We start from the raw sequence: 72089 nt of genomic DNA on the forward strand, positions 1-72089 counted from the left end.
ATGTGCAGCCACTTCCTTCCACAATTGGAGGCAAGGACACATGACCTAGTGGTAGAGTAATTAGCCTGGGACTCAGGAAACAAATTCTATTCATGGCTATCTGGGTGACATTAATCAACACATGCTGTATGCCTCAGTTTCCCCATCTGTTAAATAGGAATAATTATATGGACCTCCTTTGTAAAGTGCTTTGAAATCTACTCATGAAAAGTGCTAAGAGCTAGGTATTATTATTTTAAAATTACCTTACTTACAAATCTCTTGTTTCAATAGATTCAAAAATTTCATTTTTCTTGCATTCAGCATCCCAGATTTTAGGTTTTGGAGCTGAATTTAGTCCCAAGAATGTCTGAAGAGCTTCTGAGCTCTGAAGAAAAGCTGATGCACTTATTCAGCGGGAGCCACACCCGTCTTCCTAAATGAAACAGATGGACCTCTATTTATTATGCCCTCAAAAGATGAGATGTTAAACTTGAATATACATGTTCTCCCAATTCATCACACATTCCACCAATCCCATTCAAATCCATGTAGTAACAATTACAATGCAGCTGCTGTAGTCTTGGCAGATAATTTGAACCAGGCACTGGGTCACCTACATGGAGTGGGGTAAATTTCTGGTAACAAGCAGTGAGGCTTTTTAGCACTCACTTCTGCTTATGAATAATGGGCCACTTCTTCAGCGGTTGTAACTGACGTCATTCCACTGAAGTCGATGAAGCCATGCCAGCATACAGCAGGTGAGGATCTCGCCCCAAACCTTTAAAACAAACAGGTTTTGTTTACTTTATTCCCATTAATATTTTACACTATTACAGGATATGGATAAAGACCAGACCCAGTCTGACTGCTTCTTTACATCAAATGAAAATAGCACCATCTCCCAGCTCTTTTCATTCTTAGCCATAATTGGCACCTGGATGGAAAATAGCTGGCCAAAGAGAAATCCTGGGCAAGGCTGACGTGATGCTGCTGGGGTGAAGGGAAGCACTTGGAAGAACTCTAACTCCACCTCATGCCATCACCTTGAGGAATCCTGCCTTCCCTCATGCAGAGACAATGAATGACAGCCCCCAACCCTGAACGCTGGAGACGTCTGCACAAACTTCATCCCAGCTACATGGAGAGATTGATTCTTGCTTCTAACTAGAGACTGAAATCCTTTAAATGCTTGTGATTTCCTTTGATGGAAATCAAATTGACCCTGCTTTGGTGGTAAAATGTGTGGGAGTTATGCTTGACTCCACTTTATCCTCTAAAAAGCATATAAAACTCTTAAGATGTCCTTTTATTGTCTGAAGGACATTGATAGGCTGCTTTCCTTCCTGCTCCACCGCCCCTTGCTCCTGAATGGGTTATCTATGCTTTTTACTACGTCAAGGCTGGATTACTGTAATTCATGATTTGTTGTGTTCACCTGAAAATTTTTCTTTAAACAGAAGCTTCAGGCTGATTAGCATGTGCCCTCCCAAGCCCCTTGTTTATTAAAAAATATAGGCCTGATCATCTTTAGAGCAACTATCAAACAAATTTGGTTTGTGAATGCTTGGTGGACCTATGGCATGAGTTATGAGGATCAGATTACAAATAACCGTCACGCTCCTCATTGTTTGGGGCTCCTCAGCTCAAGGCACTGAGGCTATATATTTTGGTCCATGAGTCTCATCTTCATAGTTCAGATCAATACTCTATGAATATAGTGTGGATTAAAGTCCTGATCCAACGTGCACTGGATTTGCCGTAAAACTCTAGATGAATTCTTTGGGGAGAGGTTTCAGTGGTAGCCGTGTTAGTCTGTATCAGTAAAAAAACCGAGGAGTCCTTGTGGCACCTAAGAGACTAACAAATTTATTTGGGCATAAGCTTTTGTGGGCTAGAACCCACTTCAGCAGATGTATGAAGTAAAAAATATTCAATTCTGTCCACATATCTATTCAAGGGACATCATCATCAGACCTAACCACATCAGCCATGCCATCAGAGGCTGGTTCACCTGCACATCTACCAATGTGATATATGCCATCATGTACCAGCAATGCCCCTCTGCCATGTACATTGGCCAAACCGGACAGTCTCTACCCAAAAGAATAAATGGACACAAATCTGACATCAGGAATCTGAACATTCAAAAACCTGTAGGAGAACACTTCAATCTCTCTGGTCACTAAACAACAGATCTAAAAGTGGCAATTCTTTAACAAAAAAACTTCAAAAACAGACTCCAATGTGAATCTGCAGAACTAGAATTATTTTGCAAACTAAATACCATCAGATTAGGCCTGAAAATTTGTGTGTGTGTCTGAGAGAGAGAGAGAGAGAGAGAGAGAGAGACTTAACTGGGGGGCACAAAGTAAAAATCTGGTGTCGTACAGGTACCTTGACAAGTGGCCATGTACTTTGGATTAATCAGTTTTGTCCAAGTATCATTGGGATTACATCACTGAAATGACAGCCATGGGACTCTCTAGCATTGGAGGTTAGGTTAAGTGTATATGGGCTAGATTCACAAAGGTACTTAATGCACCTAAATCTCAGTTTTGGCTCCACTGCGATCCACAAAACTCCCGCTGAACCCTGTAGGCATCTAAACTCACTCATCAACCTAAATTTCCAGAGAAAAAGTTCCCTGAGCACCTATGTTTCTGTCTCTGGCGATGCACACTGCTGCTTCCCAGTAGGTGTCCAGATACCTATCTCCTGTCCCAAAGTGATTAATGAACTGGGGAGGACAGGCATTTGTCCACCTAGGTCATATGGACAGCCTGATCTGGCAGGCACGCTCAATTGTGCACTGGAGGCCTCTCAGATACAGTCCAATTAAAAATCTGTCTGGAGGAGGCAGCCACCACTTTATAACTTTAGCCCAGTGGTTAGAGCACTCACTTGGGAGGTGGGAGACTCAGGTTTGTTTGCCTTTTCTGCCAGAGGGGGAGAAAGAATTTGAACAGGGGTCTCTCAGCTCTCAGGAGAGCACCAGGATCAGACTGGATTTGGAGTCTCCCAACTGAATGGCCTAACCACTAGATTACTGCATTCCCTCTCTCCCCCTTTTCTCTCCCTCCACCAAATGGCTGCACCACTGTGGAGAAATATTTAATCACTGGGCCAGAGAGAGCGAACAAGAGTGCATGTTAATGACTCTATAGCTCAGTGCTTAGGGCAAGCACATTGGAAGTGAAACCCTGGGTCCATCACCCTGCTCCAATTATTCTTTTTATTTATCCATAGTGGAACAGCTTCAGCAGGAGAGACTGAGGTGTCCCACAACAGAATACCCCATAGCTCAGTGGTTAGAGCATTCACGTGAGAGGTGGGGATTGAACCTGGGTCTCCCATATCCCAGGTGAGTGCTCTGACCACTGGGCTAAAATTTCTGGTGGTGCCCACCTTAGCATCTAACAATAAATGGTTTTGGTGCCTAAGACATCTGACTCCAGGCAGTGGGTTCCTCTTCTGGTGCCACCCTGCAGCTCAGACTTAAGCACTTATCTCTGTGAGAGGGATGGGACTTCATATCCCTCTCATCGGCATGTCCCAGGGTTGCCGTAAGCGGCTCCCCACCGAGCATGCTGCTGGCTTTTGTCAATCACGTCTAAGGTGCCCATCACTCCCCATTCATTGTACAAGTTTTGGTGCCTAACTCAGGATTTGTGCATAGCAATGGTACTCCCTATGATTTTCACCTAACTGCAATGCCTATGTCCCTTTATGGTTCCAGGCCTTAGTGCATAGATAACACAGAGAGGAGCACAAGAGAAATCCACAGATTAGGTAAAAATAATACTTAGCCCTTGCACTAGATTTCTCACAGAGAAATAAGGCAGATAATCACTGGGTTTGATTCTCTCCTGCACCTGAGCTCTGTTTGATGCAGAGAATGAGGGTCAGGGAGGCAGTTCCAATTCCCTGCCTTGACAAGTGCTCTAATTTGCCCCATTGACAGTATCCTTAATAGACACTGCAGAGCATGGGCCCAGAATAGGCATGTTTCTGCCAGATGGGAATTCCCCTCTGACAGGGGTATTTGCTACTGTCCAGTTTCCATCCCCTTTCCACCTCCTGATAATACTGCAATCACAGGGTGCAAGTATAGCAAGCTTTAATCTTCAGTGTAAGGTAACCATATGAGTAATTACCCATTGTTCTGGGCAGGCTTATCCAATCTGTGGTGAAGTGCGCACTGCTGTGGCTTCACTGCTCCAGGACCTGAGTTAGCTAGATTCAAGCTAGCTCAGGTATGTCTACTGGATCTGCAACCACACCCCTTGATTGCAGTATAAACATACTGTAAGTGGTACAAAGGGGCCAGACCCGATTAGAGAATCTGGCCCAAAGCAGTCACTGCTGAGGTTGAATCTGCATCCCATTTTGAGTCCAATTTTTAAGCCCCTTGAATTTCTGTGAAATTATGACAAAGACATAATTCACACATGACTTTCCCTTAAAACACAGGCTTCTGGCCCACTTACAATTCATCTGCACATCACACCATATTTTGTCTCAATTTCAGGATTGTAATGACTTTTGCCAGGTTTCAGTTTTTATCATAAAAGGTTTGCAAAGCTTTAAGTTCAGTGAAGATGATGCAAACTAGTTCCACTCCTAATATAAGGAGTGACCAATAATCGGAGAAATACATTTTCCATCTTAAAACTACTGCATTTTGGTTAAATGGTACAAATCTGCTTCTGATTAATAACTAAGCATGAAAGAGGAGGAAAAGCATTTTACGATCTATGCCACTGGGATAAAGTATTACTACTGTCACAAAGGATGTCACATTGTTTCAGCAAGATGGCCTCTGATGTCAGAAATGCCTCTCTCAACAGCTTGATTTATAAATGCAATTCACAATTGTTCTATACTGTAATTTATACAAAGCAAGAACAAAACAGCTGAGCAATCTCACCAATGAGAGGATTGTAATTCAAAATCACATTAGCATAGCAATATTTAGGAGCATGCTACAACATGGTGGTTCTCAAACAATTGTTGGTTGGCTACTTATGGGTTGCAGAGCATTTCCAGAAGGTTTGCAAAGGAGCGTCTGTCATAATAGTGAGGTATCCGTGAGACTTCATTATATCTGTAGCCCTTTTTTGACCAATTAAATTCACAAACAACCCCCTTCCTAAAGCCTCTGTGGCTCCATCATGTCTTTATTCAGCATTCCCTTTGCATACATTCAGCCATGACCAAACTGCAGAGGAAATCAACACTGGAGAGCCAAATACACAAGAGTGCTGGATGTTATGTCCTGCATTCCTGCAACATCTCCAGGAGAGGTTAGAGCAATTGGGGCTGAGGACAAAGACAGGAGATTCAAAACTAATAATAAAAGAGTAAAATTCTAAATAGCACAGACAAAACATGGTAGGACATCACAGTATACCCTCTTTATTTACACCCTGTCTTCATAATTCTGACAATATGATTTTTCCATACAACCAGGCACTATAACTGGTGTGGACTTGGGGATGGGCATCCACAAGCAGGTTAAGTGGCCTACAATACAATGCTCTAGCATCATCAACTGAACACCAAGGAAACTCCACCAAGGAATTTGCAGATAATTCACCTTCTATACATAGGTTCTTCCCTTAGCATAAATCACAGAATTCTATTGATATGGATGTACATTAACCATGAGAAAAGAGCTAACACAATGGCTAACAAGACACACATGGCACATCTCTGGGAACATTGCACTGATCCCTCTGGATGCTACCATGTACTTTTCTACTCTCCAGAATTCATCTGCTTCATGACATTATTCCAGACAATAAATTAACACTCCTGAAAGCTTTTAGTGATCAAAGCTTACCCTTCACAAGTTTGTTAATAACAAGAACATGCCAGAGCTGTCTGGCTCCAGTTGGAAAAACAGTTTAGATGACACTTGAAGCTACTGTGGGAAGATGAGGAAGTTGGGGGAGTCCGATGTAAGTTGGCTTGAGAGCAGCAGAGCTCCTCTTTTTTTGAATGAAAACATTTGAAATGAAACTAACATTTTCATTTAGTTTAAGCTTGTCAAATATAAGTAATGACAGCCTGGATTAGAATTGATCAAAACACTGACATGTTCCTGTGAAAAAATTCAAAGTGTTTTTGTGGGAAAAGTAATAAAGGGAAAGTAAGTGTTTGTGCAAAGTTCTTTACAATGTCCCTTCCTCTCCCATTTTATCTCCTTCCTTTTACCTTTTCCCACAAATATATTTAATTCAAGATTCATTCATGGGGAAAAATGTCCAGATTCTGAGCTGCTATGCTCCAGTGATGTTATTACCTATAGCAGTTATTTTACTGCCTTCTAGTGGTGAGGGTTCAGGAACAAGTAGAGTGAGCTTTTTTAGCAAAAAACAAGAAAAAACACTAAACCAACCAAATAAAAAAAACACAGTTAAGGGGGTTAGATACCCATCTTCCACTGACTTTTCAATCAGAATTGGGAGTAAAACATTCAAAAGCACATAAGAAACCTAAGTGCCACTGACTTTCAATGAGGGTCCTAAGGTTTAGATTAAAAAAGACATTGTGATGCTCAGCAAATGGAGAGATTTTAGAATTGCAATCGATAAAGCTAGCACATTAGACAGGCAGTCCATTAAGCCAGCCTATCGGAGATGGAGTACATGCTAAGCCTTGCCCTTGTGACAGGCTCCTAAATCCAGGCTACAGGGAGGTGCCTAGCTCTGCTAGTGATCTACAAACCAGGGAAAGATAGGTGCTTCACCTAAATTGCATGCGGGGCCCAATTTGGTAGGGATATGCCACACAAAAGAGCTAGAGAAGACCGTCTCTTATAATCTTTAGCCTAGTGGGTAGTGTACTCACCCAGGATGCAGGAGATCCCCAGTTCAAGTCCCCTACTCTGCCTGATGAGGGGAAGGGACCTGAATAGGGCACTTCCCCCTTTCAGGTGAGTGTTCTAACTACTGGGGTATGGAATATGCTGATGTGGCACTCCCTCAAGCTGCCCTACTGAAGTTGTTCCATTTTAATTGAATAATTAAATATTAATTGGTGATGGAGAGTTACAATAACTAAAGCCTAGTGGTTAGGACACTTACCTGAGCAGTGTCCAAAAATCCCTTCCCCCATCAGGTGTGAGGGGGGCTTGAATTGGGGTTTCCCAGATAACAGGTCAGTACCGTAATCATTGGTCTAACTGTTAAAAGGGAGGATGAGGGCCTATCTTCCTCCAATTCATGGATCACACTGGGGCTTGCGCAGGAGATAGGCACCCAGACACCTGGAGAGAGGCAGCAATATGCATGCATAGAGGTGGAAATATAGGCGTTAGGATGAGATCCACAAAGGTACTTAGGCACCAAAGTCCCATTTTTAGGCTCCACTGTGCTCCATAAAACTCCTGCTCGACTGTCACCTAAGTCACTTGACCACCCACAACAACAATTGCAACAGTGCCTAACATAGCTAGGCAGTACAGAAAATTCCACCCTTAATGAAGATGGCTGACTAAACAGAAGTCTCTGCACTCATGTCATAAATATTTCAAAACATGCCAGTGGAGTCAGCGAAGTGTGTGGTTGCCTCTTATTGTACATGCATTCACAGAAAACCTCACAGCGTGTTGCCACTTGGAATTACTTGTGAGCAAGACAAATGACAAAAAATTGGGTGTTTGTTTTTTTTTTTAACATTTTGATACAGGCAAAGTGGTTTTTCTTTTAATTTTACACCACATCGTTTGAGATGACATCAAACAACATAATTTGTCAGGACAAGATATATAAAAAAATTAAAGACGGATTAAAAGAAAATCCAGTTTTGAGAGTTGGCTAGTTGGAAAAGGCTGTAATTTAAAGCAGAAAGGCCTGGGTTGGATTATTCTGACAAACTGAAAGGAGGCAAAAAAGTTGCCACATGTTTGTGAGGAGGATATGAAATTGAGGGGATGCAGCGTTTTCTGATGAGCGAATACCAGAAGCCAAGAGATTCAGGGTTCTAAACCCAGCTCTGCTAATAGGTCTAATTACTGGAGAAGGCCCAGTTACATTAAAAACTACCTGAATAGTTACACTTCTCTGGGACAATGCAACTCAGAAAGCTCATGAGAGTAGGGAACAAAGCGCTCTTGACTGAGGGGATCTGACCATGTAACAAACTCCCAGAAGAGATTAGGCAAATCTGGAGCTTGATCTTTTTCAGGAAATATACAAAATTTCTCTCTTGGTAAAAGCATTTCTGACACAGCAAAAATGACACTCAGCGTCATAACATTGACTCCCCCTCTACCTACTCCCTGCCCCACCACAAAAATGTAACACGAACAAATCAACCAACCAAAAACAAACTACACCAAGCAGAGTTTTTACCCCAAAAAGGAAGAAGTCCAAGAGATTCCATAATGCTGACTAGGGACTTTGCTATTGATTTTCCACAGAAGGCATTCGGATACTGTGGTGATAGCATAAAACCTTGAGACAGAAACTGTGGATGACAAGGCTTATTTACCCTCCTCTGAGGAGGACCATGGGGATTAGAGCAAATGTTTGTAGAGACCTTTGGAAAGAGTGCTATTGTTAAAAATACAAGCACACCTCTCATTTAAATAATGAGGATAATGAAACTAAAATAATATTGTTTTAGGTTACTGCAGCTCCTTTCATCTCGAAGGACCCTACATTTCTTTTTAACAATAAAAACAACAGGTCACTGAAGTATAGCCATAGTTCAGCAAACAACTGGCACTCAGCAGCACACGGCTTCATGTTGAACGTGAAGGGGGAATTTTGGGACAGGGCACAAGAACAAGCCCTTTATCTTACATGGGAATTTTAAGGGCCAAATTTCCAAAACAGCACCTTTCTTACACAAGCACAATCTATGACTGCAATCATATTGCAATCATATATCTGGATACTTGCACCTTAAACTACTGATTTGGAGTACAAATCAGGTACAGTGATCAGAGATGCAATCATTCTGATGTACACTCATCAAATTTTGTGGGAGCAAGTTTTGCTTGTCAAAAAGGGAGGGTTTTTAAAAATGTACCCTACATATCCACATGGAGCTGACAGAACTTCCATTTCTAAGGACTCGCTTGAGGATCATCCATATAGCATTCATGGTAGTTAATGTACTTTTTTTTCAGGTGCATAGAGGGATGAACCCAGCCTGCCAGGATTTTAACCTTGGTTCCGGACAGTCTATGTATGCCAGTCTTAAAACCTAGACCCACCTATGCTTCAGGTCAAGGAATGTATAATTTTGAGACTGAGTCATGGACAAATTCCACTTGGAGATAGTCAGGATTTCCAAATGGATATTGGCTTTTGGTCTGTGTATGTTGCAGGAAAATTTTATTTCCACCAATCCTTGCCATCTCAACTTGCATTACACCATGTTATGTTTTGCCTGAATTTGGGCCAGGTTTTTAAAAGCACAAATCAGTGGCCAAAGCCAGTCATGTGTATAAATGAGGCACACTTGTTTAATAATCTTGCCTTTGGCCTCATGAAATGATACATCAGAACAAAACACATGAGAAAATGAAGCCCCAATTAACACACCAACTGCAAATTGATGCTCTTGATTCATGGTAACAATTTTCAATCTGGGTGTTGCATATTGGATTATATTCCTCATGATTCAAAAGGCAGAACGAACTGGGAGGAGGCTGTGGAGCCTACAGAAAGACAATACTACTCAGCACCAGCCACTCATAGTAACTTGATATCAAGGGCTAGTAATTATCGTCAAGGAGAACAATAGGAACCAAGTGTAATTGGAAGTCTGGTTATGATTAAAGATGAGTCAAACTGGTTTGGAATATGAACATAGAACTGTTTGGAAGTCCATTAACTACATACAATGGATATAGATGTAAAGAGGGATTTTCAAAAGCACTCAGCTTTGGACTAAGTCTGTTCTCAGGGAAGTCAATGGAGTTTTATTGTTAGATTTAATGGGAGCAGAGGAGAATTTTGAAAATCCTGCCCATATGGTTCATTTCAGAGAGAACTCTACTGCCATTTCTTTGCTGTCACTTTCCAGTGACCCTCTGTTACCAAGATGGCTCTGCTACATAAGGGATAGTGTCAGGATCTGGGGGTTGTCCGAGGAGTGTTCACCCTCTACATAGTAGTAAGCATATATATCTGGGGCAGGGATGTAGGATCCACTGCTGTGAAGATCTTCCAGTCTTCTTCCCTGTGGCAGGGCAGAATAGATGAAGGCTGAAGTAACCTCCATGTAATGGCACCATAGTCTTAACAGAGGATTCATCTCAAGCATTCATCTTCTGCATGCTGCTTAAACTAGGAGCTGAAACGTGGACTTGGCCATTAATGTTTGTGCCAATACACCTCTGTGGTACTTCCTAGAATAATACAGCAATCTGGGCTTGGTGGATGGCATAGAGATCTCATTTCAAATGTTTTGTTGCAGTTTAACATCACAGGGGATTTGTATTAGGGTTACATCTGAGAGATGGCTAGGAAACATCAGCAAGTGGTCACTACTTTCTGCCTCCCACAGATGATATGGAACCTGCAATCAAACCATCCCTGGCTTTCTTTTGCCAAACCAAAACCTGACTGATTAGATTTTGTAAAAAACAAAGCATGACCTCTTTAGCCCCTCTCTAAAGATGGTTTTATCAAGCAACAATACTCTCAAAGAATTGGTTACAAATAAGTTGGAAGCCATCATTTGTGCATGGTTCTGGAAAACTTCTAGTTTGTGACAAAAGACATGAGGAGGAGATGATGATGATGATGATGGAAGGTACCATGACATACAAAAAACTTGGCAAACAAAAACTCATTGTTCGCAGACACTGATCATATGAATTACTTTTATCATGATAGAGCCTCAGGTGGACTCTTGCTTTGAAAAATAACTGATTTTAAAAAAAAGTTAAATGAATTCATTGGTGGTGAAATATTTAATAACAGGCCTAATAATGAAAGACTTTTATTCCCACAGAAGAGGTAAAGCACAGGCAGTAGGGATACAAGTTTATCTATCTTGCCCTACGTGAAACTCTGTATTAACCCCCGACACACTACTGTAATGATCTTTGTACAAAATGTGCCCTGTGAGGTATCATTTGAAAACTAATCACTCAATGATAATTAATTTTCTTGCCCGATGTATGTATATGATGTGTGTTAAAAGCTAAGATTATATGCTGGAATTATGACAAAAGTGTGTGTAAACCAGATATGTCCCGGGAGCTATTAAACCAGCTTATCATAAAACAAAGGAATGTGTGTTTACCTCAGTTTACACATAAGCAGTAGACTGGACCATCAAGACAGCAGCGGAGGAGATGGCAGGAAACAGAACTATTTGCATTTCAGAAAATAGAGGTGGGGGAAGAAAAAAAACATATAGCTTCCTTCACCACCAGGCTCCGTGACACCTTCCTCACTGCTTAAATAAACTTTACTTTGCAGGGTAAACCTCAGAAGAATCTATTTCAAAGGTGTGCTGGTCTATAAAAACAGAGGTTCTGAACCTCTAGTGAAACAATTGAATCAACTGACTGTATACCAGCATTACTAATGCTCTCTGGTGATTAATGTCATTGTGAAACGTCTATACTAACACTATATAAGGAAATATGGAAACTAAATGATATTGTATTTTAAAGTCTATGGTAAAACAGAGAGAAACAGTTTCCCTCCCAGACAGGAGAGAAGGAAGTTATTTACTTGTTTCCTAGGTAAATTAAGGATTGTGGAATCAAAAACAATGGAAGCCTCATTTACATACAAGGGGATGGGAAGCCTACAGGAAGGGAAGAACAGCATGAGATCATCTTGTCTCTTAAAACAAAGTCATAGAGCTGTGGGAGATATAAGTAAAGACAAGCCATCTTTGGCATCCACCACTAAACAGAGACAAGGAATCAGATGAGAAAGATGAGGTCCTTCAATCAAAGGTGGATTGAAGTCTTTGGAAACAGAATATAGGTGAGCAATCTGCTTAGGCAAAGCCTATACTTTGCTAGATCAAGTTTCAGACTTTTAGATGGATTTTCACTTTTATTTGCTTGTAACTATTTCTAACTTTATATCTTATATTTGAACTCATTTAAAATCTATTTTGTTAATAAACATGTTTTACTATTAATCTGAACGTTAACTTCAGTTAATGTGGCAAGCTGGTGAGTTGTGTGTCTTTAGAGGAACATTCAGATCCTACCATTTCTCTGAATGGTCCAGAAGTGGGCTAGACATTACAGACTTCACAATTTTGGGGACATTGGAGATTGGGAATATGCTGAGGTCACCTTGATGGTTATAACTAAGGCTGTTGGAAGCCAGAGTGGGGTTCTGGGGCTGTATACAGACTGCTAGGATCAGACCTGCTGAACCAAGGCTGTCTAAAGGCACAGACACTTCAGGGCATGACCTGCATGCTGATAGGCTAATTGTGATCATCCTAGGTTGTGAGCTACAGCAGCAAAGCATTGTGAAGCACTCTGGGGTTGCAGGGTAAGTGGCGACACAACCTCTCACTGATCTGGATTGCACCCCAAAATACCATCACACCCTACCAGTGGCTGACACCAACCCTGTTCTGGAAGAAACAGATCTAAGGCTGGTGTATCTCCCCTCCGATACTATGAAAAGGGTGCTCGTCAGTGTTAATTGTGAGGTTAATTTTTATGCCATAGATACATTTTCACTAGGAACTGGACACATGCAAACAAGTAGCCATTAGACAATAGCTTTTGACACTGTGGACCCAGGCTGTAATAGTGATCCCAAAGCACAAGGCAAGCTATGCTGATAGCAAAATCCAGCATCAGCTCCACCACCCTTCAAAAACAATGAGTCTAAAACCAATTGTATAATTTCCCTTTATGCAACTCTGCCCTAAAGATTTGCCAACTGACTTTGATGGATTCACACAAGAAAAAAATTTGGCCCAGTGTACATTAAACACCAGCGTGGTGGAAAACATGCTCTGAAAGGCTGAACTGAAATGAAAACTTCTCTTCCACTAATAACAGCTTAAGAGCTTCATTTTTGGTTCATGATGACTAGAAAAAAAATCATTCTGTTTTATAATCCCCTTGAAAGTGATACCCTCTGAATCAATTGTCGTAATGTTTTTCATCTGATGGAAAAAAGGTAAGACAGTGCTACGTTGCATTTTCTTTCTATTTGGGGGGAGCTGGAAATAATCTGGAGAAAAAAAGTTTATTTCCAACTTTCCAGCCATTTTTTATATAATTAACAGGATGTAAGAGCCTTAGACATAACAAACAGAGGTTGGAGAAAACCACAAACTCTCCATATGGGGTCTAGTTCCTGTTTACTAGTATCCTGTTTACAACATGGGCTTTGATGGTCAGATCATCAGGCCTCTCATGTTCCCAGCAAGGCTGTGCTTATTCTGTACTTATTTAAGACGGGGAAGAATTTTTAATAAAAAAATGTAGAGGAAACAAAGAAGAAAGAGATTATAACAATATGTATCATTACAGAAACCCCAGGCTCATTGTTACAGGCTCACACATTGTTTTGTGTGAAGACGGGAAGGGGATGTCAATTAGCTGCCAGAATAGCAACACGGAACAAATGCTAGCTCTCCCTCCCATGTCAAAGTCTGGGCTGCATAACCCATCTGGCAAAGCAGTGGGGGAATCACCGCCACTTGTGGTGTCTTTCTACCAGCTGTGCCTGCGATGTCACAGTTGCTAGAGTGCTCGGTCTGTTCATCCCCACGGCAGGGGGCAGGTGCTTCCTTTTTTACGTCTGCTTGTGGTCCAGTGGCAGGAGAATGCGATCCTGAGTCAGGAGCTTTGGGTTTTAACTGCGCCTTTTGCACAGAGTAGGAGCTAGTGGGACTTGATGGACCTCAGCGACTTGTGGGATCAAGCCTTTTATTCTAATGGGCCTCAGTCAGATATTACTTAAACTAGCTTTACACTGGGGTAACTCCATTAATTTCATTGGAGTTACTCTGATTTATACCAGTGTAAGTAAGATCAGGCTCTGGCCTTATATATCTGATTTAAACAATGCCAGTGTATTGCCAAGTCCAGTGTTTGTTACCACAAATGCAAAAAAAGCCATGGGCCAGATCCTGAGGTGTGACTGAACTGAACAGGACATAAAGCTTATATTTACACTTCGCTGCTCCTGCTGCTGTGTGCAGGGAGGGGCAACCTTGTACTGTGTTAAGGCAGCTGAATGGCAGGTCTAATTTATGCCAACTACAAACATCCAAAAAGAGCTGAACTTGCCGTCAAAGGCAGGCATGGTACACTGGCATCTTGCCACACCCTCTCTCCTCACTTCATCAACAGCTGGGAAGTGGAGTAGCATAAGAACCCCATACATCAGCTCTACAGCACTGAGGTAATCTTTCTAGGCCTGATTAACTTAGTTTTAGGGTCAGATCCACCAGCCTTGTGCCAAGCCACACTGGAGAATCTGGCCTCATATTTCTGTCTATTGACCCTTAAATATATTTAATTCATTTGAGTTGTGTGTCTAGCTATATTAACACCTAACAAAAGTGTTACACTTCTTCCTATTCCACATTAATATTTTGATGCCTGTTTACGGAGACAAAAGTAAGATGGCAGTTATTAGTTTTAACAGCCAAATGGACACATTTCTGCTTACTGTAAAATTGTGAAGGATGCAACTCTATAAAGCTGGAGCACATGTTTGCATCTGAAGGGCACGGTTCACATTATTTTCTTAGATGAGTCTCGAAGAGAGATAAGGGAGACAAAGGAGCTTTCATTAGGTATTTAAGTTGAGGAGTAATTTAAACTTATGGGGTATGGGAAAAAAGGTGATCCACTTAAGAAATCATATTCTTATATCTTTAGACAGTTGATGTCATATCATATCAGAGATCAGTGGGCCTGGTACCTTCATAACGGGTTAACTAGATAGGGTGATAAGGTAGTCCTTGCATCTGGATTAGGATGGCATTTAGCTCAGGGTTGGAATCTGATGGTACCAAAATCCTGAGAGCTGATTTTGTGGGAAATGTAGTCCCAAATAGTGATAATCTTGCAATATCATCTAATCTTGTGATAATCCCATCTTCTTCGGCTGAAAGCTCGGCCTCAGGCACAGACTCTTTTCCAGTTTGGGACCCTAGTTGGAAACAAAACTATAAGAACAAGTTCTGATCTTGGGATGTTTTTCCAGCAATTCCTATGAAAGTTGGAAAAACTTGGATTTGGTGTTGTAGTTATGATCGTCTCTAGCTATCACTTTCTGCTACTTATATTCAGAAAAAGGCATCTACTCTTTTTACAAATAGCTTCCAATTTTTTCCCCTCTATTGTTCGGAATAACCTATGACAAGTTTGCTATTGAAAGAAATTTACAATCTTTCTGTTCTACTTGGCATATATTGATTTTTTTTCTCTAGTGTTTCTGATGGAATTGAGATTAATACAGTAGGATTAAAAAGTTACTACAAAGGGAAAAAATCCTAATGACAAGAGCAGAGATTTAAAAGAAAAATTGAGAATCTGAAAGGTTTTTTCCATCATTTTGAAACCATGGTCAACTTAGAAAGTAGCAAATGCGTAAGTAAATGCAAACTTTCAATCTTAAATGAACTCAAATTTTGTTACAAATAGAGCTGAAGAAGTTATACACACTATATGTAAAATATCTAATAAATTTAACCCAGTTTATTATTTGCAAACACGCTTTGATTTTCTGAATTTACTCAGTATTTGTATTAGTTCTCATCTAAAGCCATATTACTAAATCTCATTTACAAGGTTTTATGTGCTAGGTTCCTACATTATATTAATAAGGTCAGATCAACTGGAGAATTCAACAGCACAATGCCAATTCATGCCTGCTGATAATCTGGTCCTTACATTTCATATAGTTAAAAAAAACCGCAACATTTCCTTCTGTATCAGACAAAACATGACAACATGAGGGCTATCATGCTTCCTTTCTAGCAATAATTCATTTTCTAAACTAAGAATTATTCATGGCTTATGAAAGGATAGGAAACCCCAGTGACTCAAATAGCATCACTTTAAGCAGTGTGGTTTGAACAGTACATGACAGTCAGAACAAATCATCCTTTAGGGATTATATGTCATCATGTCATCAAGGAGATGGTCTCCTGGGACAAAGTCCAAAAAGTTCCTTAGAAAATTCTGGAAGAGGGATAATCATTCACCCCTTCCCCCAGCTTTATTTTTTTTGTCTGTGGATTGTTTTAGTGCTCATGAAAAGTGCTGCACTGACAGCTCTGGAGACCTTGATCAATTGATAGCATTAATGTTACAGATACTGCATCATAAATGTGCATGGCATTTAAAAGACAAATAAAAAAAATAAATGCTTAGATGGGACAGATAACAGGAGACAAATTCAGAACTCCTGATTCACACCTCTAGCAGTGAAGAGAAAAATCAGGCCCCAAAGGAGTTACTTCAGATTTAAACCAGTGTAATTCCATTGGCACGAATTCCCGTCATTAACACCATGGACATGGAAATAAGGTCCCATTTTTATTCTGCAAGGTGCTTCCTCTGTGTCAGGACTGAGACACAGTCGCGCTGGTCCCTGTGCTGAGCGTACCAAAAAGGTCTTCAGTAGTACTAACTTTGGTGACTTTATGCATGTGTTATGGACAGCTGGCCATTGGAAAGAAAACCAACCAATTCACTTCGTGTAGGCCAGTGAATTAGTACTGCCCTGGAGTTGAACAAGCAGCTAAGAGGTAGAATGTGCAATAACCAAATGCCAATACCTGTAGCCACTCAACTTCTAGTAATAATCCATAAAATCAATGAGGAGGTGTGTCAGTGGGGCAAAAGCATCCCTGGTTTAACTCCACTGAGCCTCATTTGAATCATAGAATTTGAGGCCAGAAAGAACCACCAGATAATCTAGTCTAAACTCCTATGTAGCCCAGGCCACTAAACACCCCCCAGGCCACCCACAAAGCCCAATGACCAGAATTATACCAAAATATTACAGCCCATAGAAGACTAAACTGTAGTATGCTGCAGGCAGAGAACAGGAGGGACTGAGATGCATCAATGCCTGAGGACTCTTCAATGCTGATTGAGGGCACATGGCTACATTGCAGGAGGAACTCAGCACTTCACAGGGCCAGCCTCACTAATCTATCATCCCTCAAAACACTCTTGTGAAGCCGTTAAACATTATACATTGATAAGTATTAGGGACTTGCATAACATTGCAGTGAGACAGCAAGAGATATATAATAGAAGCCAGGCATCCTGATCCCAAGTCTCCTGCTATAGCCCCCCCCTCCCCATACACACACACTCAAATGGTGAAACCTATTGTGCCGTTTCCACTCATTGCACCAATGCAACTAGCTGTTATGGAAATATAATTCACTTCGGAGATATCCTACTTAGGAAGACTTAAAATAGCCAAGAGTAGGCCAAAGCTATCACTTATTATATTGTTATTAAGGATAAGCATTTCAATTTTATTTTGAGCTGAAGTGTGTAGATTTCATCTTACAAGTCCAGTCATCTATTTGCCACAGGTCTTGAATTGCTGCCTTTCAGCAGGAAGTGTGGATTCATCTTTTTTTTAATTATAATTTAACATCCTTTATGTTGATAATAAATCAGCTAACAACTTCGGTCACTGTTAAACTCCAAAATATCAAATCAAGCTATTACACAACCACGTACACTGCTCCTTATGTGGCTTGCTGTTTGTTCTTGGAGTCAGTTACCTCAATTTTTGCTCTAGAGAACTCCTGTTGTCCCACCTAACTCCATATACAAGACACTCTGTGTGACAAGACTGTCAAAAAAATGCAGAAAGGACATCATCGTTCATTAATTACTGAATGGCACTAAGGCCAGTGCTTCAGCAGGGAAAGTCATTTCTGGGGCCCTAATCTTATCTCTGAGCTGCCCTCCAAGGGAAATCTCATGAGACCCTTCCATCAAAGAGCAAGTCATACTAAGTAGAGCCGGTTGGAAATTTTTCAACAATTTTTTCGGTCATAAAATACCACGTGTGTTTTGACATTGAAACTGTTCGCAGCAAAGGGTCAGCTTCAACAAATTTCCCATTTTGAAATTTTCAGAATGAAAAGTTCTAGGTTTTGATTGAAATTTACTTTTTGGTTAGAAATTTAAGTTATTTTATACTAGAAAAATAAAGCTCAAGATGAAAATGAAATGTTTTAAAATGATCTAAATGAAATATTTTGACTGACCCAATCAAATACAAAAAACTCCCAGATTTTTGATTCACAGTTTTAATAGAGATTTTGACTTAATGGCCTAATTCAAGATGGGAACTTCTTTTCTAAATCTTAAAAATTCTCACAGGATGAAAAGCCATTAATAAATGGTGAACAGGGCTGCAGTTGTATCATATGTAATATGCCAATGAAAAACAAAATCTACTTTAATAATTATGGGATATTTTTAAAAATTCAACAACAACAAAGGCCAGATTCTGATCTGAGTTATGTGGATTTAAATATAAAAATACTCAGCTTCAATGAAGTTATTCAATATTTATGTCAGTGTAACTAAGAGTGGAATCTGCCCCATAACATTAAATTCCTGTACATGAACAGCAAGAAAAATCAATAGAGGGCACTTATATTAGAGCATAACTACAGTTCAGTCAATGTAGCAGTAATTATTTACACCATCTGAAGATCCAGTCTATTGAGTCTGTCATTGGAAGTTACCTTTCCAGATGGCAGGATGCCTGTTTCTGGATTTACGACATGCCTGTAATCCACTCATTTTGTAGCCCTAACGCACTCACATGAAATGCCAAACAAGAACGTGGCTGATACGTTTTTATTATAAATTGCTCTGAGCACATAACTATACCAAGATAATTTTCCCTCTCTTGAAATTAATGCCAAAACTTCCACTAACTCTGGTGTGGTAGAACTGGACCCTTTATACCTGCCTTGGCTTAATAACAAAAACAAGATGTTTCTTAAGAAATGTAATGCATGCAGTCTGATTCTTGTTTCATGCTGGTTTACAACCCTTTGCCTGCAGTAGTTCACTCTCATTTGCATCAGCATACATTACATTAGAATCATTAATTTAAATACTGTAAGGCAAAAAGAGATGCAAGTGAGAGTGAAAAATAGAACATCCACCAGCTTCAGCTCCCTGGCCTGTGCCAACCTATGTCCCAATTTTTGGTCCTGAAAGCTCCTGAGAACTGCTGTTCTGACAGGATTTCCGCTGCGCTCAAAATGGAACTGGAAAATAGGCCATTCTTGGACAAGGATCTGACTCACAATCAAAACCACTGAAACAAGGATTCAAATCCAAAATCTCCTTCCCACTTCCAAATTCAATGGGGTTCAGATTAGAGGCTTCAGTTTCTGATTAATTTCCAATTTATAAATTATGAATTGCACCTTATATTAGGGTAGTGGGTTTTTGTTTTGTTTTTAAACTTTATCCTGTAGTGAATTATTAGACATCAGCAGGCAGAGGTTCCTAATGGAACAGCTGTCACCATCTTAAAACTCCAGGGGCCTTAACTATGATACTATCACACGTACAACTATGCTGCATCTGTAGAAAATCTTAACCAAAATGCAGTATTATCTCCTCGGTAACCATGTTACTGCATTCAAGTTGCTTATTAGTTTCCTAATTAAATTTCACAAACTTTCTAACTGTGACAGATTCTTGGTGATCTTTTCTGCAGTAATTTAGATGGGACGCCGGAGGGAAAGGGTGGGGCAGCCCGTCTCATTTCATGCCAAGATTCTGTGCTACCAGTTACACTCGTCAATATCTTGCTTAAGCATTTAGCAGTTATAAAGAACTCATTAAAAGGCTTAGATTTATTAGAAGCACCTCAAGCTCATTAAGAAGTCAGAAAAAATGTGAAGCCCTTGCAGCCACATGCTCTTTATGAAGCTGTCAGTTAGAGCGGACTGAAAAGTGAAAACATGTTTTATTTTATTAAAATTTTGCAGAGGGTTTTTTTTTTTAATTTGCCAATTTTTCAGCAGAAAAAAAAATGTTCAGCTTTTGGGTTTGTTTTTCCCCCTTTTCTCTCTCCTCCCCCGCCCCTTGTTTTCCAATAGCGACATGGATAAAGTGGGGAAAAGAGGAAAAGTTGAGGACAGGCAGGGGAAGGAATGGAGGGGAAAGGAAAAAAAAAGGATCAGAACTGGGAAGGGACCTAGAGACGTGATCTAGTCCAGTCCCCTGCATTCAAGGCAGGACTAATTATCTAGACTATACCTGACAGGTGTTTGTCTAACCTGTTCTTAAAAATCTCCAGTGACTGAGATTCCACAACCTCCCTAGGCAATTTATTCCAGTGCTTAACCACCCTGACAGTTAGGAAGTTTTCCTAATGTCCAACCTAAACCTCCCTTGCATTTTGGTTTTTTTTTTTTTGTTGAAAAATATTTGAAGTTGTTATTTTTTTCAAAGTTTGTGAATATTTTCCATTTTTGAAAAAAATATGCTATTTTTCATCAAAAAAGGTTTCAAACAAAAAAATTCAGTCACCTCTACTCTTAACCAAATTATTGTCATTAATTAAAACTAAATGGATTTTGGGGAGTGGAAAAGGTCAAACATCTAACAGCTCTATTGGAATACAATAGTAATAGATTAAATTCAATTAAAAATTTAAACTGGCACAAACGTGGCCACAGCCAGAAACACTGATTCTTTTAGATCTTGCACAAACTTTGGTCTTGATCCAGCAGGAGGATGAGGTCCCACAATACTAATGAAGTCATGATATCAGTCATATCTGAAGTCAATGAGACTAGAGGGGTCTCAGCACTTTGCAGGATAGGGCTCCTTACCTTACTGAAGATGAAAACCAGCCCTGTAATACTAAGAGGAAGATTGCCAGAATTTCAGCAATGAATGTTTTTATGAATTCTTGCTTCATAAAACAAATATGCTTTGTAAAACTGGAGTACACCTCCATTAAAGTCAATGGGAAAACTCCTTCAGACTTCAGCAAGGCCTGATGTCATCCATGGAAGAATGCATTGGCTTCAGTAGGGCTGGTCAGAAAATGGCTCTTTTCCCCCTTGGAAAAAAAAGTTTAGTCGTCTTCATTGAAAAAAAAACAAAACAGAATATTAATCCAAAAGCTTCTGAACAATGAATATTTTGGTTTCCAGATGAAAATTTTTGCTTTCAGTTTTCCAATGGAGAAATTTATTTATTTATTTTGAGAAAAGCAGACGCTTTCTCCAACTATTTGCATTTAGTGGAAACCCTATTGGTCAAAAATAAGAGGTGATGGAAAATTTTCTCTCAGCCCTACTTGTCGTGTATCTTTGCAATGTAGTTAGGGTGATCAGATATCCCACCTTTGTAGGGAAAGTCCTGATTTTGGGGTCTTTTTCGTATATATGCTCCTATTACCCCCCACTCCCTGTCCTGATTTTTCACACTTGCTGTCCGGTCACCCTAAATGTAGTGCCATGTATTACCTTCGAGCAGTATTCAGAGCTCCACTGGACTTAGCATACCACATAGGCTTCTGCCCTTGGGCACATTAATACAGAATCTGTCAGACACCAATCTGCTTAAACACCCTTTTTCCTGGATATGGTGTTGTAAAATCAGTTGATAGTGAAAGAGTGGGAAAAGAAGCCAGGCCATTGTTTCATTTCCCCTCCTGTAAACTGCTGGCGGAGGCTCATGGTGAGGCATCCCATCTTCTGGTCTGCCAGAGGTAAAGGCTGGGCTGAGTTGCACTGGGCCTTGAGCAGCTGTTTGATTTGCTTGTGCTTCTATGTTGCCCAAGTCACAAGAGCACCCAAACTTTTAAGTTTTATTGGCAGTGAAGCAGAACTTTGAACCTTTCAATTCACACCAATCTTCCCCTTAAGATATCCTGTCCAGTAGTTCAATATGTACATCTTTAAAGGCCTTTTAAAAAAACATTTGCCTGCAAGTTACAGCTGTGCTTACTCATGGAAGTAGGCAAGTGCCTTTGGTTTTGCATTCATATTTAGCAATATTAACGAATCAGGTGAAATACATGATATGCCAGAGTGAAACAATTATACAACAGTCCATTGCAACGGGTTGAGAAACTCAACACAGCTTTGCAAGAGAGAACAAAAAAAGATTAAGGGCAGCTTTTTAATGCAAGAGACTCTCATGATATAATGAAGTATAAGGCTTGCCAACTTCAGGGCCACCAAGCTAGCAGGTAAAAACACAATCATGTGAACACTTATTAGAACAATTTTTTTTCTTTTCCCCATGATATCTATGCTCATTCAAAATGTGCAGCAATAAATCCAATTAGATTAAATGCAACTATCTGAAAGGAAACCACCTAATAATCAGCTTTAAAGTTTTCCCATCCAAAAGAAAAAACAAAAAAGGAAAAAGAATCAGTACAGCACTAGAGTACGTTAATATGTGCATCTAATCCATTATACTTGGCTTGAAATTATAGAAAATAATGTGATAGTAGCATGTAAAGACAGGCTCTTATTAAACATAATTACTCAGAATCTATCCTGAATCAGTGAATCCATCTTGTAACAGACAGACAATTTTACTAGTACTCCCTGACTTTGAAATTAATGGGATTAATAATAAATGTTACCTACTTATTATTTTCATGAACTACAGTAAACACATGAGAAATATGATTCAATTAATCAATTGTTTGTCACCTTTCTTCTTTTCTTTAATACTTGATATCTTCCTCTGGTTACATCATTCATTATTGCTGATGGGCCACATTTTCAGCCCAATGTCCAATTTTTGGGGGCAATTGATTGTATGTGCAAAAGTGGTACACACGTATTTTGCACGCACAGTCATTTCCAGGCAGCCAGGATGGTAAAGGGGGCAATTTCCCAGGGGCCTGGGCGATTTAAAAGAATCCTAGGCATGTGTGGGGTGGTACCGGTGGCAACAAAGGCAGCCGGGCGGGCAAGTGGAAGCCCTGGCTGTGCCAGAAGACTGCCCATTGATTGTTCTGCCCTGGAGCCCAGATTTGCTGTCAGCAGGCCTGTTTCCAGGCTCTGACTGGGCAGCTGGGAGCCCAAATTGGCACACATGGTGGTTAAGTGCATGAAAAATAGGTTCATACTTATTTGTGCAGTGAGATGCAGATGCAAAACTAAAAGTTATTGCAAGGACAGTTGAAAACAGTCCCAGCATTTCTAGGCTTTCATATGATTTTAATAGGCTTCTACAAGAGTAATATGTATGTACTATATCATAGCTATTGATACCATTTTTAGTGAATGATGTTAGTATTAAAACATGTCTCTGGTGTTACTTTAAAAGCCCATTCTTAAAACTCAATATTTAATTTAAAACAAAATAGGTAATCTCTCTCTGGGAGCTCCCCACATTGATTGAATCTGTGGTTTTACATTTTCAGAGGACACTCAAAGGTGTTTCCAAAATTTCAGGAACATCTGTTTATGTGGAAAGGAGCATTAGTTGCATATGAAAATTGCATGTGTGGGAACTTATGCAGTCAGTCGATTCAGTAAATCTCCCCGTACACAACTGTTGTAAAATTTGGTCCGAATCATCCCTAACTTAAGTTTAAAGTGTTCCCCCTATCCACCTTCCACCATCTCTTCCCACGCACTACAAAAACAAACAGATACATACAAATAAAATTAAAGTCAACACTTTAGAAATGGAATTTGTCTAGTTCCTGAGGTTTCCTCTGACTTACTCATCCAATATAATTTCAGGTTCTTTTGGGATCTTTTGACCCCCCATAGTGTTATACCTTAAAACTCTAATAGGTTAATGAAACAGGTAGAACTCCCACAACCCTACTGTATTTGTTTGTTTTGGGTGAGTTACACCCAGTTTTAAACTGCAACTGTAGGAGAGTCCCAACTTGTTTCACTATCAGTTGATTTTGATAATCTGCCAAGCAGCTAATCCTGCCTGACATGCAACTCACATGATATAACTCACCTGCACTTCATCAAAGCAGTTAATTTGCCTTTAGTTTTAAAAGAAATAAAGTGTCATCCTGCCAACAGTTGTTGCAGGCGCCTGGAAAACATGTTTGCAAGTGATTCTGCTTTATTTATCTTCACAAGCTTCATCACTAGCATTTTGACCTTCATTGTAATGGCATGGGACCTTCTTTTATGGAAATGATCCATGAGGCAACACAGGTGCATGCTGTCCACGTGATTCCAAAAGGAATGGTTCCCTGCTAACACAAGTGCATCATTTCCATCTCTTGGCCATGTGATTACTCTCTTCCACAGGATTTTGCCTGGTTCTCTTAGTTGAAGAGCACCTACAGTTGCAATAGCAATATATTGCTTGCCGGTAGCATGGCTTTCTTCCCCCATCAAGTGTTAATGAACTTCCCGTCCTTGTTCCTGCAGTAATCATAAAGGCATGTTGAAGAATATACTGTCCACACTTTACTAAAACCTAACAGTCTGATCCTGAACTCCCTGCTCAGGAAAACATACCTTTGATTTCATTTGTAGTTAATTTCCGCATGTAAGGATCATACACTTAGATTTAATTCTCCAGGAGCCTGATTCAAAGACTCCCATTTACTTCAGAGAGCTTTGGATCAAGCCTCAACTTCCTTTCTAAATTTCATAGACACAAGGAGATAAACAAAACTCAAACAGACATAAAGAGGAATCTTTACACAAGCAGAGATTGGCTGCTGACCAAAGAAGCGAGGCAACCTTTAGTTAATTAAATGTTGCTTCCCATGTTCATCAAAATGTGACATTTAATTTGAAATGACAGATAAGAGCATCTATGCCGCAGTACCATGGAAAACTGGTTGAAAATATTAACCCCATATGTGTGATTAGAATGCCTGCGCATAATTCTGCTAATGATAATGACGTTGCCATCTCTATGAACTGATTGGATTAATATTTGTAGCTTGAAATAAGAGAAGAGCAGATGTGACAAAAGGCCTTTATCTATTATTTCCAAGACAATATGTCCAGTTACAGCACCTCATGCTGTTTCACGTGAGGTGCTGAGTACTGCCTGGGAGTTGCCCACTGCACTCAGTTCCTATGGCCTTCCAATGGAAATGGAAGTCATTAAGCATCTCTCAGGAAGCTCTCAGCACACTGTAGAATTGGGCCCTTAGTTAGCTACTGTGGAGTTTCAAAGCAATGCACACAAATCCTGCTATACATTAATGAGATTTGTGAAACTATAAAAATGTAAACCAAGGAAGTCAAAGATACAGCTGAATCTGCATCAACTCACCAGTTTGATCCAGAGTTTTAGAAATTTAAAGGGGTAAAATTCACAGCCATTGCAAATGGTTATTTTGTTGATTAAAGCTTTGAAGAGAGGAAGCTGAAGAGTCTGCCATGTTTTTCAATAACAGAAATGTTCACACCTTAGAAGCACTTTAGAAAAGCTTCGGGGGTCACAGGGAGCAGAAGTGAAAATGCATGAATTCTGCAGCTGAACTGAAAGGGTTAGCTGCTGCACAGAACAGCATACAGCTCTATCAATGGTAGCAAACATGGGAGTGCTCGTGCAGACAGGCTCCCAGATGTTGCAACAATGATGCCCTGTGATCCTGCTCTGAACAGCTCTAGATGGCATGATGGTCAAAACACTGGACACCACTTGAGTCAGGTCTTCACTAGCACTCCCATTGTTGCTATCTCTCGTGGAGCAGCACATGCGTCAGCAATGGTGGGAAGATTTCGCAATAAAAGGCGAGTGAAGAAAAAGCTAGAATGAGACTAAAAGGAAAGGAAAGGAATGGCAGGGAACAGGATCTGACCCAAAGAAAATACTAATAAAATAATTATTGTTCTGAGCTCTTTTTATCTGTAAGTCTCAAAGTATTTTACAGATGGAGAATCTCAGACAAAGAGAGGTGACTTGAATTGCTCAAGTTCACCCAAAAATCCTGTGGTAGAGCCACAAATAGAACCCAGCTTGCCTAAGTCCCCATCCCATCCTCAAGCCACTAAGCCACAGTGCCTCTCCACTGAGTTTGTCTCAGGTTTACCTCCCCACTTCTCACTAACCTCCAGTGATTCAGTTTATTTTACACATAGACTCAGACTTTAATGCCAGAAGGGACCATCATCATCATCATCTAGACTGACCTCCTGCCATAGGCACCGACTCCATGGGTACTCCAGGGCTGTTGCAGCTTGGCCATATGCCTTTGTAGGCAACTTTATCATATCATCCTCTCCATAATCTTATCAAGGTCAGTCTTGAAACAAGTTAGGTTTTTGTCTCCACTACTCCCCTTGTAAGGTGTAATATATATATATTGCTACTTATAAGAAGTAGGACAAGACAAAGCAGATATATTATTTCCGAAGATGGATGCTGAAAGGGGTAATTAACCATTGAACTATTATAGGTAGGGGGCAAAATGACTTTCCTGATTAAAATAAGAAAGGGAGAAACTTACTTCAGGTGAGAGATGCAAAGTGCAGAATAAAAATGAGTGCGCTTGATGGGGAAAGGAAAAGGATGTACAATGTGCACAAAGGTCTCATCAGCTTCTTATATTTAACTGTTAGTTTTCAAACAACATGCTGAATTTTCTTAAAGAAACATAATTAAAAGTGTGCGCCTATTTCTGGATGTGACTAAACCCTTTTAAAAAAAAATATGGCCAGGGTGCAGAGTTTCATTCAAAAATGTCACAGAAGAAGGTTGCCCGAATTTTTCTCAGGCAGAAAGCGATTTATCTCAGATGAGTTTCCTGGTTAAATGCAAGGTTAGATAAATACTTGACTCAACTACTTCTTTCAGCAAGGGTAGGATTAAGAAGGGAGGCCTGTTCTTATTCTGACAGCTCTACGTGACTCCAAATTGATTTTATCTTGAAGTAAAGATTAGCCATTTCTATTTGGGGTGAAATAAAATAAGGGGCAGATTCACCCATTATTTATGCTAGAAAGGTCATCAGGAAGGAGCATGAGGACCAAATACCTACAGCTTCCCTTTTGTCTGGGAGTCTACAAGTGCCAAAAATAGCTTTCGAAGGGATGTAGCCAGAGAATGCAATGACTCAACACATCCCGTGCAACTGGTATGATTCCTATGAAGACCCTGGCAGAAATGAAAGCAGCTCTTCCATGATGCAGCCCTCAAGACAGCCTGGTGGCGATAGTACTGCATGAAGCTGAAATACTTTCCTTCTTGTTTTCTTTCAGTCTGTCACCCTGACAATCTTTCTCCTAGCTGGGTATGAGCGCGCATAATCACTTGTTGAAGTTACTCAGAGTAGCCAACACAGGGCACCCAGAGACTAATATGGCTGTCACATTTTAACTCCTGTTGAGGTGAAGGTTGTCTCTTCCACGTAGTATCTAATTTCTTGGCTCCTACCAACAGCACCAGAGATTCTAGAAATCAGCTGTTGTAATCTCCTTCCTCCAACCCAGGCTGGATATATGGCTGCACAATACCTTTTAACAAAACTTTGGGCAACGTCTGCTCTCAAATCTCTGCTCTCACACCCTACCATGGCACGATATTACCGAGGAATGAGGAAAGGTTATTGTTATTAGCTGGCTATCTTTGCTAAGTCGAACCAGAAAGTTTTATCCCGTTTTCCTTCACATCCTATATTTTCCTTTGCAGGGAATGCAAACATTTACAGGTTGCAAGAGTTTGGTATTGTTCATAATTCGCTCTGCATAGATCTCCAGTGGGAAATATTTTTGCAAAAGGGAGAAGCAAATTATTGTTAGGTAAGGTTACTGTGGCTAGAGCAGGGAGTATTGAGAATCAGGAACACTTGGTTTTCTGCCAAGCTTTATTGCCACTAAGCTACATAACTAGCTTGAGCAAGTCACTTCCTCTCTTCATGCATCAGTTTACTCAGCCATAAAAAAATATAGATAGTAGTACCTATCACAAAGCATGGCTTGTAGAATGAATAAATTAATGTCTGTGAAACAACTTGAGCTCCTCGGATGGAAGGTTCCATAGAAGAGCACAATTTTATTTATTGTTGCTTTCAAATTCCAAAATCTAACAACATACGTTTTGTAGCACCGATCACTAGAGGCAGAAGGTGTATCGACACTGCAGCTGCGAGCTAGCCTCCCTTCATGGGTAGACAGACTCCCGTTAGCTCCACTTGAGCTAGCAAGCTAAAAATAGCAATGTGAGTGTGGCAGCCCAAGTAGAAGCTTGACCTCCTGGGGCTGAGCTGGTGGCTAGCTAGAGCTGCTGACCAAGCTACAACACCTGCATTGCTATTTGTAGCATACTAGCTCAAGAACCCAGGCTGAGAGGCTTGCTCCCATCTGCAGTGTAGACATACCTTAATGGTCTGGGAGTCAGGACTCCAGGGTTCTATTTTCAACTCTTAATTCAGGTTTCTACAGTTCCATGTGATTCTAATGGAATAGAGTGTGTAGAGTTGCAGGTCACTTTGGTCTTGTTTGGAGAACAGTCTGAGATTGGCACATTTCCCTTGTTGATATGGCTGGAATTATAGGAAATAGCATTATAGATTCAGCATATTTGAGAAATGTTTTGACTTCAGTCAATGGAAATTGATAATGGAACTGCCACAGAATTAGGCTGAGTTTAAGTGTAAAAATGGCCATCCATAAGGGAAAACATTCCCATAAAAACCAGAAGAGGCAACACTCTTCTTCCAGCCTGTATCTACCTCAGATTTGTTTTGGAAAAGATTAATATTCTTCAATGTTATTTTGAAAGCTCAGACACATCACATAATTCTAGTGCCAACTGCTGAACTCCTTGGAGCCACAAGAAGGGCTGGGTGATGAACAGCTTTGAAAAGCGAAACATCAAACCAGCCTCAACTTGAATTTAAGAAGCATCCTAAACCAAAGCCAAACACTTACTGAGTGAATGATACAGGGGATTGGTACGACCCTCTTTATTTCCTATGTAATGGGAGGAAATCAACCAACTATCCCTGCTATTTGGTTTCAGGGTTCTCCACACCCTCCCAGATTTCATAGATTGTAAGGCCAGAAAGTCCCTTTATGATCTTCTAATTCGGTGACTAGCTACTTAGCTTTCCAGACACACAGATAGAATGGAAAACAAGGATAGTATCTATTTGTAAAGTCTGTGTATCTTCTGCCTGCCTGTTGCTTCATCTACCTTGCTCAGACACAATCCCATCAGCATGAAATTCAGGATTTCACTCTATGGTATATTTGCTGGTGCTTTGCCAGGTCCAGTTTTAAATGACTCAGATAATGGGACTTCCACCATTTACCTTTGTGCTGACTTCAGAAAATGTTACTGATGCAACTGTCAGTGACCTTACTAAGAAAAACAAAATCACCAACTCTTAAACCACAGAAGGTGGTCTATGGGATCAGCAGAGCACTTTGTTCTCCTTGCTCCTAGCTGAGTTACTCAAATCCAATGGGAAGGAGAGATGTCACAAAGAGAAAGAGGAGAAAGCGTGATTAACTTTTCATAGAAGGGCAGGGCACTCATCGCCACACTCAATGCATCTGAGATTAATGTGATGGGCTGGATCACAGAAACCCCCTCTGGGAACTGCCGCCTGATGTGCTGAGACGACCTCTGAGCCGGTTTTCCCTGCCAGCTTGGAACTTCAGTGCCTTGCCTGGTTGTGCCAGACATGCTAGCCTGATACAAACACAGGTCCAGTTCTGAACCACATCCCCCAAAAGCTGCAGGCTTAACTGAAAACAGCTTAAGAAGTGCTCTGGTCTCCAGTACTCAGACACTCAACTCCCAATGGGTCCAAACCCCAAATAAATTCAATTTTACCCTGTATAAAGCTTATACAGGATAAACTCAAATTATTCACTCTCTATAATGCTGATAAACGGATATGCACAGCCGTTTGGCCCTCCCCAGGTATTAATACATACTCTGGGTTAATAAATAAGTAAAGAGTGATTTTATTAAATACAAAAAGTAGGATTTAAGTGGTTCCAAGTAATAACAGACAGAACAATGTGAATTACCAAGAAAAATAAAATAAAACATTAAAGTCTAAGCCTAATACAGTAAGAAAACTGAATACAGATAAAATCTCACCTTCAGAGATGTTTCAATAAGCTTCTATCACAGACTGGACGCCTTCCAAGTCTGGGCCCAATCCTTTCCCCGGGTACAGTCCTTGTTCCAGCTCAGGTGATAGCTAGGGGATTTCTCATGACTGAAGCCCCCTTTGTTCTGTTCCACCCCCTTATATATCTTTTGCACAAGGCTGGAACCCTTTGTCTCTCTCTGGGTTCCCACCCCTCCTCCTAAATGGAAAAGCACCAAGTTAAAGATGGATTCCAGTTCTGGTGACACGATCACGTCACTGTAAGACTCCATTATCCACTTGCCAGCACACAGGTATACAAGACGACAGAGCCATCTACAGTCAATTGTCCTAGTTTATAGGAGCCATCAAGATTCCAAACCACCATTAATAGCCCACACTTTGCATAATTACAGTAGGACCTCAGAGTTATATTTTATATTTCTAGTTTCAGATACAAGAATGATACATACATACAGATAGGACGACCACACTCAGTAGATTATAAACTTTGCAATGATACCTCACAAGAGATCTTTTGCATGAAGCATATTCCAGTTACATTATATTCACTCATTAGCATATTTTCATAAATCATATAGAGTGCAACATCACACTGAACATATATAGGTGCTTGCTACTGTTGCTTTTTCATGTAATCAGTTCTAGCTATGTCATGGGGTTGTTATGCAATCCTTGGTGAGAGGCATTGACTTCAGGAATTGCAGTTGTAGGGAAAGCCTCCAGGAGACCATGCCTTTTTAAGATGTGGCTGCACAGTACGAACATGTTTGAGAACTTCGAATTAACACATAAATAATGGCAGTCACATACATCTAGCACATATCGTTTTAATGGAACTCAAACCGGTTTATAAGCTCAAAGCACAGGCCTGTTCACTCAGTTTAAAAACACATTTTCAGCAGAGATGGGAAACTCGTCATAACCAGGGGCTTGAATTTGACTTAAACATTTCATTTATTTAAAAATAGAAATACAATATGTATGTTTGCACTCCATTGTCAGAAACTTTCTTACTCTGCAGACTCACTTATTAAAAAATTAACATGTTGTGATTCCACTGTGAAAAGTCTCGAGATAATTGTTACAGTTACAGTCCTGGGGCTGAAGAACTGTGGTTCCAAAATGTTTTTATAGACTACAAATTGGATGCTTTTCATACAGGTTATCTAATTTTAATTAAAAATTACCCTCCGGCACTCTTTTCATTCCTTTGAAGATACTGGAGTTTTGTCATTTTTGAGTAGTGAGCAGTTTCACACCATCATTGTGTCAGATTTTATGTCCATAGAAATAGTGTTTAAACAGTTCTTTCACATTACACAAGCTTTTATCTGCAAAAGTTTATTTCAGATTGGAATGAAAAGTAAGAGAGATCAACTTTATGTAAAGGCTTCTATGTAACATAAAAAAGAATCCACTCTACATCTATATATTAACAAATACAATCCACAGCAATTATTGGCCATAGAGGCACAATTTTAAAACACAAAAATATGACATTTATTTTCAAACAACTGTTTGCCATTTTCCACCAGTATTTTTCTGTTTGTGTCAAGCTTTCATGAATCACACAAAAGACAATAGTAACAATGTGTATTGTGGGGTGATGACCCGCTCCAGCCCTGACAGGGTTGGAACCAGCCCTGGGAGAGGGCTTGCAGGCTGAGAGGACAGCCCAGGCTGAGTGGGGAAACAGCTGCAGCTGTGGCCACGCCCCAAATGGCCTCAGCTGGCCCTATAAAGGGACTGCTGGGCTGAAGCAATCTCAGTCTCTCTCTGCGTTGAGAGAGAGAAGGGCCTGGCTGCTGGAAGCTGAGAGAGAGAGAGAGAGAGAGAGAACCTGAGGAAAGCAGGGCTGGGGAATAGGGCAAGGGAGCTGTAGGGCTCTGCCTGGTAAAATCCCCAGGCTGCGGCCTAGTGTAAGGCCAGACAGGTACTGGGGCTACAGAGGAGCAGCCATGGGTAGGCCGAGGCAGCTGGTCCAAACCCCTTTGCCTGTGATGAGCGGCTGATACACTGCAGTCTGCCCCAGGAAATGGGGGTAAATGATGACTGGCAGTAGCCAAGACTGAGGCGAGGTGGGGATAGTGGGTTGGGGGTTCCCCAGGGAGGGAAGACCCAGATTGGTGGGGCATTGGGGTACAGGGAGGGACACGGGGGCCAGAGGACAGGCGGATCACCACCTGCAGAGGGCACTCAGAGCTGGAACAAGCTAATTCCCAGAAGTCACCAGCAGGAGGCGCCACAGGGGTGAGTCTGCACCTCTACAAGTTGTTAATGGAACACTAAAATACATCAACTTTTATATATAAATTGTCCCAACCACAGCATAATAGCTGCCCACAAATAGGTGGGCTCACAAATGTTTAACCTTTCCATATCCTGACATTTAAAAATAAACCTTACAATACGTCACTTCGTATTAGCATTAGAAAATGTGTTTCGACCATTGGACTTGACAGGGAGTGCACTTCACGTGACTAAATGTTTTAAGACACATTGCTTTTGTCAGGCACAGGCATAAAAGCAATCCTCTCTCAACTGCTTCATATATATGCAGCCCATATAGAACATGTAAGCTCTTGTACCTTATTGCCAAGGCATTTGTTGATGTTTCTACAAACGAAAAAAGGATTTAGAACATAAGCATCTCATAAGAAAGGGCTGGTTTGTTTGCATTTTAAGCCTTAGGCATTAGATCTAGGGGACAGGATATTAAACACAAAGTGTATAAGCTGTATTTATTTCAGTGATTTTCCTAGACATTTTCTTAAAGACACCGTTTGGGTTTGAACAGCAAATAGTAGCAGTGATTGTATACTGCCCTGCGAAGCCTTTCCCATGCAGTATAACCTGTCATATGTTCTGTTCTGCTGAATTGAAGCATGGCTTGTAACAGAAAAGTGCCGAAAACTTGAATTGATTTGGATAAAATTAGACCTTTACCCCCAAATATTTTTAAATCATTACGGGGCACAAGCCAACAGCTAGTGAAGACAAAAACCAAGGTGTCAAAGCATAAAAAGTTTGCTGACCAGCCAGGAAAGAGAGAAAAAAGAGTGGGGGAGGGAAAGACTTTCATAGATGGTTTCTTCTTTTTTTCTTCTATTGTCTGTAGCATCCATCCAGCAGCAGAACCAAATAATGAGACATGGGATTTCATCTTTGCAGTTCACAAGACATAACGAAAAGTGACTGAAGAAAGAGGCATTTGTGTAGCATCTAATCTTGGAGACTTCAACAGGAATTTTGGCTGCACTGCATGAACAGGGGAATTAGTTTTACGAGTCTTGAGGACAAATATATCAACTGACCTTAAAAAAAGAAGTATATACCTGCAATCATTCATAGCTACATCTGTCTGCATCTACCGAAAATCCAGCTGTTACCATCTCCTGTCTTTTGAAATGAAGTTGATTTTTGACTGCAGTTGGGCAACAATGAAACCAAGGCTAAACAAATGGCCCTTCCCTTCCCTCATTAGCTTAATTTATGCCTTCTCTACATACAAAACTTTTACTAGTTATAGTCTAAAACGGTATCAGTATAACCTCCTGTGTGGATGCACTTATTCCATCAGAAGAGCGATTTTTTTCTGTTGTAGCTTAAACCCCTTTCCAGGCAACACAAGGTAATCTGAAAAGACATTCTGATACTTGAATAAGTGTCCACACAGGGATTTATACTGCTATAACTCATAAACAACACTCTAGGTTATAAAAAAAAAAAAAGGCAGCTCTCTTGTGTAGACAAGGTTAAGTCCTGTCTACATGGGCTGAAAAAGGGCTTTTCTCATCAAGATAGCTGAACTGAGTTAGCGTGAATCAATTACAATAACCCTTTAACACACATGTAGACACAATTTAACACTTTTGAGCTAGTTGTGTTACAGCCTCAAACCTAGGTGTTAAGTATGGTTTTCAATCAAGTTAAATACTCTTCTTGCCCAAATACACAAGGTCTATGTTTTTCCCTCAAACGCTGCTCCACGATTGATTATTGATCCCCAGTGCCCTTCCTGTTGTTTCATTCCATGGACCAAAAATTAAAGAATTTGTTTTCTGGGAGCACAGGCAGCTTTGGTAAAAATATCTGTCATATAAAACACTTCTAAGGAAGAAAGCTGAGGGACCACTAGCTTAAAAGATTTCATGGAATTTTTGGAGAGGTGGGAGAAAGAAATTTGGTCTGGGCTGTAAACCCAAATTATCATAGTTCTCCCAGTATGAAAAATGGATGAGGTTTCCAAACTCAGTCTGAGATAAAATATGTATAAATAATGAGCAACTATATCAAATACTTAACTGATGCTGATAAGTACAACTTCAAAATGCTTAGAGCAAACTGACCCCTGCACCCACAGCCCCACCGATTTCAACAGGAGTCTGTATGCTGGAGTTCATTGCAGGAACAGAGCCTCTGCTTGCAGTTTCTGGTGTTATTAAATGGTATTTGGCAATATGCATTTTGATTGCCAAAGATCCCAAGTCAGCAGATTCCATTTGTTTATAACCAATTTGCTAAGGAGTTTCAAAAACACACTCCGTACTCCAGTCTCAGCAGTTTGCTATGACAACCTACCCCGATACATTGCGAACAACAAAGAACGCAACGAAGGGAAAAAGCAGACATATGTGCCAATTCCCCCTTCAGCAAGGGAACCACATGAATTTCATCCAAATTCAGATTGTTTACTATTTCTTTCCAACATGGCACCAGCCACCAGCATCCAAGTAAGGCAGAATTGAGCCACATGAGATCAAAACAAAGAAGATACCGAAAACATAAAGAGAACAAAACACAGGATTTCCTCCAAATTCTTAATAATGGGCAGGGGAACAAACAAGCTATCTGAAAGTCTCAGAACAAATGTCACAAGTGGGAGAAGCTTGCAAAATAAGTCTGATTTTAACAGGCTTTCACACTAAAAAGAAGTGGACTTTGGGTCTCATTTGCACTGGTGTAATTTCAAGTAACTCCATTGAAATCAATGGAACTATTCAAGTTTCAGACCAGTTTAGTTGAGTTTAGAATCAGCCTGTGGTTTCCATTGAAAAGGATGCAGTGTGAGAGTGAGGGACTGCCTGAAGACAAGTTTGGGGGGGATTCTCTGATATACTGTAAATGCAAAGCAACAGGCTATAATGATTAGGACTAGAGCAGGCCAAATAACTTGCTGTCAGACATGGAGCAAATTTTGTCATTTTCCCCTCCAGTCAATAATTATTTATATAAGAGGATTCCAGACATGTCACTATGCATCACTCTGATGCTTAAGATGTCTGTTGAGTCAGTGTGAAGTGATGGGAGCAGTAACAGCCATGGCTGAGAGCTCTTTTTGTTCAGAATATCATCAGGCTGAATTGTCATTGGTTTTTGTGGTCTGTTACCATCCAGTTTCGAAGTGCTCAGCTATTTTGACAACAGTCCTAGGCCACTGCGATACCAGAGGTAACTCAACCAATCACCACCTTTGCTCTGCTACTAATTTGCATGCAACAATCTCATTGGTTGCATGAAGGGACTGCCCAGATAGTGGATTATTTGGCCACTGCCACACCCATGGGCCAAATTGCCACCTTCACAAATCAACACAGAATTCCCAGAGCAACCCCCAGACACCAATTAAACACAATCACCCATTTAAGATCACAATCAGGAAAAACAATAACTCCAAACACTCTGAAGCCTAGAATGTCTGTTGAGTCAGCATGAAGCAACAGAAACACCTATAAGCATAGATGAGAGCTCTTCTTTAAGAATATAACCAGATTCAATCTGCTTTTAAGTTCTCAGCTATTTTTGCCTTTTTTAAAAAAAACACATGACTATGAATTATACCTGTACAACAGCACAGACTTTCATCTACTTGTTATGAAGACATTTCTCCATTATTTGCCTAATAATGTTGCACAGGGATGGATTTCCCTTAAAGCACTGTTGTAGGCTTATGGGCAGAAGAGGAGACAACAGCACTAGTTTGATATAAACTTTCCAAAGGGAGCTTAGCACTTTTACACTTCAAAGCAGAGATCGCTTTTAAAATGTTTCAAGACATCAAATAATATATAATTCCTAGTGAGGATTTAAAAGGCAAAAATGACAGCCCTTGATTCTTTAAAGCATTACTCTGCAGCTTTGACCACACTGTCCTCTCCTTAACCCATTCCTCTTACCCTACTTCCCTTAATAAACTAGGCAGACATCCAGCTGATACACAGTTTAATTAAGTACAGGTAGGCAGCTCAGAGAAGGTCTCGATCTCTACCCCTGTACACCTGAGTGAGGCAGAAGGGACAAGAGAGTTTTCCCAATTGCCCCCTCAATCTAATGTATTTTTTCCATTGGAGAAGGATCCCCACAAAAGTAGGTCCCCTCATCTTCTATTTTAGGAGTGGTTTGTTGATGGCCCCTCCTCTTCCACCCTCAGGCTGCTAGATTCTGAATGGAGGTGGAAGATAGCCTCTGGTGCCCACCTCTGCTGCTTCTCCCATCCCTGAGGAGGGTGTATCTGCTTAGCCTGACAGAGACTTTTCAGAGGGGGACTCCTTACACCTCTCCATTGTTTCTTCATACTCTAGTGGGAGAAGGTTCTCTCTAACCCCAACAATCACACCCCTCCTCCTCCACAGACATACATACACCAATGATGCACCTTATTATAAGGGGTACGTCCGCACTTAAAAACACTACACTGGCACTACCACAGGCATTACAGTGTTGGGAGGGGTTCTTCTGTCATTGTAGTTAATTCAGCTCCCCAAGAGACAGCAGCAGCTAGGTCGACAGAATTCTTTCATCAATACAACACTGTCAACACCAGGGGGTAGGTAGGCAAAGCTACTTTTCTCAGGGGCGTGGGTTCTTCACACTCCTCAGATGTAGCTACGCCAATGTAAGTTTTTCATGTAAATTTCTTAGGGCCTTTTCTTGCCTCAGTGAAAGGCTCCAGCAGTGGGGAATTGCTGAATGCTTTTTGCTGCCTCGCCAGTGCCAGACCCTTTCACTGACACATGTAGCTTCACAGGGCAGTGTGGACGGTACTTGCGTTTCACTGTAGGGCGTAGCTATACATCCTCTACATGCTGCTGAAAGCATAGTCAGATGTAGTCAAAGAGAAAGAACTCTACTCTGTGACCTGCTACCATGCAGTGATCCTCAGAACGTAGTTTGAGAACAACTGTTTTGGATATTTTGAATTTACTAGCAACCTGTCATCCAAATATAACAGATTAAGAGAAGTCAAATTAAAAGGGCAATATCAGTCCTTGCTAGTGTACCACTGATAGGATACTCAGTGATGAGCTAAATAAGCACATAGAGCAAACTAAGTTTCCAATACCATTACTCAGTTTAGATTTAATAGGCTACATTGTCACCTGATCTCTTTAATTGTTCCTGAAATACTGATGTTCACATCATTTTTGCAAAGGCTGAAGATGTATGATAAAAAAAAATCTTGCCACCTCATCTAATACCTAAGGAAAATAATAAGAACATTCTTTTCCCCCCCTTTTTTTCCTTTTCTGGCCTTAGTTTTGTTCCCACTACTCCATGTGCTGTTCCTGATTTTGCTACAGAAATAATTGAGAGGAAACCCTGCCCCCAGGAGCACTAATTAGCATTCACTCTTTGCATTAGGTAGGAAGAATCATGCATATGCAATACTTTGATTAAAATAAAAATGTACCACCATGCAAGTTTTGCTAATTTATAATTTTCAAATGTCAAACTTCTACAACAAAAGTGATATTAAAATTTAAATTGAAAAAAAGTTGAAGGGCACAAAATGGAGACTATGGGCTTGATTCAAAGTCCACTGACTTCGGTGAGAGCCTTTCCATTTACTTCAGTGAGCTTTGGATCAGGCCCAGTATTGCCACCAGCTATCTTGGGTTCCATACAGTTTACTGAGCCAAACTCTGGTCTGTCACACCCATTCACTTTAGTGCGGTTGACTGCTTGTAACTAAGGGCAGAGTTTGGTCTGCTGTGTTTCTGAAAACGGGTTTGAACCCAATACAACTGTAGCTTCCAATATGAGCTATTTTGAACTTGAACTTCTTTTTAATATGTTCATCCTTTCCACTGTATAATGGACTCTGGACTTTTTACAATGTAGCAGTCACTTCCAAAACCACTTTTTATTTAAACAGGGGGGGTTGTTTTGTTTTACAATTATTTATACTATTTTGACTAATATTTTTCATGCAGTTGCTTGCCCTTTACATGCTGTACATGTTCAGCGACCTCTGACATGTACATGTCAAGTGAGCCCCCTCTGACATCAAAACATTACTCAAGAAAATTCCTTCCAACAGCAGGTACGTACTGACCTAGATTAAGTCGCTTGAGACGTGAAAGTCGGAGGGAGGAGGGGGAAAAAGGTAAAATTGACCTAAATGACTTCAGGCATAAAATCTGACCAAAGGAATTATGTCAGACACTATAAACAGACAGAAACGCATGGAGGAAATATGAAGGATCAAAGGGAACTCAAGCTATTGTGATTTTTGTTTTCCTCCTGCTAGAATGAATATTCCTAAACTTATTGGTGTGGAAAGAAAAAGCATGTGTTGGCTGCCACATTTTTAAATGCAATTTAGAGACAATTTTTAAAAAGAATACATTTTAAAAAAAGAAAAGTGTAGGAATTACTAGATGTGATTCTGTGCTCTATATTACTGCCTTTCTTCATCCTGAAGTCCCAAACCAATGGGATTTATATAGCTAATCAGAACAGGTACTTTGGTGTCAAAGGGAGTTCTACATGCAAAGACCAGGATCAGAATATCCTTCTTCCCAACACTCTCAAAGTGAGCTCTGGGCATAGAACGAGGATTGAATGACCATAAGCATGATCTAATAATTATTAGACTGCAGCGCATTGAAGGCAATAGAAAGGCTTTGTTGACTTCAAGAACTTCTCTTCTTGGCTCTGACAAAGTCTCTCTGTGTGCCCTTATGAAAGTAATTTTGTGACTCAAATTGGGCATCTGTTAAATGGGTATACACTACTTATTTACCTACCTACGTATCTCTCAATGGGCTTGTGAGGCTTAATCAATGCTTGCAAATCATTCAGAGATCATATGTAAGTTCAAATAGCAATTCTGAGAGATATCTGCTTTTCATGGAGGGGACTGTGTCGTGTCTATTCCATAAGGGCATCTAATATTTCAGTACAGAAGATCAATGACTTCTTTGTGCACCAGTAGTACCAATTAGTGCTAGTATTTGTATTACATGATTTGTGGGAAATTAAACATTGGCTGCTTGCTTTACATGTTTGAGCCAATTGAAAAAAAAATCTAGTAGCCAAATTGTTGCCTCACTTTCACTAGTATGACTACTACTGAAGTCAGCAGGAGCCAAGCTTGTTTCAAAGCAGAATAAGGCTCTGTGCCTACTTTTTCCAGTATTTGGGATTCAAATTAAGCTGTATATTTATTAGCTACATATGGTACAATTTTATAAGGAGATCAGCCTTCTAAGAATCTGTTCTGCTTTGTAGCATTAACTGCCTATGCCAAATGTTCAAAGTTCAGTGCCTAAAATTAGGTACCTATTCAAGCACCTAAATAAATGGCTTGATTTAAGAGGTGCTGGTCACTGAAATCTGCAAATGCTCAGCACCTCTGGGAATCAGCTCTGGTCTATGCTACGAACTCATGTCAGTATAATTGTGTTGCTCATGCGGGTGGATTTCACCCCGAGCAACGCAGTTATATCGACTGAACTCCGGGTGTAGACAGAGCTGTGGCGAATGGAGAGCTGCTTACGTTAACACAGCTACTGCCTTTCAGAGAGGTGAAGTAAGTGTAAACAGGGATGCTGGAACAACTTGTATGGTGGGGGTGCTGAGAGCCATTGAACCAAACTGTAAACCCTGGATATAATGGAAACCATTTCAAGCTGGGGGGGGGGAAAGGAGTGGCAGTACCCCTAGTTTCAGCACCTGTGTGTGGAAGGGAATGTTTGTTTATATTTTACATCTAAATTAGAGGTGATTAGGTCTAAAACTTCCATAGCTTGGTTCAAACTCAGAAATATTATGCACCAAGCTTCTTAAACAAATGTAAGTAAAGCGCAGGGGAAATCATTTTTCCAAAGGAGATTTAATGAACTTTGACAGTTATTTGTATAATCTGAGTTCTCTGACATCACTAAGATTTTTCTACTGGTGAAGATTAAATGAAAGTGTTTTGACAGCTTTCACTGAAGGGATGATATTTAATATAGAAGAGTTTGTAAAACAATATCAGGTCCTGCAAATACCTTTTGCTTTAGTCATGACAACTGCCAGCTCTGGGGTGAAAAAAACCCTGTTCTTTCTGTTTACACCAAATCAACTTGTGAAGGGGAAAAAACAAAACAAAACAATCCTACTATTCAATTTCCATGAGTTGCATAGACAAATCCTGAAAAAAATGGGTTTTGTGCAGGAGAGAGTGGAAAGTGATACTGAATGCCAAGATCCAAACACCACTGAACTTTTGGATGTTTGGATTCCAAGTTTGCATCTCAAGCCTGTTACGTTTCTCTGTACACAATGAACTATCTAGTAGCTGTCAGTCCAAAAGACTTACGGTACTTAGAGTTAGCAAAGCAACAAACAAGAAACAACAAAACTCAATCTCCACTTGAATATGACACTACTGAGCATGGTGAACTCCATTTCCTCTTCCTTCCTTCAGGGCTGGAGGTTTCTCTGGATAGACAGTCACCTCCCTAAGATTAATAATCCAATCCAAATGATAACTATAATGAAAGTACTGTATGCTTTAGAAGCAATGAGAGGAAAAACACAAGAAAGTAAAGCACTTACTTAGTCTTGTCTAGTCAAAGACTCACTAGAACAGGCTAGGACACTTATAAAGAGTACAGATCACATGCCAATGTTTGTATTCTTCGCCAAGTCCACAGCTGCTCCTTCATACCCCTAATCTACTTCCCCGTTCCTTTTAACAGTCCACGTGTTTCTTTCTTCCACAAAAAAAGTCTCTCCTTCCCCACTAAAGCCAAGAGACTTGGAAAATCTCAGATCTGAAGGGATTTAGATATGCAACTCCAATTAATTTAATTGGAAATTTGCATATCTAAATTAGTTTGTTGGAAAATGTTTCTCCTCCTGAAGCAACATTTGGATGAAAATATTTATTTGTTGCAAAAAATGAAGAACTAAAAACTAAAAGCGTTCAATCTAAAACTGCAGAAAACTGAAAATATTTTGATTTTCAGCTTCAAGAAGAAAAATCAAGTTTTCAAGGAAAACAAACTTTCCACAAAAATGTTCATTTAGTTAAAACCCAATTCTCTGCTGATAAAAAGTACCAATGGTAAATTTTTGTCTAACTAGCCCGTCGTCTCAGTCTTTCAGGAAGATAATAGCCTAGTTCTTTCTTCTTTCCTAAGGACTTCTGCCTTTCTGGTCACTCAGGATGTTACCTGAATCCATGACCCAGAGAACATAAGCAGATTTACTCCATCTACCTATAAGGGAGGCTTCTGAAAACTTCAACTTTTTGCCTAAATTAATATTACTGGAAATGTTATGGGAATAAGAGTACATAAAAGGGGACTCAGCTGGGCACATTTATTTGCCACAATGCCACACTGGCATCCAGTCAAGCTGAAGAATCATCATGCTTTCTCAAAACTTCTATACAGAACATTAAAGTGACATTAAAAAGCAAAAGGCTTAAGATAAAACACTGCAAAAAGAACACTTGCATTAGCAAATTTCTGAGAGATCAGGTGATGACAACAGTATTCTAAAACATTAATAACTCCAGGCTCGTTTCATTAGACTTCAGCTACATCTTACAGAATTTGGGGGAGGGGAGCTGGGGGGAGGAACAACAGTGAGTAAAGCTCAGAAAAAGTATAAATTTGTCATTGGGGAGCTACTCTTCAACTTCAAAGCATCTTAAATCTCTTTAAAGGATTTACATTTGAGCTGAAGGGAATTTAAGTAATAGGCAACTCTGAGAGATGTAGCCTCTAGCATAGTTTTCACATACCACACAGCTATAGAAACAAACCCTATTGAGTTTCACTTGATGATTTATTATCTCTGCAACATTTCATGCTTCCCATTGTCTCTTTAGCACGCATGGCACACTTGGTGAAATCTCTAAAATTGTACAACTGAGAAGCAGTTTCCCAAGGAAATCACATTTTGCACTGCTAAAGCCTCTTCCATCTCTTTACAAACATGAATTAAGCTTCAGTAACACTAATCTACCTCAGTGAGGCATCATCCCCACTTTACAGGTGTGGAAACTGAGGCACAGAGTAGCTAAGTGAATTGATCAAGTTCACACAGCAGCCTTGGTGCAGAGACTGGATAGAATCAAGGACAACAAAGTGCACATACTTAACTTTAAATACACGCTTACTTGCTTCCCTAAGGGGGAAGCCTGAATCATGGCCAAGATCTTCTTACTTCCAGTTCTGAGCTATTGGTTAATGTTACTATTCTTACAACTGAGAACAAGTGAAACAATGGCTTAAAACAGCTCTATTTCTTAGTACTAGGAAAAGATATCCAAGACAGCCCCAAAACCCTGGGTTTGGATATGCCCAAATGTTAAAAGATGTTCAGAATCCAAACACTGATCTGGGTCAAAATTTTGGAAGTGGCTCACTTTATTATTATAATTTTAATAGGCAAAACCAGAACTTCAGATCTGAACTCCACAGCTCCTGGATTTTAAACATCCACATCCATATCTGAATTTTCCAGCTTGAGTTAAATGCTACATGGTATGGAAAGATGCATCCGCAAGACTGAACTTGTATACTAGGGTTAATTATGCTTTCAAACAATTTTTTTTTTTTAGTTTTGGAAGGAGGACTGCTGCCTACTAGTTAAAGTAGAGAAGGTGAGGAAGTAGGACTCCTGGGTTCTATTTCACGCTCTTGGCCAGACACTGACCTCACTTTCACTGGTGTAAATCCAGAGTACCTTTCTTAAATCAATCTTGGTACTCTAGTGAAAATGAGATCAAAGTCTGTGTGTATTTGGGCAAATCATTTGATCTCTGTGTGCATCTTCTTTCCCATTTGTAAAATGAATATAAATAACCAAACTGCTGCGAGGCAGAAGAGTGATATCTTCAGATAACAGTTGTTCCTCAAATTAATAAGAAACAAAAATTTATTACCAATGTAGGAAGATAAATAGAACTGGTTAAAATTTTTTGTCATCAAAACTTTTGTCCAAAACAGAACATCTGGTTTTTGATTGAACAAAAAAACAAACAAAAACATGATAAAGTTTCTGATTTCCTTGAAAGTTGTGCGTGTTTGTCAAAAAACAGAAAATTTCTGCCAAAAATGTGCTTTTTTCTCTCATTTCTTGCATCTGTTCTATTCATTTAAACCCCCATTCAAGTCAGTGGGACTTATATGTGGAAAGATTGCCAGAGTTCAGAGGATGTTTGGACCAACAACATTTGAAAACCGTTCCCTCATTTCCCCACAACAGCTGGTACTAACTTCCTTACATGCCCTTCCCCAACCCTTACTTAAATAATTTTCATCTTTTAAGGAGTTCTGCGGGAAGTTTGGGGGCAGAGGGGAAAGGGGATGTGTCCCTTAGGATTTAGATATCAAATATCTCAGCTAAACTGCAGGAAGCACCAAAATGCAGCCATTTCTATGGTGAAACACAGCCTCTGTCTAGGTCAAGAAAAGGAGAAAAGCACTGTATCCAGGTGAAATAAGAGAATGAGTCTGTTCACCTAGTTGAATTATAAGCATTAGAAAGCAACTGAATCACAGTCAAAACTTGGGAGAGAGGGGATGTGCACACACCATAATCAGCTGTTTTGGCCAATTATTGTTGAACAGGAAAACAATTTGTAGAGAGATACCAGATAGGATTTTCAAAAGCACCTAATGGACTTAAGTGCCTAATTCCCAATGGCTTTCAATAGGGAGTTGGCACTTAACCTAGTTAGATGTTTTAGAATCCAATCCATTGTTGTTGTTGCTTCTATTATTGTACCACCTAGGAGCCATAGTCATGGACCAGGACCCCACTGTTGATAGTGTGTGGCAAATTGACGGCACTATTATGATGGGTCTCGCGCTCTCTCATCTTTGGGGGGGTGGGGGGTTCAGGGCTCCATTTCATGCCCCTAAATTGGAATATTAATTGCCCCACTAGTGTCCTAGAGGAGGGGAGTGGAGAGGGAGGGACCTGGGCCTGCCCTCTTCTCCAGGTCCCAGCCCAGGAGCCTGAGGATAGTGGTGAACCACTTGAACTGATGGTTCCTTCCCCTAGGCTACTTCCCTTTCCTGCCCTTCAGCTTGTGGGGGGCTTCCTGCCCTCCCTCTGCACAAGCCAGGTGCCCCTTACCTAGGGTCTAGGACTTCTTAGCCCACCACAGCACTTCTCCAAACTGTTCTCTGCTCCAACACCAATCCTTTCTGCTCCTACCCCCACACTGTCTGATTGAAGCATGGGTTTTTATCATGTGACCGACTGCAGTTGCTCTAATTGGCGTCAGGTGCTCTAGTTAATCTATAGCAAACTATCTTCCCCTTACAGGGAATAAGGCTCCCTTCTAACCCTCTCCTGCTGCCTTCTGGCCATGCTGTATCACAAGTATAAAATGGGGTCTCAACCAATCTGAATTTAATGGCACTAGAACTCATCCCATTTCTCCCCCTTTCACTATCTCAGAGTTTGGTTTGCCAGAAAGAAAGGAGTAGTGGCTGTGAATGTTAAGGGCTTGTCTACACTAGAAAGTTGTGCTGCTTTATTGATCCCAGGGCAGTTAAAGTGTACATTACAATATAGATAAAATAGGTATGTTAATGCAGAGATGCTTTATGCCATTATAACTATTTCTGAATGAGAAAAGGACTAATTATACTGGTATAACTGCATCCACACTAGAGCTTTTCCCAGTATAACAAACTCACCAAAATAATTATACTGATAAAACATTGAAGTGTAAAGCAGACCTAGGATGTGGAAGAATTTTTATACAGGAGAGTATTAACAAGGTATAGTTTTGCAAAAGAAAATGAGCCATTACATGATGCGTAGAGAGCAGCTGGAGAAGACTCTTGCTGCAGATGCTGAAATCCCAGCGAGTCACAGAAATCATTATCTGAATTCCAAATATCTTTCCTGTTGCTGGTTCAGGGGAGAACATTTAAAGCCAAGTTTCATCCCTGATTTTCCACATACTTTTGTGAACTATCTTGATATCACACAGTCATAATGCCAACCAAACTAGCATTACAGCTGCCAAACGCACCAAACCTGGGCCTGGAAATATGGCACAGAACATAGATGCACCTTCCAAAATGTGCAGGCATTTGAAAGCCTAATATTGATATGCAGTTCCTGTGACTGGAGTCGCTTTGACTTTGAATGGAGTAGGTTTATGGCAAATTAGATATTCATCTGGGATTGCATGAACGATTGTGAGACTAGAACATGCCTAAATACACAACTGGTATTCAGAAAAACTGAGCCTCAATGTGACTAATACTTAAACATTGTTTCAGTACTATGGATTAATACCTGTGATTTAATACTAGATTAAAATAGATACTCTTTATATGGTTGCTTTCTGCCTGCAGATAGCACTTAAGAAAACACTTTCCCAGCAGCCCTTTCAGCCTTTTTGCAACAGAGGATTCCCTCTTCCTTTTTATCTTTAAGGCAAATCTAAGTGACAATGTGAAATACCTGCACAGAAATTGGCATCTCTGTACTCACTAAACTGTGATTTAAGCCTTAGGGCAAAATGGAGCTGCATGCATAATGCAAAGCTGTTTGGCACAGGGTTTGACTTTTCAAACCCTTTGCATTGTTTGATGATAGCTATTGATTTGCGCAAAACTCTAAACTCCAAGATGACATTTCCTAGTGAACTAGGATGCTAATCCCATTTTTGGAAAGGAGAGGTTTTGTTTTCAGGTTTTAAACACTTGATGACAGAAAGCCGGCCATCTGAAATTTCCTTCTGGCTACTGGTATTCTGGAAAATGGTGGGCCACTTCTGCAAACACTTGCAGATGTTGTTTAACTCTTGGAGAGAAGTAGAGAGAAGTTTAAAAGGCATTTGGATTTGTCATCTAAGTTTATGTAATTCAGATGGCCTCTCTATTGGTATCAGAGCATGCTTTATGACAGTAGCTGTGCTTCCTGAGGCTGTGATCCTATTAGATCTCAGACATGAAGCCAAGGTGTTCACTGAAATTTCAAATTGTTCTGACCTGCTCCAGTTATGCATATCTATATCAGTGTATGTGCATATACACACACACATATATACACACACACACACACACACACACACACACACTCATATACATATTTTTATATAGCCAGATCTTGAGCTTGTGAATGCATTTTCACTCAAGCACTCATGTCAGGTGGGTGATGGCCCGGGTAAAAACAATAACTGGTCAACACTCAAAATTTTGTTTTGCAATGTTTTCACTGAAATGCTAAAATATCCATTTCAATTTTTCATTGAAATAAAAAAGATTAAACCTCCCTTGGAAGCTTATTCCAAAAGCTCATTATTCTTATAACCAGAAAGCTTTTTCTAATATCTAACCTAAATCTCCCTTGCTGTAGATTAAGCCCAAGGCTTATCGTCCTACCTCTAGTGGTCATGGAAAACTGAAGAGAAGCGGAGAAGTAAAGACAACTGTGGAGAACACAGTCCTCTTTTTAACAACCTTTAACATAATTGAAAACTTATCAGATTCTCCCTCAGGATACGTCTACACTACAGGATTATTCCGATTTTACATAAACTGGTTTGGTAAAACAGATTGTATAAAGTCGAGTGCACGCGGCCACACAAAGCACAATAATTCGGTGGTGTGCGTCCATGTACCAAGGCTAGCATCGATTTCTGGAGCGTTGCACTGTGGGTAGCTATCCTGTAGCTATCCCGTAGTTCCCGCAGTTGCCCCCGCCATTGGAATTCTGGGTTGAGATCCCAATGCCTGATGGTGCAAAAACAGTGTCACGGGTGATTCTGGGTAAATGTCTTCACTCATTCCTTCCTCCGTGAAAGGAACGGCAGACAATCATTTCGCGCCCTTTTTCCCTGGATTGCACTGGCAGACGCCATAGCATGGCAACCATGGAGCCCATTTTGCCTTTTGTAACTGTCATCGTACGTGTACTGAATGCCGCTGACAGAGGCGGTACTGCAGTGATACACAGCAGCATTCATTTGCCTTTGCAAGGTAGCAGAGATGGTTACCAGTTGTTCTGCACCGTCTGCTGTGCCATTGTAAATTGGCAATGAGATGACGGTTATCAGTCGTCCTGTACCGTCTGCTGCTGTCATGGGTGCTCCTGGCTGACCTTCGCTGAGGTCGGCCGGGGGCTCAAAGACAAAAATGGGAATGACCCCCCCCGGGTCATTCCCTCCTTTATGTTGTATCTAAAAATAGAGTCAGTCCTGCCTAGAATATGGAGCAAGTGTACTAGAGAACCAGTGTATCAGAGAACCAGAGAGCACAGCCACTCTGTGTCAACTCCCACAGAAATGATGAGCTGCATGCCTTTCTAGGGGATGTCCCTGCAACAACCCCACCCGTTGCTTCCTTCCGCCCCCAACCCTTCTGGGCTACCGTTGCAGGGTCCCCCCGTTTGTGTGATGAAGTAATAAAGAATGCAGAAATAAGAAACACTGACTTTTTAGTGAGATAAAATGAGGGGGAGGCAGCCTCCAGCTGCTATGATAGTCCAGGCAGGACATTAAATGGTGGAGGGGAGAGGAGCGCAGCATCCCACTGCTATGATAGTCCAGGCAGTACAGAATCTTTTCTTTACACAGGAAAGGGGGGGGCTGATGGAGTTCAGCCCCCAGTTGCTATGATGAGGACCAGCCGTTCTGTACCATCTGCCGGGAATAACTGGGAGTCATTCCTATTTTTACCCAGGCACCCCCGGCTGACCTCACCTGAGGCCAGCCAGGAGCACTCACGGGCTGATGACGAGGACGGCTACAGTCCTACTGCACTGTACCGTCTGCCACTGGGGAAGGGAGGGGGAGAGGATGCTGCTGTTCATTGCCCCAGCACCGTGTCTACCAGCAGCATGCAGTAGACATATGGTGACATTGAAAAAAGTCAAGAAATGATTTTTTTTTCCCCCTTTTCTTTCACGGGGAGAAGGGGGAGTAAATTGATGAGATATACCCTGAACCACCCCAGACAATGTGTTTGACCCTACAAGCATTGGGAGCTCAGCCAAGAATGCAAATGCTTTTCGGAGACTGCGGGATAGCTGGAGTCCTCAGTCTCCCCTCCCTTCCTCCATGAGCGTCCTTTTGATTCTTTGGCTTTCCGTTACGCTTGTCACACAGCGCTGTGCTGTGGACTCTGTATCATAGCCTGGAGATTTTTTTCAAATGCTTTGGCATTTCGTCTTCTGTAACAGAGCTCTGATAGAACAGATTTGTCTCCTCATACAGCGATCAGATCCAGTATCTCTCGTACGATCCATGCTGGAGCTCTTTTTGGATTTGGGACTGCATCGCCACCCGTGCTGATCAGAGCTCCATGCTGGGCAAACAGGAAATGCAATTCAAAAGTTCACGGGGCTTTTCCTGTCTACCTGGCCAGTGCATCAGAGTTCAGATTGCTTTCCAGAGCGGTCACAGTGGTGCACTGTGGGATACCACCCGGAGGCCAATACTGTCGATTTGTGGCCACACTAACCCTAATCCGATATGGTAATACCGATTTCAGCGCTACTGCTCTCATTGGGGAGGAGTACAGAAACCGGTTTAAAGAGCCCTTTATATCAATATAAAGGGCCTCGTTGTGTGGACAGGTGCAGCGTTAAATTGGTTTAACGCTGCTAAAATCGGTATAAACACGTAGTGTAGACCAGGCCTCAGTCTTCATTTCTCAAGACTAGGCATGCCCAGTTTTTTTTAACCTTTCCTCATAGGTCAATTTGTGATCCATTATTACCCAGATCCTTTTCAGGAATACTTCCCCCTCTCCTGTTGTTCCTCATTTTGTAGTTGTGCATTGGATTTTTCCTTCTTAAGTGCAGTACTTTGCACTTGCCTTTATGGAATTTCACCTCATTGATCTCAGACCAATGCGCCAGTTTGTCAAGGTCGTTTTGAATTCTAATCCCAGTCTCCTTGCAACCCCTCTCAGCTTGGTGTCATTTGGAAATTTTATAAGCACATTCACCAGTCCATCATTCAAGTTCCTAATGAAAATATTGTGTAGTATTAAACCCGGCACTGAGTCCTGTGGGACCCCAGTACATACACCCTCCCAGTTTAACAACAAACCATTCAACTACTCTGAGTACGGTCTTTCAACCAGTTGTGCAATCACCTTATACACGCTACCTCGATATAACGCCACCCGATATAACACGAATTTGGATATAACACAGTAAAGCAGTGCTCGGGGGGGAGGGCGGGGCTGCGCACTCCAGTGGATCAAAGCAAGTTCAATAGAATACTGTTTCACCTATAATGCGGTAAGATTTTTTGGCTCCCAAGGACAGTGTTATATCTAGGTAGAGGAGTAGTCATTTCATCTAAACCACATTTCCCTAGTTTGCTTTTGAGAACATCATGCGGGACTGTATTAAAGCCTTACTAAAGTCAAGATGTATCATGTCTACTGCTTCCCCCCATTCACTGGGCTGTTAACCCTGTCAAAGGAGGAAATTAGATTGGCACAGAATTTCCTTTGAATGTTCATAAGGCTATCACTAGAAGATGAAAATTCATTAACAAGAATGGTAGTGGTTAGTTCTGTTCTGCTAATCACAACTTAAATATACCCAACAGTATGTGTAATTTATTTATGGGTTTGATGGGCAATATAGGAAACTGCCATTGGTTATTTGAAGAGTGTGTTTATTTAGTGTTACAGTCTTGGGTCATTTCCCCTCAAAGGAAACTTCAGACATATACTATGGCAAACTTGACAAATCATGTCAACACTTGGAATTGGACACTGCCTCCCATTAACTCTTAGGTAAAGTAAATATATCTGGCAGACATCTTTTCTAAGTGAACAGCAACATTTGTAGTCTAACAAGTCATTTTGATTGCTTTGCAATCTAACAGTCAATAAAAATAGAACCACAGAAATGCTTTGGAAAGCCAAGGAAATTAATTTTCATGGAATTAACTCTATAGTGTCATCCATTATTCAATGGGATGGGTTTGTTGAGAATATTGTGTGTCAGGATAAAAAACAGTTTCTTATTGGGTTTAGGAGCCTATGGCTCCCATCTTGCAAACCACTTAATGTGCTTAACTTAAAGACATGCCTACCTGCTTTGCTAGATAAGGGCCTATGTGGATGAAGAGGGTATAGAGCGATAGAAGCATCTCCTACTAGTGAGATCATCAACAAAACCTTTAACGGAACTGAACAGGAACTTTCAGCACAGACTGTGTGTGTTTACTCGATAATTGGCATCAGTTCTGTAAAGTGGGTGGGAGCATGAAGCCCCTACCCAAGGCTTTTGCACTTGGTCAAAAGTCCATAGGCTATAGAGCTAGGGGGATGGGACCATGGTCTGACCACTTTTAAGCACTGGTCCCATGCTAAATCAATATGGCTGCCACCAGAGCATTGCTTCAGTTGTGTAGTGACAACATTACTGAAATTTGATCTAGACACCCTTCTGTCCAAACTTTCAGTGAGTGGCATTGTGACCTGGAGCACATGCCACTCAAATTTGGCCCCTTCCGTCCTGGTGGATGGGCAGCCAGTGCCACAACTTGGAGCATGAGGCATCTGTTCCTCTATGGCGAAGTCCTCCAAGAACTCAATTCCTGGCAGCATGGGCTCATGCACTGTGTGGGTAAGAGAAAGGGGAGACTCCCTGGCTGAGGAAGACCAAGAGTCCCTGAGGGTGGAGGGGAAGGAGCAGAGACTGCAATGGGGTCCCTGCCAGGTGGTGGCGAGAGGGCAGGAATCAGAATTTGACTCCCCACCCCCCACTCAGATATATTAATTGGGACCCGTGTTTTAAATGGGCTCACCACACGCAGTAATGCTGCAGGTATATTTTGCATCAGATAGAGCTTCTGGCTGGACTACATGGGTAGCCATAATTAGAATATATTGCAGTAGTCTAGCATGGAGGTAACAAAAGTTTAGATAACCAGTGTGAGGTAAAGCAAGAGAGGAGTGGTTGAAGCTGCCCAGCCCATTATGGATGATGAAAACCACAATGGGCTACTACTAAAAATCCAAATTCTATGGGCTACCCGAAACTCCTGATGCAATGATGGATCCAGTAAGGCACTGTGGCTGTGACCCATTTTGGCAAAGGGGAACATACTCAGAAGATGGTGCATGCAACGCCTCTGCTTTTTCATCTAACTTCCTCCCTGCTGTCTCATCTGGGTTAAGCATCAGCCTCCAGATGCTTTTCTGACAGCAGGAGAGTAATGAGAGTTTAGAATTTTGTTTTAATGGAGAACAACGCAGAGTTGAAAATATTGGTGTGATGGATTGGACTTCTTTGGAAGCCACCTGATGTGCTGTGATACCACTGAGTCTATCTGTTCTGCCAGCATGGGACCCCTTTTACCTGTCTTGCTGAGCCAGGCTCTTAAAACCTCCTTTAACACACACACAGGCAGGGCCACACCCAGCTGCAGATCAGCTCTGGGAAGACTCAGCTTCTGGAACTTGCTTCAGCACTCAGATGTCCACCTCCCTTGGAGCACAGACCCAAAGATATAGTATGAAATTGGCTCCCTCCCTCAATGTGGAGAGAGGTGTGCACACTTCTTGCCCCCACCCCAATTAGAAGTTAAAGAAACAGGGTTTAATAATAAACAAAACAATTATTAACTATAAAAGGTAGATTTTAAGTGGTAAAGGGAGTAACAAACAGAACAAAGCAGATCACTAAACAAATGAAATCAAAACACGCAAACTCAGCTAGTTTCACTAAAGAAATTGGTTACAAATAGTATTTCCCACCCTAAATATTGTTGAAGGCACTTTGCAACTGATGGAGAAAGGAAATATTATCCCCATTTTGAGGAACTGAGGCAGAGAGATAAAGGGTTAGATTTTGAAAGGTATTTATGTACTTATAGATGCAGATAGGAACCTGGGGGGAAAAAAAGCACCTAAGTAGGCTAGGCGCCTAAATTCCATGGACATCAATGGCAGTTTGGTGCCTAACCTGCTTAGGTGCTTTTGAAAAATCCTACTATGCCCCTAACTGCATCTTTAGGCACCTAAATACCTTTCAAAACCTGGCCCTAAGTGACTTGCCCAGGGTCACACTGGAAGTCTGTGGCAGAACTAGGAATTGAACCCAGAAAACCCGAGTCACAGTCCAGTGCTTTAACCACAAACTGTTCTTCCTCCCTGAAATGAACTTTCAGATCATTGAACACATGCGTGGGGTTTGTTTTGAACCTTTAGCATCTTTACTAAGTCAGCACACGACCACAAAAGGCCAACAGCAGGGCCGTCCTTAGGCATAGGCAACATAGGCAGCTGCGTAGGGCACCTGAAAATTTGGGGCACTACTGGGTCTTAGTGTCCACCCTCTTGTTTTCCTATCCCTGTTTTGACCCTTCCTGCAGGCTCCCACGGATGGCTGCTCTAGCCTGGTGAGTCTTCCTTGGGAGGGAATCTAGTAGTTAAAAGTGAAAAAACCTCCAGCCTGCCAGACCTATTAGCACAACATTGAAACTGTTAAAGTGACATTCAAGGGGTAATAAAGCCATTTAACAGGCATTTGCCAACCCCAAGGTATATACTGACAGGTTTCAGAGTGGTAGTCCTGTTAGTCTGTATCAGCAAAAACAAGGACGAGTCCTTGTGTCACCTCAAAGACTAACAAATTATTTGGGCATAAGCTTTTGTGGACTAGAACCCATTTCATCAGATGTCCACGAAAGCTTATGCCCAAATAAATTTTTATACGGTCAGTTTCTGACTTTACTGACAAAAACAGTTGTGCATTAATGTAATATTTACACAGAACATGTCAGTCTACAGGACCTTAGTTTAAAATTTGCTTTAAAAATATTTCATTACTGAGCTGGTGAAGATTATAAAATCACATTTCTAAAAAAATGCTTGCATAGAGTTTTAGATGCACAATCATCTTTAGCCTTAAATGTGTGGATCTTCACACATAGTTTTTTAAATCAATCCTTCAAAAGACCTCCCTTATCTAAAATACACATTTTAATTACTATAGTTAAAAAAAAAAAATAAAAAAGTGCTTCCAAGTCTTCCCATCCTTTCTGTCCATCCCTTCACCACCTCTCCCCCCACTCCCCACTGAAGAGAGCCCTTAAAGGGACAACCGTCCTTCCCTTCTATATAGCTGGACAAAGAGTTCCCTTTCTTTACTTCTGACTATCCGACAAACTAGTTTTAAAAGAACCTTCCAGCAAAATCAGTACCTTAATAAGACAAAATCCTTGTTATACCTAAAATCTTTGGAAACATATTTTTTTAAAGTTGGCGAAATTTCATAACCATGTCTCTTGTTATAGAGATCACACAAAGTAAATTACTGTTCCCTTTTTCTAAAAGCAATGAACATTGTTATGAACACACTAAATCTCTCTGATTAATTTAAAAGAATGTCTGTTTCAGTGAGTTAAATATGTAGTAATCTGGAATGCTGGTTTAAGATTTGAGTACATTTAAAATATAAATTCAACTTAGAAATACTGATGAAGAAAATGTAAAACAGAGAAGAGCTGCATCATGTATTCCATTATATGTAATGTTGTGTTCAGCAGGACAGCTGACTCACCCTTACTATGAAGTTTTTGCAAATAAATCTCTGACAAACTTCAGGGCATATCAAAAAACCTGTGACTGACATTTTTTATTCCCAAATTTTAGTGCTTTTAATTAGGTACTTTCTTCATGTCCATTCTGCATGAGGGAGAGTGCATGGAAGTCTCTGCGGGGAACTGTGACTCTCTGCCACCATGAGGCAGGCTGGGCATCTCATTATCCTTTGCTGTCAAGTCTCTCCTCCCTCTCCCCCACCAGGCTGTGAGCTTGGGCTGCCATCCGGCATAGGGGCACCAGTTTAATAATACTGCCTAGGTCCCCATAAATCCTAAGGACGGCCCTGGCCAACAGTCTAGATAATTCTCACCAAATGATAGGTCAATATGAACCTAATAGTCAGCATGGGCTTGATCAAAAAACCACTGACGTCAATGGGAGTCTTTCCATCAATAAGGATGGGCTTTGGACCGATCCCTAAATGACCTAACAAAACAGCATCGCCCTTCAAGCCATTCATCCTTGTTGCATTCAAAGTTGCAAATAAGCCGTTTGGAATGCATATTTTATTCAACAAAAACAGCCCTTCTCCCACAGGACAAGTTATAATTAACTGGCAGAATTTTAGAGATGCTGGGACATTCAATAAGCATTGAATGTTGGGATGCTGAGTCAAACCTAATATCAATTTATCTAGAAATCTAGGCTGGAGATTTCACAAGAAGAGTCTTTTGTGAGATTCCCAGACTCCACTTGACTCTCAGACAGCATGAGAACAGCCTCTCACAGAATTTAGGTACTTTCCACTTCTGGTCCAAATAAGAAAGTACATGAAGCTCACGCCAACTAAAGGAAAATGAACTAACAACTTTTTTTTTTTTTTAGGGTTTGAAAATCAGATTCAGTTTCAAGGTTGGATTGGTTCTTATTTTATTCAAACTGATTCAACCAGTCTCCCTGGTTATAACAGTAATGACCTTGGGCCTCATCGTTTCCTGGAAAATAAATTATGGGAGGGGGTTAGAGACTTAAGTTTACCCTGGGCCATCAGATCTCCTAGCTAGTCACTAATACTCAGGAAATACCCCCCCAGCTTTGATCATTATTGCTTAATAATACCATATTCCAGTATTTTCTAGGATGTGTTTTTCTTTGCATTTGGGAGGATTCCAGCAAGAGACTTGAATTATAATGCAGGCTGCCTCTATAATCAAATTCAGTTAAATGAAGAAAGCAATGGTTTGCTAGTGTTCTCAGGAGGCCCTCCAAGCAATTGCTAAGAGGTAGCTATTTGTAAATGGTTTACCCTATGCCTCTGAATGAACCGAATAAAAGAGGATGCTCTTTTATTATGTGTTTATTAAATGGCTCACACATCCACAAGTTCATTGTTGAGCATATCTGTGTAATTTTCTAGTATGCAACACCCTTCTAGAGCCAGGTAGAGTGCGCATGTACTATGCATTTTCCTCCAGCCATCCAGCTCTGCTAACGCACCTCACTCCAAAACGGCAATCTTCTAGCATTGGGCCTCCACACTGCTCTTCCTGCCAATGCACCTCAGTCCTGATAGACTGGTTGTATTTTGGTTCTGAGGCCTGGTCTACACTGGGGTGGGGGTGTTTGCCCTGGCAGAGTACCAGAATCGACAGGAGAGTGCTCGGCGGTCGATTTATTGCATTAGACTAAACGCAATAAATCTACCCCTGCTGGATCGATTGCTGCCTGTTGATCCAGCAGGTAATGTAGATAAGTCCTATGTCTTCCCTGATCAGGGGCTACTAGTTAGGATGAACTGAATCAAAGTACCAGTGTGCTCAAGTCCTATGTCCAAGTTACTGACTTCAATAGGCCAGGATCTAGAGAGGTTTTCCACATTGCACATACTCTCCTACCCTTTAAGGTTTTACTTTCCAAGAGTACTTATTCTGCTGGTATAACATGTCTGACACTCAACAAGGGCGAGAAGAAACAGCATCACTGTCCAGTGCTTTAACCTGATGCTGGTGAAAAGGGCATTTCCCCACAAGCACACTCATTTTTGCCCTAATCTGTACAATCACCTAAGCCTGCCCTATAGATTTTGCAACACAAAACAGCAATTGGGCAATTTCAGATGTCAAATTAAGAGCCTGATCCCACAGCTCTCTAATTGATGGGGTTACCTGCATGAATACACACTGATTGCAAGGATGCAAGCTAGGCGGCTGAAATAAATTTCCACGAGGAAATTCCCAAAGACATTAATATTTTACTCTCAATTATAAAGGCCTTTCACTGACAAAGGGCTTTAAAATGTAGTTAAACTGGTCAGATCGACTTGTAAATGAGTGCAGAACAAAATTGATCATGATACCCTCATAATACTTAATTGCCTTATGCCACTAATGCAAGTGCCATCCCAGCTGATGAAAGGCCTCCATAATCTAATTAGGTTCATTTTTGTAAAATGTATTATTGATGTTGTAAATAACGTAACTATACAGGCAGAAAACAAATACACACAAATATAGAGAAAAAAAGATTTACCTATACCTGTAAAGAAACCTGGAAGAGGATGAAACAGATAGGACAGGAAATTACAGATCGAAAACAGAGATGACTAGGGAAATAGATGCAGGGCACCCTAGGTGAAACTTCCACCTTGCACCCCCTTTTCCTCCCCGAGCATCACTTATTATAAACTTTCAAAAATGAATACTGCATAACGTGGCATTGTTCATTCGAATTAATACAACGGGGTCAGAGGAGATGATCACAACGGTTCCTTCTGGCACAGGGGAACCTATGAGCAAGAAGGAGGCCAAGAATGCTCCCAGCTTCTAGGGTCTCTAACAGGGCCGGTGCAAGGAAGTTTTGCGCCCTAGGCGAAACTTCCATCTTGCGCCCCCCTAGCCCTGCAGCAGCTCCTCGCCCTGAAGTGTGCCCGCCGCCCCCGTGGCAGCTCCCCTCCCCCTGGCCCGAGGAGCCCTGCGGTACCTCCCCACCCCAGCTCACCTCTGCTCCGCGTCCTCCCCGAGCACGCTGTCCTGCTCTAATTCTCCTCCCAGGCTTGCGGCGCCAAACAGCTGATTGGCGCCGCAAGCCTGGGAGGTGGGAGAAGTGAAGTAGCAACTGTGCAGTGGAGCCCCTGGGCTGCCGGTGGCACGCTGACCCAGGCATAGGTGGCAAGTTTGTAGAATTTTGGTGGTGCCCAGAACCTGCCCCCCAAACTCCGCCCCCACTTGCCTAAGGCTCTGGAAGGGGTTTGGGGGGGAGAGCTCTGGGGTACAGGTCCTGAGCTGGGGATTAGGGTGCAGGAGGGGTGCTGGCTTTGGGATGGAGTTTGGGTGCTGGGTGCAAGATCCGGGCTGGGGCAGAAGGTGGGTGTGCAGGAGGGGGTGAGGGGTGCAGACTTTGGGATGGAGTTTGGGTGCAGGCTGGGGATGGGGGTGTAGGAAAGGGTGAGGGGTGCAGGCTCTGGGAGGGAGCACAGGGGGATAGGAGGGAGCACAGGGGGATGAGGGTTGGGGCTGAGGATGAGGGGTTCATGCTGCAGGGGGGGCTCAGGGTTGGGGAAGAGCATTAGGGTGCAGGGAGATGAGGATTGGGGTTGAGGATGAGGGATTCATGATGGGGGGGCTCAGGGCTGAGGCAGAGGACTAGGGTGTGGGGGGCTGGAGAGACTCAGGGCGAGGGCGGAAGCACAGGGTAAGGGCAGCCTGCCCTGCCAGTAGCTGGGGGGCACTAGGACCCTGGGACAGCAGTTCTGCTGGGAGCCTCTACTCCAGCAACAGAAGCAGGCAGGCGAGAGGTGTTGCGCTGCTTTCTGTGCGGCACGGACGCGGTGGGGTGTGTGGGGGGGAGACCCGCGGGGGTCGGGGCCCGGGCCCGATCCAGGCAGGGCCGGGAGAGAGACCTAGCTCCAAATATTGCTGGAGCAAGGCCCCCAGCCCTGAATATTGCTGGTGCTCGAGCACCGCAAACATATAGAACCTGCCGCCTATAAACCCTGGGCTGCCGGCTGCCACGGTGGCGCCCTGACCCAGGGGACACCCTGAGCTGCCGGCTGTGGATGCTGCCGGCAGCTCCGAGTCCCTCTCGATCCCAGCAGCAGCGGCCGCTCAACCACTTAAAAAAATTTGGGGGCTCTTTTTGGCACCCCCAAATCTTGGCACCCTAGGCAACTGCCTAGTCTGCCTAAATGGTTGCACCGGCCCTGGTCTCTAAACGTTCCCAGGCTCTGAGTACTTTGCCCTCCGGGGAGACACGGGGCAAGAAGGGCAGAGCCGGGCTCTACCAGGGAGCAGGTGAGGATCTCCCTGGGAATCAGGCTCTCCACATTGGCACAGTGCCACTGGGAGGGGGGTCAGTGTTTGGAAGCAGCACCTGCGCCAGCCCTTTCCCCTCCATTGCGCTGCCGGGTTTAGTTTCACTTTCCCTCGTCCCAGGAGGTGGCTGCACCCGGCCCCAGGTGCGTCGCTTTGGAGGGCAAAGCTCACCTGAGCTCAGGACCGCATCCTGCCTCCCCCAATGGCCCCGTCCCTCCACCGCACTGGTCGCCGCGCCTGGTCAGCTGTCTCCTCCTTGCTCCGCCGGAGGCTCCTACTGACCATCCTGTGCGGCGCCCCTCGCTGCGGGGGCAGGTTTGTTATGGAGGCCTCACTCCTGCCCCTGCCCCGCTCAGCTGACTTCCATGACACTGGACACCGCTTTTTGGTGCCCCCAAATCTTGGCGCCCTAGGCAGCCACCTAGCTGTTTCCTCCATGTATGCGGGGCTGGTGTAAGACCCAAAGAACGTAACAAGACAGACAATGGACTGGAATCCCCAGGGGAAGAGGTGATGTGTTTGACTATGAATAACATGGAAACACACAACAGAAGCATAATAGAAAGCATCCAAATGGCACAGGAAGAAGCTAAGACTGCAGCAGGAGACAGGCAAAGGGGGAAGGCGGTGGTGAAGGCCCTATATTCTGCAAGGAATAAACAGACATGAGAGAAAGAGATGGAGAGTATCCACCTGAGCTAGTTCTTCTGGTCCTAATGCACAGCACATGCTTTTCTTTAGCAAGAAAAAGTTGGTTTTAAAATGTATATATAATGGGGTGGGGGGAGAAGAGAGAAAGGTTTAAAATTATAGGAAAAATGGTTAATGAATTCAAGCTACTTTAAAAAACAGACAGACAGACAGACACACACACACACACACACACACACACACACACCAACAACAACAACAACACACACTACACCACACCACACACACCCCTTGGGAATTTATTTCACAAAGCCTGAAACTCCATTAACACACTAACTGAAACCTTGAAATGGGCTCTAAAAATTACATCTGCAGATGTTTTGCACGTGCAACTGGGCATGTGCATAAGAAGAACAGAACAGATACGATCAAGCGTTTACCTATAAAAATTATTGTTCATTTTTGGTAGTACCAATGATGTGCTAAGCACTTTTCAGATAGACAAGACCTACAAACTCACAATCTAATAATGGACAGACAAATGAATGGAGGTTATGAGGGGGGAGCGTAGAATATTAGATGGGATTTTTAAAAGCATTAAAGTCACTTAGGAACACAAGTCCCACTGAAAGTCAGTGGAACTTCTGTTCCCAAGTAACTTAAGGTGGTGTTTTGTTAGAGCTTGTAAGTGATGTAGGAACAGCAGTTCCATTGACTTTCAATGAGATTTGTGCTTCTGAGTGACAGGTGTTTTTGAAAATCCCACCAATTATATAGAGAGTGGCCAAGGAGATACTTGAGAAGTCGGGGAACCATGCACATAACTGCCTGGTTTACATGCACAAATACCTATCTGTATGTGCAAATGCAGATTCTGATCATGCAAAAAGTAGTGACGCTCAAAAATTTGCAGGCAAAATCTTAGGCCAAGGCTACACAGTTTGTGTGTTTGTTTTTCAATTGCTAAAGCTATTTCAGTTAGGATGTGATTTTTTTAGCTGATGTATTTATACTGGTACAAATTCTAGTCTGGACACAGTGATACTGGTGCCTTATACCAGTATAGCTTATTCCCCTTCCCACATGGGGATGACACACCGATACAAGCATCTTTGTATCATAACTGCATCCACGTTAGAGGGGTTGTAGCATTTTAACTATATCAAGATAATTAAAGTGATACAATTTTTGTGCATAGACAAGGCCTTACAGACCCATTTGAAAATGTTTGCTGATTGTTTTAAATATTGATGCACTAGTACCGAAACCATGGTATTAGGAAGCGCTTAGTGTGACTTAATTACTCGCAAAAGTGTTCCACAAGCAGCCAGTTTGTATATAGCATGAATGTGATGTGAGCAACCTACTCTTATATGGAAGGGCTCAGAGGAAGCGTATATCACTTTGGTATGAAAAATGCAGAGACATTATGCGCTGTTGACACAGAATTCCATATTGATTCAAAGAGATACTCTTTGAGAGAGAGAGAGTGATTCCAACCTGATTTTAACAGATGGATGATGGCAAAATAAACCATGCTACTAATAAAAGGGGATTTATGGTCCTGGAGTTATTTAAAAACAGAAAGGAGGTCAGGAAGAATGATCACATTGTAAAAGGAAAGCTATTCTGACCTAGTGAATAGAGGGGAGACATTTTGGCCACCTCCTAGGGAGTTCTGATCATGACCACTCAGCAACCTCCCTAGGTGGTGGTTAAAATGTCTTGTTTCTAGTCACTAGCTCAGGAGTGCTTTCCTTCCATAATAACTGAGCTTATGAATCCCTCTCCTCCTGCCCCCAGTCACATGCCTGCTTTTCAGATATATTATCTACAAGCAAAAATTCTGGAATCACAGATCAAACAGAAAGAATATTCCCTAGTTATGTTTTTTCTTCCCTAGCAAAGCTGCTATTGGGGAAATGCAATTGAACTCTGCAGAAGCCAGGAGAACGGATACCGAATTGGAGGGAGAAAAGGTTTACAGGCTGTCTCTCTGATTTCAGGAGTGTGCATGCTCATAATGCCTGGGCTTTTTCCTGGTAAGAGCTGTAATTCAGGGATAGGACAATACAGCTTATTTGTAACTGCCAGCTTTTCCAACACTGAAAATACCCATCTTATAATGATTGTGTGTACTATACAGACTTGATTCAGGAAAGCACTGAAAGTTAACCACGTGCTTATGTATTACACTGAGCAGGAACGCTTTTCTGAAGTGGTGATATAAATATAGCTCCCAAGACACACACACAGAAATCCATGTTATACATGTTTTAGTTTTATTATTTTATAAAAATGTGAACTGATACATCATTTTCTAACGGCTCTCAAAGTGCTTTACAGTGGTTGATATTTTTATTCTTATTCTGTTGACATGGAAATAGGCACAGAGTCTAAGGGCCAGATTTTCAAAGGTGTTTGGGTGCCTAAAGATGCAGATAGGCACCTAGTGGGAATGCTCCTGTGCTTAACTGCCATTGATTTCATGGGAATTGCACACACAGGCACTTATGAAAATCTCACTAATCACCTAGATACTGCTTTAGGTGCCTAAATACTTTTGCAAATATGGCCCTAAGAGACTTACCTGAAGTCTCTCAGTGGACTAGTGGCAAAACCAGAAACAATCTAAAGCTTCTTCACTGCCAAGGCTATTGTGGCTTTCCTATACACTCACATGCACATTATCTATTTAAACAGGGGTGGATAAACTACAGCTCGCAGGCTGGAGCCATTTTAAGCTGGCCTGCAAGCTCCCGCTGGGGAGCGGGGTCTGGGGCAATATGGAAGTCACGGCATGGCCTTGCTCCAGCTTCTATGTGCTCCAATGGGAGCTGCATGGAGAGTCCCTGTGGGCGGGGCAGCATGCAGAGACACCTGGTCGCACCTTCACATAGGAGCTGGAGAAGGGACATGCCACTGCTTCCAGGAGCCACTTGAGGTAAGGACCACTGGGATCCTGCACCCCATAGTCTCTCCCCACGCCCCAACTCCCTGACCCATCCCTGATCACCCTCCTGCCCTCCAAACCCCTCGATCCCAGCCGGAAGCACCCGCCTACACCCCAAATCTCATCTCCAGCCCCACCCCAGCGCCTGCACCCCCCAACCGGAGCCCTCCCAGACCCCACACTCCACTCCCCCATCCCAGCCCAGAGCCCCCTCCCATACCCTGAACTCCTCATTTCTAGCCCCATCCTGGAGCCTGCACCTCCAACCAGAGGTCTCATCCCCTCCCGCATCCCAACCCCAATTTTGTGAGCATTCATGGCCTGCCATACAATTTATATTCCCAGATGTGGCCCTCGGACTACAAAGTTTGCCCACCCCTCTATTTAAACATACTTTTATGGTGAAAATACACGCGCTTCAAACGTTGTATAAATTATGCAATCATGCTGTCAATGCTCTAAACTGCATCCAGTGGGTGCATTTAAAAATGTCTACTGGTTAGACAGGTATTACCAGTTCTACCCCCCCCCCCACACACACACACTTCAGATGCAAATCTCTCCCAAATGAGGAGGAGGAAAAAAACAAACAGTCAGTCAGTTTAAGTTTGACCACTGAAATTGTATTTTGACAGGGTTATAAGTTATGTCTGCTTGTGGTACCATAAACCATGCCCTGGGTGCGATGGAAAAGGAATGTTTATGTTGCTTTGTGATGTTTGCTCTTGTAGGAATGAGCCTATTTGCGTGAATTTTCAGACATGCATAGAAGATCTGCAATATGCCATATGATTTGTAATAAATGAGGCGAAAGTCCTGATATTTACATATTTGTATTCACTTTCTGCTCTTCAGTATAGATGTCAGATTTTTTAGAGCAAGGTTACTAGTAATGCTGTCATCGGCCTAGCACATTCCTTACATAAAGACAAGAGACTAAAAAGCACATGGTACATATGCCTAGGACATCACTGTTGAGCAAAAAAGACATCGCACTTGTCTTTCAGAAAAATACAATGATCAAACAAAATGATATTGCTTTTAAAGCTGTCATTCCTGTTAGTGTTCTACAGTAAAAATCACTGTCAGTCAGATCCCTTCATATCAACATTGTTTTCATTAGACTTCTGAAAACATAGTAGAAAATTTCAGTTAAAACATATCTGGGTGTATAAAAATGCTTGGGTTATTGTGCAAGCAGAAGGAGCAGCCATATATGTAAATATTTCACCACATATACAATACAGATCCAACAGAGGGCACCAGTGCATATACATGAATTAGTCCAAGACAATACACACACACACAGCATGGGAGTTTGAAAAGCACCCAGCACTTGGCTTCCACTGAATTCGGAGAGTGGTAAAAGACGCCCAGTGGGAGCAGAGCTAAGCCAACACTGACTCTTGTGAAAACATCACCCTTAAAAAAAAAAAAAGATTATATGCATATGAAATGAAAAAAAAAGTAGCACTCATGTAGCACAACTGAAAAATAAAGTCACAAAATATCAGGAAATCCAATAATTCAGATTGAAACAGCATTGCTTTCTCAGTCACTCAGCACCATGGTTGCTTTGTGAAATACATGTTAGGACATAAACAAGAGAAAGAAAATGCTGCACGTGCACAAGGTTAACTCTGCAGCACTGCTCTCAGAAACACAAATTTCACATCCATGACCTTAGCTCTGGTGTCAGAGCAGAGTGCCACTCAAACCCACAGGGGCCCTGAGTGGGTGTAGAGATCCATCTGTACACATTTCATTGCAGGATCAGAGCTTTTGCTAGTGTTACTGAGCAGCCAGCCTGGATCAGAACCAGAAAATGCACCAAGAAAAAGCAGCATTGACATTTTCCTGACATCCAGCTAGCAAAAGGAAGAAGGAATACCAGAAATCACAGGAGAATTTCCAGCCCAGCTTTGCTGATATGAGGTTCTGAAATATTGGAGAAGCTCCAGAGAAGGATGTCAGCATGTGGGTGCTTTATTCGAATTGAACCCAAACTCAAACATTTCCAGCTTTCTCCAGAGATCAGCAAAGAGAAGCTATTTCCAGAGTTACAGACGCTTCTGGTTATAAAGATGATCTGATTAGTAAGATTGGGAGAATTCAACCAACAGTTATTCCTATGGCTAGGCCCTGCTCTGTAACTTGACCATCTTCCCCTGTGCAAATCCTTTCTTATCAAGAGCTTTGCTGTTTTTCAAGTTTTTCTGCTGCTTAGTTAGGGCCCCAGATAGACAACACCTGTATATGGGCTCAGCTGCTATGCGAAAGCTATGGAAGGTCATGGATCTGTATTCCACACCCTTCTCAGCTATTCAGCAGTAAACTCGACAGACAAAGGAATCATTTTGCCATGGGCCACCAGAAATACAGAAACCTCTGGTCCAGTGTATCATTCTCTAGTCCCACAACTTGCCATAAACGCTGAACCTCACTCACTGATGCTCAGACTCTGTCCTCCCACAAGCAACTCTTTCTGGGGAGTTTGGTGGGTTCTGGGTTTGCCCCAGGTGAGCAATGATCCTGCTAAGCCATAGCTCTAAGGCAGGTGTTACCCTACCCCACAGGGACAGTACCTAGCACTAGTCCCAGGATACTCACCTCATCTGTTCCCCCTCCCTCAAATCACATCCTTAGTTCTAGAGTCTTAGGTCCTGAGTTTATAAACATTTAGCTCCATAAGTGGTCTTTACTCGTGTAAGCAGGCCTATTGCACGATATAATCAAATGGACTGCGTGCATGAAGAAAGGGTTGCAGGATCAAGCATTTGAGCACACAAATAAATAGACTCAATGCACATAATGATTTTATGGAATTTTTGCACTCATGCCCACCAGATAGGGTGGTATGGAGCCACTCAAAACTGATTTGCCAGTTTCAAGACAGCATTATGCAAAGACAAAGTATGGTTAAGAAAGCAATATCAGATCGGGATTACTATGAAGGATTATGCCTCTTGATGATATAATATCTACAAACATCAACAAACATTCAATATTTCTTGTATCTCTTCTTCTTGTTTGAAAGGGGGAATTGGATTTACCAAGACTCCAAGGAAACAGGTAAAAGGTGTTCCTGGAAACATTTACAGCATCACTTATAGGCCTGATGAATGCAGAATTAGTAAACGGAGAAAAGGATCAATCCTCTTAGCCACATATTAGCTCTGATTAATATCAGTTTTAATGTGTGCGTGCAACTCACTAGTATTAAGCTTTGTGGAAAGCCCATGGATATTAAATTTCATAAAGGCATGTCTTCTGAGGTCCTTTCCACATCAACAACAGATTATCCCCATCTAACGTAACAGTGTGCTCTACACAGCCCTCCAATCCTTGTGTAGGGCATGAAATTAACCATCAGAGTGCATCACTAAGAAATAGTTGCTTTCTCTTCCTCCACTCACCTCTCCTCCCCACTGATGCTTTCTTTGGCATGACCAGTGGATATATCCAATTCTTTAATTGAAAGAAATACAGCTGAACTATCTTCTGCTGGAAATGTGCCAGAGGCTACATCATATGCAACGTCAAAGAATATTGGAAATAATATAGACCTCTGACATTTGTGTTTAATGACTTTGTGCTCCCAAAGGGGGTTTGTTTGGAATCAGAATTTGTCACTGCTGTGAGGAGAGTCTTCAGTGGCTGGGGCCTTAAGGGTTACTGCAAAGAGCTATTAATAAAGCTATGTTTAAACATGTCACTGGAATGTTGTGTTTTAATCTCCTCTAATTCTTTGCACAACCATGTCCAGAAGGATCCGGTAAAAGATTTCTAAAATTGAGAAATAGAGTGAGTAAAAAGCAATACTCCTGAGGTTGCAACAGGACCCTTGCTCAAAAACTCTTGCAAGCAAGCTGAGAAGAGCTAAAATGTAACACCATCGTTCAGTAACCACAGTTTAGGTTCAACTCTCCCAGCCACCACCCAGACACACAGGAGGACGATTAGCTCATGCCAAGAAAATTAAAATAAATAAGTTTTTAGTTATATAAAGGAGAAGAGAATAAGGAAGTTGTGGATGGAAAGGAGATTAAAGATGATCTAGGTATGACCCACAAATGAAATGAATCCTGTGCCTTGGTTTTCAATCAGAATGGCAACATGGAACATGGGCAGCATGGCAGATAGAAATGAGTGGATAGAAATGGAAATTACCACATCTGAGGGGGGAGAAAAACTTGAAGAGTTCAACGTGCTCAAACTGGAGGAACTTGGATAATCTACATCCCAGAATACAGAAGGAACTGGCATATGAGATTGCTAGTCCACTACCAAGGATTTTTAATAAATCTATCTAGTCAGGGCTAGACTGAATACGACTGGAGAATAGTTAATGTGCTTATATTAAAGAGAGGAGAAAAAAAGTGATAGTGGCAATTACAAATCAATTAGACTGACCTCAGTAGTATACAAGGCTTTAGAACAAATTGTGAAGGAAAGAATAATTAAATTCATGGAGGTGAACAGTAAAGGGGATATAACGCAACATGGGTTTGCCAAAGGTAGATCGTGCCAGACTTACCTGATTTCCTTCTTTGACAAAATAAAACTTTTTTTTTAATAAGGAAAATGCAATATATCTAATATATTTGGACTTGAGTAAAACTTTTAACAAGGTACCCCATGCAAAATTGTTAAATTAGAGAAAATGGGGATTAGTAAAATAATTGTATAGTGTATAAGGCAATGTGTTGTGCTGAAAAGTGAACTATCAGACTGGATGGAGATTGTGAGTGGAGTTCTCCAAGGTTGGTCTTGGGACCAATATTACTCAATAGTTTTATTAATGACCTTGACATAAAAAGTAGCTGTGCGCTAATGAAATTTGCTGATGATACAAAGTTGGGAGGTATTATCAATATATAAGGGGATCGGAATATTATACCAGAAGATTTGAATGACCTTGAAGACTGGAATAACAGAAGTGAGATGAAACTCAATTAGTACAAACTGCAAGATCATGCACTTAGTATCTACTTAGAATTTCTACTACTAGCTGAGGGCTCATCAGTCGGAAGTGACAGAGGGAGAGAGAGATCTGGTTGTATAGGTTGATCACATGATGACTATGAGCCTCCCATGTGATGCTAAGATGCACCAGCAAGGCATTTCTAGGAGAAACACAGAATGCCACTGTACAAGGCAATAGTAATACTTCATTAGGAATACTGTGTACAGTTCTGGTCACCCACGTGTTCAAAAGAAATTAATTCAAGCCAGAACAGATGCAGAGAAGAGTTACTAGGATGATCAGGGGAAAGGAGGACCCACCTTACAAGAAGAGACTGGAGGAGTTTAGCTTAGCAAAAAGAAAGTTGAGGGGTTGTGATTGCTCTCTGTAAATACATTTCAGGGGGAAACATCAGGGAGGGTGAAGAGCTATTTAAGCATAAAGACCATGTTGGCACAAGAACAAATAGATATAAACTGTCGGGGTTGCTTGTGAAGAGAGAGGGGACGGGTCAACAAAACTGAGGCTCACATACAGTTTGCATTCTATTTTCCTAAAAGCTCGTGCTTCCAGGTTTCAGCTGGCCACCTCTAATGGTCAGGAAGGGATTCCCCTCACCCACAATGTATTCTGGGAGGGAGGTTGGTCTCTTTCCTCTGAAGCATCGGATATAGCCACGGCTGGAGATGGGACACTGGACGGGGTGGTCCAGTGCTCCGAGATGGCATTAAGCAATCTCACAAGGGCTTAGCTAGCTAGTTCTTATTCACATGCTCAGGGTCCAACTGATCTCCATATGTGGGTTGGGAAGGAATTTCTCCCCAGGTCAGATTGGCAGTGAGCTGGGAATCCCCTCCCCCCCATTCTTCCTCTAAAACAAGTGGTCTTTGCTATTACAGGGACCCCAAGCATTCGTGAGCCTTGGTCCCTCCTATTTTCTCCCAGTGGCACATCATAGTCTAGTTTCCTGCAGGCATGGGTGGCGGGTATAATAGGCCAGGGCAGCCCCATGTAAAGCATTTTCAATGTGATTTGATTCTTGCAGCATATTTCTGTTCTCATTGTCATCAATTTTAATGTCAGTATTTACGTAGGGATGTTTTTCAAGCTCTTTAGTCCTTACTTGCTCAAGGAGGAAGTGGAGACTTTTTTTTTAAGAAATGGTTGAAAAAAAATTTAAAAATTAGGTTTGTGCAATTCTGAAATTTTTCGAAACATCTTTCACTTTTTCAAAAAGTTAGCAATTTTAATTAAAAATATTGGAAAAAAAGATTATCTAAACCTTTCATTTGCCAAAAAACTGGGTCTTAGGTCAATGTAAAATGGCGATAAAAAAAATGGAAAATATCAAACTGGTTAAGTGGAAAAATTAACAATATTGATGATTTTCCCATGAAAATTGTGTTTTTTTAAAAAAGCATTGGATTAAATCTTTTGAAAAAATTAAAAACACTTCTAATTGCCTGAAGTGTTTTTGCTGCACACTTTTCAAAAAGTAAACAAAGGGGGAACTGACCAGACACTAAAACACTGATATCATCACAGATGGCCCAGTTTGTCCCTGCGATCTGCACTGACATTTTCCAAAGATGCATTCCGAAGCTACAACGATTATCCTTAAAATGAAGAAATGTGGCGGCAGTTAAAGCTTCATCCACGCACAAAAGTTGTACCATTTTAATTATACTGCTATAGTTAATGCAGCACAACTCCACTAGCATGGCTGGAGTTACAGCAGCATAATGTGCTTATATCAATATATCTTATCTCTTTGGGTAATAAGGTGTACGGCACCTTTACACCAGAATAACCACATCCACAATAGGAGATGTTCGGATATAATAAAATCAGTAAAGGAAAGAAAAATCACCCGCTAACCTAGTTATACCAGTATAAAAACCTGTGTGTGGCTGCAGGTATGTCCACAGAAGAATTCTTCCATCAGCCCAGCTACAACCTGTCATGGGGAGGATTAATACAGCAATGATAAAAACCCTTCCACCACTGTAGGAAGTAGTATAACTGCAGCTGTAGCACTTGTAACGTAGACATACCTGCATCTACAGTGGGGGTTAAGTCAACCTAACTACCGTAACCTCACACAGGGCATGAATTTTGTGAGAGATGTGGCTAGGTCAACCTACGTTTTAGGTGTAGACAAGGCCTCAGAAAACCATTTGGGATGACTTTCACCCTGGAGATGATGACCTAAAAAGGCCCTTTATATTACACTTAAGCCACCTATGAGGACTATTGAGCTTGGCATGTGCAGATGCAGTGGTTGGGAACCCTGTTTGAAGGAGGACTGTGGAGGAGCAGTACCCCATATATTCCATCTTACATGCAGGAAAGGCGCAGCACTACAGCCCAGGGCCTCCCAGAGGATGCCAGGGGCCTGGGGCCGTTGGCGGCAGGCGGCTCTGGTGGACCTCCCGCAGGCGTGCCTGCAGAGGGTCTGCTGGTCCCGCGGCTCCGGTGGAGCATCCGCAGGCATCCCTGTAGGAGGTCCACCGGAGCCGCGGGACCGGCAAGCAGCAGGGCGCCCCCCGCGCGATGAAATGTCTAGAGCTGGCCCTGTTCGGCAGCGGGGGGCCCTTCTATTCCGGGACCCACCGCCGAAGTGCCCTGAAGACCAGTGGCGGGGGCCCTCCGCTGGCGAATTACCGCCGAAGCGGGACCCGGCCCCGAAGTGCAGCCTGCTCTTCAGTGGTAATTCGGTGGCGGGGGACCCCTGCCGCGGGTCTTCGGGGCACTTCGGCAGCGGGTCCCGGAACAGAAGGGCCCCCCCCCACCGAATTACCGCCGAAGACCGGGTTGCACTTCAGCGGCAGGTCCCGCTTCGGTGGTAATTCGCTGGCAGGGGGTCCTTCCCCCCCGGAGCATAAGGTCCCCCTCGCCGGCAAAGACTGGCAGCGGAAGAAGCTCTGGGGCCCAGCCCCGCAAGAGTTTTCCGGGTCCCCTGGAGCAAGTGAAGGACCCCTGAAAAACTCTCGTGGGGGCCCCTGCGGAGCCCAGGGCCTGGGGCAAATTGCCCCTCTTGCCCCCCCCCGCTCTGGGCGGCCCTGCTACAGCCCTGTAGCCTGCAGGTAGGTTTTGAGGTTGAAATCCATTCCCCAGACTACAGTTCACTCCCGACTTAATATCTGCTTCCTTGGGCTTTGTACAGAGAGTGGTAAATTGCACCCTTAATCAATAAGGAGACTTCACATTTTGTTCACAGGAGGTTGGAGCTCTAGCTCTGCAGAGGCACATATATGGCCATAGCTAAGTTACCCTTCATCCTTAATCAAGTTTGAAATGTGAGTTTAACGGAGATGTGCCCAAGAATGACATCTGAAGGGAAATGATGCTCTCACATGTACATTTACAAGGACAGAAATTCATTTGTCTGGAAACTACAAAGTTTGCTGAAAATCTGTGCCTTGCTGTAGCAGCATTTATAGCTCAGGAATGAAGGACCGCACGCACACGGACACACACACTTGCTTTCAGTGTCTGCTTTTTTGTCTGCTGCTAATACCAGTTGGGTGTGGCAAGGAAGAGACCTGTCTGAGATAGGGATAGGATTACAAGAGAGTCAGACAACACAACACTATTAACTCTTTAGTGTCTGAACACACTAAAATAAAGCTGTGGTATTTGTTTCACTCCAGACAACATATTTTAAAAAACAAACAAATCGGGGGTTGGGATGACTGTTTTTTAGCTTTCAAAAATGAGAGCAATACATTCTGTTGCTGAAGGCGGAACACTCAAGAATCTATGGTAACAAGATCAATAAAGGAGCCACGGTTTTCTATACTTAATCTTTTTTCCAGTCTCTTAAGGGCATCTTTAAAAGAGTCACTAACAAACATGCTAACTGATGTATAAGTTGATTCGATTTATTTTTGTACATTTAATTGATGTATTGAGTTACCGCTCTTCTTTTGCATTTCAAGTGCTTCTGACATGCAATATATATTGTGGTAGCTTTGCACCTACTTCTCCCCTTGATAGATGGAGGTACTTCGTTTGATACCAAGGGGCATGTTGCAATATGAGCTGACAGCAGTGCATGGCCAGGCAATAGGAACCCTTGCTGACTTGCGCTTCCCACTCCAAGCAGGTTAAGCATCTGTGACAAATCCATCTTTTCCAATGAACATTTGAAATGGAATTCTGCGGAGCAGGGGGATGATGTTACAGGAAATATGGACTCGCAATTTCCTTTCTAGTCCCTTCAAAATTTCATTACTAACCTCATTATCTACATATTGATTTGAAAGGGTAAATATCAACAGCAAATGAGAAGGTTAAATCATGAGATTTCACCACCATTGCCCTTAGCCCTGATTCAACCTCAAAGCAAAACCTTCCCTTAAACCTAATCCTGATATGAGCACCTGCTAGGTTCATCACTGCTCTAACAAAGGCCACTGCCAAAAAGTGTTCTTACAGAGACAGCTCATTTGAGTTAGATCTTTCACTGTAAAATCCTAACAGAGACAGGTAGTTTTTTTACCTTCATGTAGCTAATCCAGGTCAACAATATGGGCTTACTGCGACTAGCTATGTTGAGCTAAAAGTTACAGTGCCTTATAGCCACAAGGAATTTACAGCAAGATGGCTAACAAGTCGATTGGCTTCAGTGGAGTTACCCAACTTCAGTGGAGTTACACCAGAGATGAACTTGGCTCAAGGTCTGCCGGTTGGCTAGGGCAGTAAGTAAAGGGTTTAAAAACCTGCATAGGACCATTTTCAGCTGGATCCTGATATGACTGGGAATGTGTAATAGTGTCACCGGATACTGCAGCACCTTAATATTAGAGAGACAAATTTGAGGGTGGGGGTGATGTGCTCCAGCTTGCTTGAACATGTAAGAAGCCTAGCCGCTACATTCTGCGCAAGCTGAAGCCCCTGGGAGCTGGAACCTGGGGAAGCCAGAGAGAAGGGCGGTAGAGGAGTCAGGGAAAGAACTCTAAAATCATTCTTATTTTGCAGTGCATCTTCACTTCTCCCTGATGCTGGAAATAACTGAAGGTGAATATATTTAATCCTATGGAACACAAACACACACACACACACCCCTGTTCTGAGCCCCAGCTTATTCCAGTTCTGGTCTCTTGCCCTTCCCAAGTACAGTCCCAGTCCCATTACCTTTAAACCAAGATATCCCCAGGACCCCAAATCTTGATCTCTGGCCTTGTCCACTGTAATACTCCTCATGCAGCAAACACAGCCTTATGGGTCAAGCCTTGCGGCAGGGCAGCACCAAGCGTGGAGGACAGCTTGGTGACAAGGATAGCAGTGGACAGGGGCAGCGGCTGTGCCAAAGGGACAGCTCAATTTAAAAGATAAAAATCTACAGCTTATGCTTGAGATCACCGCAGCGGCATCTGGCAGCAAGAAGGGCCACGTTGTTGCTTTTCCTATACATAGTTTAGACAA

Source organism: Gopherus evgoodei, chromosome 14 (genome assembly GCF_007399415.2).
Source record: "Gopherus evgoodei ecotype Sinaloan lineage chromosome 14, rGopEvg1_v1.p, whole genome shotgun sequence".
In the NCBI taxonomy this organism is placed as follows: Eukaryota; Metazoa; Chordata; order Testudines; family Testudinidae; genus Gopherus; species Gopherus evgoodei.